Source organism: Hetaerina americana, unplaced genomic scaffold, assembly GCF_022747635.1.
Source record: "Hetaerina americana unplaced genomic scaffold, ioHetAmer1.1.p SCAF_3, whole genome shotgun sequence".
Taxonomy (NCBI): domain Eukaryota; kingdom Metazoa; phylum Arthropoda; class Insecta; order Odonata; family Calopterygidae; genus Hetaerina; species Hetaerina americana.
The window spans coordinates 50,375,149-50,447,237 of record NW_027286874.1 but is presented as its reverse complement, the minus strand read 5'-3'; the positions used below and the strand labels follow the sequence as shown (position 1 = coordinate 50,447,237).

General features: G+C 39.0%; 1 protein-coding gene across 1 annotated transcript; it reads right to left on the bottom strand.

The window, feature by feature from the left end:
* Window positions 1-36,526: 36,526 nt before the first annotated feature.
* LOC139690550 (U-scoloptoxin(19)-Tl1a) lies at window positions 36,527-60,600 on the bottom strand. Its single transcript, XM_071588018.1, has 3 exons — window positions 60,376-60,600; window positions 40,791-41,039; window positions 36,527-37,275 (listed from the first exon to the last, which is right to left on the bottom strand). The coding sequence occupies exons 1-3, from the start codon at window positions 60,458-60,460 to the stop codon at window positions 37,136-37,138; spliced, it is 474 nt and encodes a 157-aa protein (XP_071444119.1). The 5' UTR covers window positions 60,461-60,600; the 3' UTR covers window positions 36,527-37,135.
* Between the last annotated feature and the right edge of the window lie 11,489 nt (window positions 60,601-72,089).

The window sequence follows — 72,089 nt, the reverse complement described above, 5'->3', positions numbered from 1 at the left end:
ATGAGGGGAATTTCGGGGATTATTTTTAATATTTTTATTTCTCTAAATTGTCTCCGGCAGAGATATATCGAGTTTAATAATATGAAGAAACCTTTCTCCATCATGCATGCATTTCATTAAACTGGATATGGTGGGTGCACCAAGTATACCGTAGGCTAGATTGGCAGATTATTGATAAATCACTCGTCTATTCCTAAAAAAATGATACACGAAACCTGTTCCAAAAATAAGTAGAATAAATCTTGGGGAATATTTTTATACCAGATCAAAGTACAAATCGCTATATTTCATCATAAGATCACCCGTATTTGTCGACACTCCAATGCCAGTGTCTCCGCCAGTTGTGGTATGCTTCCTGTAAGGAATCAACTGGACCCTCTTTCAGACACCTCGTCGAAGCCTTTTTGACATAATCCTGTGGTCCAAAACGGTACTCAAAGGGGTTATACTTGGGTCGTACTCAAAGACCCATGTCTCGCTACCATGAAACACCTATTTTAAAAATTTCGGGTCACTTTCACAGTGGTTCAAGAGGTCCAATACAAGATTGTCACGCAAGCAGTCTTCTGAGAGCACCTTGGGGACATCTTTGCCCACCTTTCTCATGGGTAAATCCTCTGTAATAATGCAATGAACTGTGGTTTTCTGAATAATGCACTATTCTGCTGACATCCTAACACTTAGGGGTCAATCAGAATTGAGAATGTACCTCATATTTTGCACATTTTCATCACACTGTGTTGTAACTGGATGTCCAGGGCATTTCTCATCGTTAACTTCCTCGTTATCCTTTCAAAATATCCTGTGCAAGCAGGAACCCATCACCACTTGAGACATTTCTCCGTCTCCAAAAGCATCCTTACCCATGGTCATGATCTCTGAACCCAATTTCCCAACCTTATGCACAATTTTATCGCAAACCATCGGTCCATTGAAATTGACATCGTGAATTCGTGACTTGACCATCGAATAGGGGTCCAGTTTAGCAGCTATCTGTGCACAGTAAATGCCCACAGTTAACTGACGTGGATCACGTCGCTTTCCCAATATCTCCCCTTTCCTTTCCCACCACATATCACCCCAATCTAGCCATCTGTATTGCCGGCAAAAAATCATTCTACTTATTTTAGGACCCTTTAAATGTGTTTGATAATGTCAGCAACTGGTTCAACTCCCGGGGTCAATGAACAATTGTGGACATGGATGTATTACACTTGATACTGCAACTTCTAAAATGTACGATTTCATTCTGAAATGCGGGCATACTATGAGTAAACGACATATTAATGCCATATTGTTCTACACATAGCTGCAATTTCTTCTAGATTATTGTCTCTTATTTGACATGACTGGAATTACGATAATTATTAATACAAATGCTCTTCATTCGTAAAACTGTGTAACAATGCTGTAGAAATATTTTCAAATTTCTTAAGCTCTCGGTTAAAATGTCATATATTCTAAATTCGCTTGGCCAAAGGCCCCTAAAAATTTGATAAAGTAAGGATCATGGTGGTTATATGCATAATTAGTACATGTACATATATACCTTATGATGCTGGTTTAAAAAATTTCAACTGAAACTTATCCCCTTCATTTAAATCCACCCTTAAGCATGACGAAATTCCTCCTCTGCACAACCCTAAACATTGTGGGAATTATGCCTCCGTCGGACGTGATCAAAGGCGAATTTCCAGCGGTGACTTACTGCGACATCGGCAGGCGAGCGAAAAAACAAATTTTTTCGGGCAAATTTTTCATCCTCCACGACCTTCTGTGGACTCTCAAAAAATGGTGGATTCGAGATAATCAAACCACCCCCAATGGCGTACCTCTTCGTGGAACAACAATATCCGGAGGAACAGAGCGCCTCGTCGGGGCGACCCGAGTCGTTCATTCTCTCAAATTCTCAAAAACAAATGCGAGATGACGTGCGTGAATAAATTTCAGAACGGGAGGGAGAGAGATAGAAGGGGGATGAATGAAAGAATAATATCTTCGATGTCCCGTTGAGGATCGCAGTGTGGGAAGGAAAGGAGAAGCCGTGGGCGGGAATTTCTTCCTTTGCGGTCTCCGAAGAGTGTGTTTGTGTGTGCGTGTGTCAGCGGACGCTACGAGCTCGAGGAGTTGACCAAGCAAACGCGCGGTCAGCCTGACGGACGCCCCGGGTCTCCTGAGTTACGATGGCCAAAGTAAGAGAGGGAGATGGGAGGGGGAAGGAGGGTGGCAGAGAGAGAGAGGAGGGGGAGGGGGCGATGCAGGAAAGAGTAAAGCCGGCGGACATATCGCGGGAAATAAGAAGGTGGCGGGAGTTGGAGTTTGTCGGAGGAAATGGGGAGGTAGGGGGGTGGGGGATCGTTCGGTGGGATGGAGAGGGATCGGTGAGGGAGGGGTAGGGCGAGGCAGTGAGTGCGTCGAGGGGATGGGGTTGCTTGAAGAGACGGATAATGAAAAAGGTGGTGGGATGGCCGAAAGGAGGGCGAGAGAGGAGAGGGAGATGTCGACCAGGGAGGTGGGAGTGCATGCTCACGGGGACTTCTTGTTGCGGGGAGACTTGGAGGGGAGGCAGGAGTCTCGAGAAGTTGTTTGACACCTAGGGGAATGCCGCCGTATCTGAAACGGTACTGATCATCATCACCAACTAGTAAACCTCCCCACATTAACGTAAGGGAAAGACAAATAAAAACATAGAATTCATAAAAAGAATACTTGGGAAATGTAATTAGAGGGTAAAAGAGATCTGTTATTTTACGATATTTATACCCCCCCTCCTAGTGTATGCTGCAATTGTATGGGATCCTATTGGGTAGGCTTAGTTTTAGATCTATCTCGAGTACAACGTAGAGCTGTTGGTGAGAAGTTATGAACGACGTAGCAGTGTCACGACACCATCAGAACAATTAGATTTGAAGCTACTATTTGACCGTAGGTTGAAATACAGGTTAAATTTATTGTATAAATTTGAGGCAGGTCACTTATCCGAGGATGTTGAAGACATGGTAAATGTGATCACGTACGTAAAAAAAGAGAGAGTTTTTAGAACGGATGGATTTAAAATGTCTTTTTTTTTCTTCGTTCGATAATAGATCAAAATAGATATGATTTCACGCAGGAAAGGGATAATTAGTTTTGGCAGTGTATATGTTTTTCCGAAATGCAGCACGCAGAAGACCCATTTTTATAAAATTGTTGCCGCATGATTTGAATATATCCTTTTATTGAATAATCCAGTTACTGAATACTCGCATTTAAGTAGCTTCATTGTATGAATGACTTTGTTCGAGTGCATGCTCGAACTGATATCTGTATATCTAGAGGTTTAATGATTGTGCATAAATGGCTGGTGACCTAACACCCCCCGCCACGCACCTTTGTGTCAGCTTGTGGGGTATCATATAGATTTAGACGAAGGTAAATTAAGTGAATTTTCCAACTATAATCACTTACTTCGTACTTATTAAAAATAAAATAATTTAACGCCATAGCGTGTAGAGAGGATATTACATTATTTTTATTCCATGCATACGGTGGATGTTAATGTATATGTGTCATAATTCATTATACGGGAACATGTAACTTGAATACCCCCACATGAGGCATATTTCATGTCTTTGAAAGAAATCGGCATTATATAATAATAGATATTTACTGCGGCTGTATATATTTTATCTCCTAATTATCAAATATCATATGAAAAATATTAAAATGTGCTTTATTTCATTTTAAATTATTCACCTTTTATTTACTGTGGAATCTTGCGTTAGAAATATGACACTATTCTCAGCGGACGGTAAAATATTTCAAATTTAGATTCTTCTAATGCCGTAACTGTAAAACTAACTCTGTTTGATAAACATATGTTTTATTGCATTAATACGATAGATGCCGTGCGTTACCTCCCAAAATCTATCTTTAATGGATTCGAGTACCGTGAATGAAAACTTAAATATGATCGGGAAGGATCAAGTCATTAGTTTTTCATTATATTACTAAAATATACTTACTTATTGAAATGAATATCTTTTGGGTGGTAACAGAGAGTGGATCTTTAGAGCCCATGTCCTATCCGACAAATTTATAGGATTATTATGCTAAAAACAACTCGTGGGAAAAGAGTATGTCAGTCATACCAGTATATAAAATAATACATGTGTCCACAGCAACTTGATCTTCTGGGATAATCAAATATATATATTTTTTTAAGATTACCAAGTGATATTTCCAAGTCATAACCGTTTATCCCACTAATTATTTGTAGGATTAAGTTAATAATCGGGATAGACAGTTATTTTTAAGGTGTAGCACATAATCAAGGCTCTTCCTTAACCTGATTCCCTAGTAATGATTTTCGTAGAGATCACGATGAAATTAAATCACCCTCTTTCATATTCATAACTATTTGGTGTGTTAGTATGTCCTTCTGGGAGTTTAAACGTAATTATAATAATACTTGCATCACATTACGGGGTAAGAAAATACGTTTTACATTTGGAAATTCATATATTTAAATTCATGTTAGCGGATGACTTCGTTTACGTTACTGTCGCGGGAAAGGCATTTCCTGACGTTCTACGAATTTATTCACGAATCGCTCAGGCCACCAACATGAGAAACGCAAGATATTAGGCAGTTTTTGCGAACCAAGGTGAAAAAATATTGAGGTATGATAAAAATTCGAGAAAATAATTTATATAAATTAATCTTTAGTTACTGCCGTTCTGTGAAAACATGATTATAATAAGGGTCAATTACATGGGCCTAATTATAATCATTACATGCAATTAAAGTACGGATATAAATATTTCATAAAAATTGCCGGCCCGTAAATACCAATTTATTAACTGAACTCATTTTGGTCTATGTTTGGATATGTTTGTTATTGTTTTCCTTTATAATAATGTACATATACCGATATTTAAAAACTTCAGTTTCATTAAAGGGACGATGCGCTTAGCAAAGGGAAGTAAGCAAATAACGTCATGTTGCGAATATAATAAGAAAATATTTGCATTATTTCCCAGGTTGTATCCGCAGAGTAATATAAACTAATATAAAATTCATTACCATGGCAAATAGTTAAATAATTTAGCAAATACGGCTTTGCATAAAACAAAATGTAATAGTTGAATATCGCAACTCTAATAACTCTAAATTTTAAAGGAAAATGCTTCCGCACATCGCAAAAAAAACTGAAAGCTATGAGAGTGGAAATGTGTTTGTAATTAGCCAACAGAATGGGATAATTTTTATGGAGATTTCAATATATAAATTATTTTTAACCATTCAGAACAGCGTTGTTTTACTGTAGCGTGACAATTAGGAATGATGACATTAATTTAAAACAAAAATAATGAGAATAAATAATAATCAGAAGAAATAAAATCGCTGGGGTCAGTCAAAATCGAAGGTTTTATACGTAATTATTAAGGCATCGTGTTTCAAAGCGGCGCACGAGTGGCGGGCGAGCGGCCGGGATTGTTGAGCGCACCGACGGCTGCGTGGGATGAGCGCGGTCGCCGTCTCTTCTTCGCTATCTTCTCCCCTCGAAAGCCTTTTCCCCGCAGTCTAGACTTCACGTGTCTTTGTCTACTCTTATCTTACCCTTTCTCTCTTTGCCGTCCGATCGACCGAAGGGATAGGTCGAGGAGTTTGAGATAGGGGGAGGTGGAAATAGGAGCGAGCGAGACCGGTGAAGGTTTCGACAGAGAAAGAGATAACGGTCAAAAGAGAGGCACGACAAAGGGCGGCATAGGAAATGGACCCGATGCCGAAGAGTAGCGAGTGTCCCAAAGAGAACATAAGGGATGGGGCCCATTTTAATGAACAGAGAAATGAATACGTGTAGTGAGAGAGGAGAGAAGGAATGTCAACATCCACTGCCGAGAAGTTTCCCCACAAATTTCAACTCGTACATTTTGAAGAGGAAAACTATAGCCATTTTGCACATATAAAATGATTAAACGTTCTGATTATTTATCCACCCCAACACTGCTTCTCTCCTACGCGAAGAGGTTTGATGGCAATTTGACCACAGCACTTGATCTAAGTGTCACATGACGTAAGTTGAGACTATACTGCCAATGGACGTTCGAACTAAGCGGACACTCACGGATTTGATTTTATTCGATCAGAGTAATTTCTCTGAAGCATTTGAAAATTTTCATTTGTTTTTGCTTTCCTGAAAGATTATATATTGAGAAAAAGTGTTGCATAATTTCATAGATGGATACTTAATAAATAGAAAGAAATCACTCACAAGAGAGGTCGTAATGAATGCCTACACTCGTGTTAGTCGTACAAATGATTGACGCTAACGAGACAAGGTAGACAGAAACGCTTAAAAGGACGAGGTATTTACGGGTGATCCAATTGTTGTAAAATCGAATATCCAAAATGAAAGTGATAGGAGCTATATTCTTAGCGCTAGGCCTTGCGTACCAAACCTTGGTAGCCGTTATTAATATTGTCTCGCATTTTCATCTAATGACATTGATCCGTTATTGAATTATACCGTAGCAGAAACACTAATAAATGAAGGTTACTAATCATTGTAAGACTTCAAGGCTTTTAGATTCGTAATCGGTATAGTGCTTGAGCTTATTTTCTCTTATCGAGCAAAAGCTCTAACTTGTAACTGTGTCTTTTTAAAGTGCTTGCAAGGTAACTTAGGCAGATTAGTACATCAAGTATTTAAAATGTGATTAAATCAAGAAGTTTCGACTTCAAAATATAATATTTATCCAAGAAAGTTCAAATTCTTTACTGTGGGGATTCAAAATCAATGGCAGGATATGGTTTTTATAAGTTTTAGAATATTATTATGTAGTATCGGAGAAACTACTCCTTACGACTTCATACAACTTCTACTGTAAACATATAGTTGAAAACATAAAAATACGAGAAAGCATTATTAAATAAGTCTATTAATAATGGACGTCACGGTTCAAAATAATTACCGAAAAGATATATCAAAATATAAGATACTTATTAAAATTTATAATTTTTTGGACCCGGCAACAAACTGAAATAATTGTTTTGTGTCGCAGCAAAAAGTGAGCTAAGAACTTAGTAATATATCTATGAAGATGAGCATTAATTCAACTACATTTCAAATATAATTTTCAACAAATGTCTCGATAATCGCGATTTTAAATATTACTACCTTACTTCATTATCTCCAAAAAAAACTGTTATTCCTTCCGCCATACCTTACACGACCTTTTAAATTAATTAAAATACTGGAGATATGCATTCAGGGACCTCCCTTCCAGAAACCAGATTCAAAGTTTGTAAAATACAAACTCGCATTGCAATTTTTCCACACAAACATCTCTCAGGAATAAAATAATTCAATGCTCGTTAGATTTAAAATAATTGTATTTAATTATAAATGTGTAGTGATTACGAGTATATTTCAATCGTACTTTGAAGATCTTTGACCAGCTAGTTTTTGAAGCATATCGGTTAAAATTCATTTCATAACTCTTTTATAATTGTCTGAAATACGATATATATACTCTCGTATATGTACACTCAACATACTCAAAACTTTATTACGTAATCGCGTCTCCTATCAATCTGATGGCAGGGAAGCGCAAACGTAAGGAATGCTAAGTACAGTGTATTGATATATATGTATATGTATGTATGAGTTAAAAGTACCGAGCGATAGTGAAAGGCTTCCAAGCCATAGTTTCAATAAGCAAACTCGTATTTCACGTATGGACAGGACGAAGATAGGAATGAAGTGTCAAATGAAGGATTGAGGCATAATATGGGAAAGCACCTTCATTTAGCTGGAAGGTGGGGACTTCAGGTCAATTAAGCATTACGTAAGTGTGTTTTCAGATGAGTACGTAGTCGTTGCGATGTCCTGCAAGGGGGACAGGAAATTGGTACACATTTGGCATGAGGCCAAATTTGGAATACATGGTAAGTTTTGGGATTCATGTGAGAAAACTTTAATCAAGGAAATGCAAATAGGTTTTGAGAAAGTCCGTTAAGTTTGTTCAAAATAGGGGATCTGGATTGGTGCAGTGGCTATCGGTCGTCAGGTGTCGCCAAATTTTGTTCTACGACTCAGTTTCATGGTATAAACACGACAAAGTATACATATTTATATTCTTATATACATACATGTGTTCATATACGCAGCAGTAATAGTGTATTAGGGGATTGAGATGGTGCGGGGGCTAACGTACTGGCTTCCCCCCAGAGGGCTCGGGTTCAAATCCCGGCGGTGTGAATATTTTTCAGAGGCATCTCGATCCCTACTTGAGGTGCTTTGCGGTGACACTTTGAGTGAGTACACCGTCCGTCGGATGGGACGTTAAGCTGCGGACCCCTAGGCGCCTTTCGTAAAGAGTAGGCTAATGCCGACGCCGGGTTTCTCTCCAACCTTCATCCTTTCCTGTCCATCCCCTATGGCGCAAATGACCTCAGCAGTCGGTCGCCTCCCATAAATGCTACTACTACTCGTTCGAAATAGGTGCAAGAAGAGAGTAATGGGTATGTTGGAGGAATAAAGTTGGAAGCCTATTGATTCTCGAAGAGAGCAGGCGGAACAAAGATTTAGAAAGGTACACGACACCTGAGTTATTTGCGACACATAAGGAATCATTATGGAACCAAATTATATCGTTAGGTTCGATCACTTTAAAAAGAAGAAAGATAGGCATAGATAAGTTCTAAGCACTCATTCAACCCTCACACGATACACAATCATAACAAAATCGAACCCAACTCCCTAATATATTACTTAAAGCCTAAACTTTAATGATTTTCTCAAACACACAAATACTTTCTGTATTCGTATAGGCACGTAATTTTTATATGTACGAGTGTTCTCGTAGACTGGATAATAAATACACAACCTTGGATGAATCAATATTTCTGCATGCATGTGCCCTAACCGCCTTTGCGGTGGCTTGCGGGGCATTGCGTAGATTTAGACAAGAAACGGACTCGGTGATAAAATTGCATTTGGCTTTCTGAAATACCGACTTGTGAATCCCAGATATATCAAAATAAGTGAATAAATACTGTATTGAAAAGGCTATCAAACTTAATTTTGGTCTCACGGAGTCTTTTTTCGACAAATAACTAATATGATGCTGCTTGCAAATTATCACCTGAATAAATGGTATCACTTAACACTTGAGTTTTAACAATGTGAAATATTTATTCATACGAACTGCACGAAAATTGCCGAAATCATGCACCCAAGTTTCCGTCAGGTTTTTTCAAATATTATAAATAACGGGGGATATTCTTTGAATGGTTAATGCTTAATATTTTTTTTAAAATAACATCCTACTCAAATTTGAGCCTCAGGCTCGTGACGCCAAGGAAAAAAAACAAAAGACTGAGTTTTCCAGAAAATGAGTTTTCTCTGCTTTAAACCTGATTTTGATTAATCTACCATATTATTTTCAAGTAGAGAGTGAAGTTTCCGCATGGAAATGGTGTAGCATATCGAAACTAGGTCGTAAATAAAAATCTTCATTTGCATAACATAGTTTTTATGCATGGTCGAAGAAAAGAGGAATATTGAGGAATCTTCCATAGGAGGGAATGGAGGTTAAAAATTAAAGTAAATTGCTTAATGTAGTATTTGAACGGCTAACTCATTCTTTCCTTAACTAGCCTTATTCCTTGTGCACATGGCAAGAATAATAAACAAAGCTGAACATAAAAACATGAATTAGGAAATTAAAATCCCACTATGCATTAAAATACAAATGTGCAGATATTTACTTAAAAAATAAAGAGTTTACCGATTTCCCGCATGCATCAAACCCATTTCATCTAGCCAAAACGAAAAGTAATCGCGAATCCCACCGAGAACATATATGTCAACCAAATGCTTAACTATTTTTCACGCCATCATTACGTGCCTACAAATTATTGAATTGGCTACGTTAACGAACGTAATGTAAATGACGTTACCATGATGAACTACTCCACATGCTACGGCTCTATTTTTATAGTGATACAAAAATTAAATTGTAATGGTGATATGTAGTTGGGATGAAGGAAGATACATGAGGAAAGTGTAAGGGATCGGTGGTAGAGGCATAGGGGCTTAATGCCAACATAATTGATGGTTATTCACTGCAACTACTCACCATCAACTCCCACCGTCGAGAGCTCCGTCTGAGGATTGGCGTTTATTCTTGGCATTTTTGAGCCGTCAATCGCGTTTTTTTTAAGAGTCGTCGTCTCGTCGTCTTTGCATTTACGTACGTATTTTATTACCGAGCGGAACGGAGATGGAGAATACCACTAGCATCCCTCTCAATTTTAGGTACGGCAGAAGATAATAATATTAGTCTGTCTCGACGAATGTCTCCGAAGTAATATTCTTTCCAAGTTCATCCGCGAAAGCCAAATTTTAGGCGTCCTCTCCTCACAAGTATTTTACGCAAGCGTATTAAAACTTGGACGTATGCAAAAACGACAGTAGAATTAGAAATGATAAGATGTCACCTTACATTTGAAGAAAATATTTAACACTTAATTCTTTTTCTAGTTTGTACTTATTCAGATTGGTAACAAGTAAAACAAACTTGCCCAAGGATTCATTGTCTATGTTAAGAAAAAATCTAATGGCTTAAATCAATCGCTTTCTCTTTTCCTCGCGCCGAGGCAATTATTATTTTGGTTGATGTCTTTCATGATGCGCCGTCAGGAATACGTCACGAGGCTTCTACCATCCCATTAATCAGTCAGGATTTTGGTTTTGACGGGCTTGTTTTGTACTAAGCCCTATGGCGTGTGAAATTTGCACCCGTTGGCTCATTTCCCTAAGCCGCCTGCGATTTCTCACAGAGTTCTGGTAAGCAGAAAATCTGAATGCTTGGATTTTAGGCGAGGTTGTCCAGAAAACTTGCCTGGATTTTTACGGGAGACCTCCGGTCAGAAGCAGAACGCTCAACATACTAGGCTACCACGTAACCTCAAGGAGTATGAGAGGAACTAGTATTTGAAATAGACTAGCTTCTCAGCCCAAAAAAGCAGGAACGTTCTGAAATTTAGGGCAGTTTCCAACTCTGACAGGTTACCAATACCTCTTTGAGTACCTATGCCGACTTAATATTACCTGCATGTTCGTAAGTTATTTCGTAGGGAGGATTTGAGTCAACAAGCCAATGTTTATCCGGCAAGTACGTTACTCATCTATCAAAAGCAGACCAGCAGTGTAGTTTCTACCAAAATTGCCTCATACTCTTCTACTACCAATTCACGATACATGACTCTTCCATTTGAAATATGGGCATAGCTTTGTTCGAAACCTAATTGTTGAACGTCATCCAAAACCTTAAATTAAAACACAAGAGTACGCAAAAAAAGGTATAAAACATGTAACGGTATATACCTGTATGTATGCTAATGTTTTAGAAACATAACAGAGATTTCCATAATTTCTACGTGCATTAGAAAAACATATCCATAACTTTGTTCTTGTATCAATCCTATCAATCAAACTGATCGTTTAGTAAGAATAGATGGCCAAAATTAAATTTCTGAAAACTGGCATATTTACGCGCATGTTTCAGTGGCTATATTTTACCTTCGGGCGCCCTTTGCAGCGTGTTACATGTGTCTGCTTCATTCCTATTACGGAAAATTGATATTTCAGACAGATATATCTATCAAAGAATCTGGAGCAATTAAATGACAGACACAGTCAAAACTGAGGAGAGATATTTTCGATTCCAATTAATAGTTTCCCCGACTCTCGCGGTTGTCGGATAGAGAAGAATGAGAAAATTGAATGCATATAAATGATGACTGTGCGAATATACGATTGTGCGAATATATTTTCCAATGTGTATTTTTAGAAGATTGGTGACAATATATGAGGTTAAAAAGGATTAAAAGCACAATAATTTTACATAAAAGAGGACATAATATGTTGTAGAATTATTTTATATTTGAATAAAACTTAACAACCGGGCTAAAACATTAATCGCTAACACCTTTCGGAAACAATATATTTTTATTCACAAGTAAATTTGCGCCAGAATAAAATATTTCATCGTTTTTCGTGACAAATAAAATTTCCCATTATTCATTCCACAAACAATAGTACACGGGCATTAGAATAAGCCAGTGTCTTTATTTCAAATTTCTTCTTAATATTTTAACGTACAGTAGTATACATCAATTCATTGCCATTCAGTCAGTCTCCTACAAGGGGACGCCATTTCTTTCTGCAGTCCTCGAAGACATCACATCATTGCAGCGAAAAAACTTGTCTCCAAAAAAGTCGCAAAACCGGAACTGTATTCGTTTCAGCAACTCAAGTGTTACGCTTAATGGCGCATGGATTGAGATATTCAGGTGCCTCTCGAACGAAATTGAATGGCATAGCTTCCTAGCATTTTTTGCGGCCCTTGAACGATATTGCTTTATTTAATTAAGACTAGGGATTAAAAAAATTGTTAGAATTAATCCCTCGAGGGTACAAGTCACATAATGAATGACACCTTCCCACTTTTCACGATACTTCCGGGCCATCCATATTTATTTGCCAATTCTGAAAGTGTTCTACGCCTAAAACCGCGAGCCATGCTGTTGATGAATTATTCCCCTGGGCGTTCGAGCAGCATGTCGAATCCTAGAGCACTGCTACCACTCAACAATTGCAATAATTTGCACCATCTGTTCGTATTGGTTAATGGAGCTTTAACAAAATATCTTTCATGTGACTTTAGGGCCTTTGTGAGTAATATGCATTGGATTTCAACATTAGTACCAATGTATCAAAATTGCTAAGGTAAGTATATTCATTTTATTTTTTTCATTTCATCATTAGACCGTAGAATATTTTTCCTCACCATCCTTTATGGATAGTCGAGTACATATGTTTGCTTATTTCATCTTTATTTGCAAGAATTCATAATTCCAGCAATAGAACTGCGAATACTAACTGTTATATTTGTAATTTTCCACTGATTTAATGTACGAACTTTAAAGTAGTTCATTATATATTTAATTTAATAATATTATTGTTTCGATAGAGAAGGGAAAGTGGCTTATTGCATATAGGTATTTATTAATGAGGCAGGATGAGGGCAAAGGATGGATGAATCCGACAGCAAAGAGGTTTTGGTAACGCTTTGGGATAAATTAAGCCACGCTAATACTAATAGTATTAAATATCATTACGTTAAGTCAGGAGTGCACAATGAACAAAGTTACCATGGTGCATGCTTCTCGTTGCCCATCCCGAACATGTTAATTAGATGAGGCAGCCCATATAGTTAATATCGACGACCTGAGAAAGTTGTGCGTTCGTATCCAAAAGTGTAACGTTAGCTCACTTAAGCTTCGAACTAAATATTTACAGGTAGTTGCAGAAAGTTAACATACCGAGCGTTGAAATTCCAAAAGTCCAATGCTCGAAAAAGTTCAGCGTGACAACCCACCTCTCGACGAAACTTTGGCTTGGCGAGCAAGATAACGACTTCGGCAAAACACTAAGGTGGTTAAGGCTAAGGCCGAAGTTGTCTTTTTCTTTTCCAGCATGGAGTCACCTTGCCCTTCCTTTATATATATACATATATGTACCGATATAAAAAGAAGCAAGAAGAAACGGTTTGGCGCATTAAACTTCCTCGCCAGCAAGGCCGAGGCAGTCATGTGGCCACCATATCCCCCAAGCATTCTCCCCCACCTTCCCCTAGTGCCCCCACTCCATCCCACCACACCCCCCGCCGCCCTCCGTCCCTCGCGACAGACTCCCTAATGAAGAAGTCGCCGAAGGTGGACGTGGGGAGAGGGGGAGGAGAGGGCGCGGGCCGCCGGTGCGGCCGCCCCTGTCAGCCGGCGACCGTCCTGATAAGCGCTTCAGCGGTGCCGCCCGTCCGCCGTCCCATCGCCTTCCGATCCCCACCACATCCCCTCCCGCCGGTCCGCCCCGTCAAACCACCCCTCTCCCTTGACGCCCCACCCTTGTTGCGTCTGTCGCACGGGAGAAGGAGGGAGAGGGGCGCGGCCCCCGCTGTAGCGCTTGAGAGGAGGAGGATTTTCAGGTGCGCCAAAAGACGCCGTGGGTGGCGGCCGATCCCTGGGCCATCGATCAAAGAGCGGATGCGGGCGATAAATTCAGGGGTTCAGGGGTGGGAAGTGGCCGAGGCAGGGAGGGAGGGAAGGGGTGGGGGTGCTCACAAATCACTCCTCCCTCGCCCCGCCCGCCCACCCATCCACCCACCCACCCAATCAACTCCATTCACTCTCCTTCTCTGATTTTCTCATCTCGTCCGTCCTTCCTTCCCCATCACGCGACCTTTCCTTTGCCCGTTTCTTTTATTCATCTATGAGAATGTTTGCTCGTGAATATAGAATTTCGTATAAATGATAAAGAATCCTAATCAATAAGAATCTTCATGGGTGAAACGGGGTAGTTAAATGCCGGAGTGCATAATAATTATAAAGGGCGGTGGAGTACCGATCCTTTGGACGGAGAGGTATGAAAAAATAGGTAAAAACTTGACTCCTGTTTGAAGCAGAGTCTTGTTTCACCAAGGAGACATTTTTTTAAGAGAATAAGCATGGGCTAAGAGCTTTGCATTAGTGGAAATCGGGTAAGATCAAAGATGGAGGATAAGGATAAGGGGGGAAAACAAATCAGAAGTTACGAATGGATAAATAATGAGAACTTAGGCAGTGAAAATGCAATTAAGACACCGACAATAATTACAAAAGAAAACATGTTGGCAGTTTATTCATTTTTTTAAGTAAGAGTAGGTGAATATAGTCATCATTCATTACGCATTTTCGAAAGACCTTTTATGAACACCATTGTTCTGCAGCAGATTTGTAAAAAAGACATACTGATAATATCTAAAAACGACCGCCGTCAACAAAACCAAAAAAGAAAACTGCTTCAAAATTATCCGGGAATTCTTTCTCATCGACAGACAAGAGAGTGAGTGAGTGCGAAATTATGATAGGCAAACGTCAAAATCATTACTTACGCGTCAGCTAACCACCTAATTGCATTTATTTAAGAATATCCCTTTTCTTGGATCATAAAATAGGAATTCAAGCGTTAAAATACCACTTTACATTTCAAAATAAGATAAAACTTATAACTTCAAGTAAAGAAATCGTGGAAACATATAGCGGTGATTAAAATGGCCCACTTGTCTCAGATAGTTTTATACGTAAATGACCATTGAAGAGTCTACATGTTGATGTACTTGGTCTGAAATGCGAAACTCTCTCCGCTCATCTCCAAACCCTCCTCCATCAAGAAAAGACAAAAGCGGCAAAACCGTTTTTCCCGAAAGGAAATCAATAAAATGTTAATAACTGAATGATAATCCACGCTTTTTTATTCATTTCATTTGAATTGAGCCTATACATTACGCATCATGGAGAGGATTGATGCTCTCGAAACTTTTTCGTAGTGAGACCACGTGTCGTTGAGTCAAAATCTTTCAGGTTTAATCCTAAGTATGACAAATCAATGCCATTGTCTAAATATTTTGCTTCTGAAAATAACTCTGCTACGTATCGATGTTAGCTGTTAGTCAAACCGGGACTGCTGTTTACAGTCGCACGCCATGCACTTCATCGCACACTTCTCACACGCTTGGCTTACGCTCTGCCTCGTTAACTTTAACTCCGCTGAATTCTTGAATGTTTAATGATTTAACTACCTGTGCAACTTTTTATATTGCATACTGATTCGGGAATAAGGAGCTGATATGAAGGACGGTAAAAGGAATGGATTATTTATCCCATTGGCGCATGGCTAAAAAAGTTAACTACTCAGTAACTTTAACGCCGCGAAATTGTAATAGCATGCTTGCATATGGTTAAGTTAAAATGATATAAATAAATGAGTTTTTTCCTGATCATTTTTCTTGATATCAAGCTTCATTTCTCCCAAATTCCTGATATATAAGATTTTATTGAGTTTCAGTAAACTTTTGACTGAGTTCCATTTATGTTCCTTCTGTTGAGCTTATCTCTCCTCTTACAACTTTTAAACCACCTACAAGGTGTGATCAAAAAAAGATAGGACTGATTTCATAACTTGTTTATTTCGACGGATACAGCTTAATCGAACTTATCGCCCTAAAAGTACATGCCTTGGCTGACGACACTTCTTTGCCGACGTTTCTTCCAGCTCTCGAACCCTGCCTGGTAAACCGCCTTAGAAATCCTCTACAGGTCTGCTGTACAATTAGTTTTAATGTTCGAAATAGCGTCAAATCGGCGCCCTTTCAAGGTTGGTTTTAACTTTAGAAACAAAAAAAAGGCTGATGGAGCCACTTCTGGAGAGTAGGGTGGCTGCGGGATCACGGAAGTTCCGGTTCTGGCGAAAAACTCTGTTCATCGGTCAGCACCCGCGGGACGAATTATGATGCGACGCGCGTCATGCCCGAAATGTCTGTCACAATTATCTGACAGGATCCAAAACTAATGTTCACTTCCTCGGCTATCTCCCTAATAGTTAAACGGCGATTTTCCGCACTAAATCGTTCACCAATTTGACATGGTTGGGGTCTGTCGAAGTGGAAGGCCGCCCTGTTCGCCAATCTTCATCTGTCGAGGTTCTGCCCGATTTAAGACACTTTACCACTAAAAACACTGGCTTCGACTCATAAATTCATTAACAAAGGCTTGATGAATCATTTCAAAAGCCTCCGTGGCACTTTTGCCAAGTTTGAAACGAAATTTCACGCACACACGCTGTTCCTCTAGCTCCTTCATTGCTGCCGTTTCACGCGGCGACGAACAGGTGAAGACACGTACCACCGCTGCTGCGTAAAGACTCGACGTAAACAAACGCAAAACCTCTCGTTTTAGTCAGATATGTCGCTAGATGGCGCACTGTGTCTCGTTTCGATCCGTTGAACGATTTAGGTAGAATAAAATCAGTCCGGTCATTTTTTGATCACACCTTGCAGTAGGCTATCGACAGCAGCCAGCTATTTTCCCAAAACTGTCATAGAAAGCATCAATAAAGTGAATCTTGTTATAATTTCATGATGCCATCGTTTCTACCGATTAAAGTAAAGAGGGAATCCGATATGACGCCATCCACCCAGCTGAAAATCACGCTTAGGGTCTCGGTGACAGGAGATTTTGAGGACCAAAAGGCTCTCATATTCCGTTATTTGATTTCTTGATATTGATATTTGAGCTTCAACGATATTAATTTTTGGTTAAAAGTCTATGGCTTGTCAAAATCGCATCATTGAAAACTTATTGGGTAGGGTAATTAAGTTGCCGGAGGAAAATAACATCGAGTGACAAAAAATGACATGAATACGAAATAAATATAAAATATGAGACAACCCGCGTAGAGGACTGAACTTTAGAACATAAATTATGGATTTTAAATAATAATACCACTTAGGTTTTTTAAATAATATATTAATTTTCCTGATTACATTGACCTAATTTCCAAATATTCAACATATTTTAAATTATTATTGTCTCTGGTATACTCCCCAAGGCATTCATCATTCGCTGATAGGTCATTTGGTACGGGGTGTTATTTTCAAGTGAAAAGTTGTATGAACCGAGCTTGAGGTGTTGCTGTCGTGATGGAATCTGCTCCTTTTTTGTCTAACCGAATACGTTTTACAGAGACTTCAAGCAACAATGATCAAGCATTACTTCTATAAGTATCCCCCTGTGGTTCCTCTTCCACAGCCTCATTTGAAAGTACACCTCTTTCGACCGTAATTAGTTTTCTCTTCCCCGTCCTCACCATCGCCTGTCCCCTCCTCCCACCAAATCCCACAGACTCCCCTTCCCTCTCCCGTCCCCCACAGCCGCGGCATGTATAATTTCCCAACCCTTGGGCCGGTCGACCAAACCCCAAGATCCCCTCGGAGGCATTCTCGGAAGGGAAATGAGACAACTGCTGCGCTGAAGGGAATAAGGCTTCCCCACAACCCCCGCCCAAAACAAGAAGGCGGCCAAGTATGGAGGGGGGGGGTGAGAGGACGGACGCGCGAATCAAAAGGGGTTGCAGAGGTGTGGTGGCTGATGGCGAGGGGAATGGGACCGAAGGGGGTTAGCGGAGATGAGAGAGACGAGAAGGAGAGAGAGAGAAAGTGAGGCTCGAATCGAGTGTTGATGGGATTGAAGCGATGAAAAAAGTGTTTACTAGAGGGCGAGGTGTGATTTAGAGATCTGAGGACGACAAATAGCGGGTAGGATGAGGGTGGAGAGAGTTAACGACCCCGAATCCCGTGACAAATCCCTTTTTGATTTCTTCGATTAACATTTTCCTTCCATTCGTTGCCCGTGGATAGGATGTCTGAACACTTCGTTGGATCAAATGGCATACGCATTCGCCAAAGAGTACTGGCCAAAACATTATCGTTGGCGTCGCACTTTCCGCCAGTGAAATCTTGGTTCACGGGCACGCGGGATGAATGCTCAAGTTGGGAAGTGAGTGCAGGTCCCTACGATTGGTTTTAACGGTTCGTGAGACTTGGAATGAGTAATAGAGTTTCATTTAAATTCTGTACTCGGTTTCGAATGTGCCGATTCAAGGGCATAGAAAAAATTCTATAAATCAAATTATAGTTTTTTCAATGTAGTCAGGTCAACCGACTGTATTGTTATGGGTTCGGGAACGTGGTTCCGATTACCGAGATTATTCGACTGGGGAAATGAGTCAAGGCGCTTCTAGGCTCATTCAAACCATCCGACGAGTATGGTTGCATTCTAAAGCTGATCATTATTCTACATATTAAAAAGTTAATTTTAAACTTGATTAAACCCTCTGGAAAATGATTTCACTAGATATTTTGTACAGTCGTGCAAGTAAGAAATTGTTTGAACTTATTTTAACGAAATCTTTCCATATAAGAGAATTTTTAAATTGGTCTTCCCCATTCAATTCAAATCAATAAAGTACCCGATTCTTCGTTCTACTTTTTCACTCAATTTTGGGGTTGCAGAGAAAGAAATTTTGAGAACGCATTAGCGATAGCGAAAACGCCAATTCAAAAGCGAGTAAGCATTTTCCACCGTCCCATTTTCCACGGAAATATATATTATATAAGAAGACCTCACCGAGACGAGGTCATCAGAATATAATACCTATTAATACCTGCTGATAGTATTTTAAAACAAATTATAAACCAAGAAAAACGCTTTTCAAATGTCATTCACATTTGCCATAGTGCTAGGCTAGCAATAACGAGAGTTGGCCAAAATATTGTCGCTTGCGTTACATTATTCATATATATATATATATATATATATATATATATATATATATATATATATATATATATATATATATATATATATATATATATAATGTATGTAATATATTATATATATTACATATATTATATATATATATTACGTATATATTTTATATATATATAATTATTTTTTAGAAAGGATGAATAATTATGTAAACGGAGAAGCGAGATAGGGCTAGCGAACAAAAGCACAGAAACACACACAAATGAAACTCACACATATACCGAATTTTCGGCGGCCAGGCCACCTTCCTCAAGTGAGAGAACCAACTCATGGTCAACGAGAACACGCCTCTCAACCCAAAAGCGTTCCAATCCAAAATTTTCCACTTACTAATGCTGCCACGGATCTCCCGTCTGTTATGCAGTGTCCCAACGATGATCCTCCTGACGATTTTTTCCCCCACGCCAGCACTCATTGTTGATTCTTCTTCCTATACGTTCCTCTACGAGTACTTGACAAAACTGTATTAAAAGGACGGAAAACTTCACTCGAACGACTATCACTGGCCATTTGCCACTGGTCATCACTGCATGACTGCTTGACCGACTGACTGACCAGACTGCATCAACCGACTCAGTCCTTTTAGACTGAGTCGGTTGGTCTTCTACTTTCCTATCTTCCCACCTTTTGTATAACCTTCCTTCCTCCAGCTTCTCATCCTCTCCATTGGTGAGAGCCCCTGAACTATCATCCACCTCGATATTGCCAAATGGGACCCATGCCTCACGATAAGTAAAATGGAAAATCAACTATACAATACGAGAATGAAGAATAGCCTTAAGAAAAGGTGTGTGCTTGTGAGTACGCAGGCGCGCCTGTACGTATTTTGACGATGAAAATGTTGACGATGATAAAGTCTCGATCAAATTTCCTTGACTGGGGCTTGAACCACGGACCTTTGATTTCCCGGGCCAATGATCAACAAATTATGATTTCAAGGAAATTGTAATTGCCACTGAAATCCACCGGGAATCATGCAATCAAGTGCCACAATTCTTTGGCCTAGAGATGGCCCTCGGGAGCTTTTTCATATACTTCCAGAGGAATGGACGAGCTCACAAGAGGAAAGGATAAGAAAATAAACAACCAACAAAACCATACGGAGACGTTAAAGTGCGTTTAAAGACACGAATATCCAAAAGAAGGAAATGAGCCCTACTGGCCTAACACACGCTAATGCACGAACAATTGCATATATATATATATATATATAAACAATTTTTATTGCTCTGGGAGCAAAGTCCCTTGGAGCAGAATACAGATTACATTAGGTGAATATATATCTCTATATACCTTTGAATATATCAATCAAAAAAAATTTTATTGCAATTAAAAGACCTTTAAAGTAATATGCAAAACCTGTAGTTCTGTTCTACTTCCACATTAACAATGTTAAAAATGGACCTTCTATCGCGCATACTATATTAGTTTGCTTGGATCGCTTTTCGTCGTAAAAGTTTTGATTATGGGGTCCTTAGCGGCCGAGACTTATTTGCAAATCTGACGAATTTTCCTTGATAGTCGTGGAAGTAGACCATAGTGGTGGGAACACTGCCTTATGCTAATGATGATTGGTAAAATTGTGGTAATGTATGAGGCAACAATCTTTGATCTTCCTTCCCTTTATCATATTTCTTTTATGAATTCTTTAAGAGCTTTTCTGGGCATATGGTGTTTTTTTCATAGCATTGATCACAGCGTTTATCAGGAAAGATATTGAAAGGGCTTAATTATAGCACCAAGCGAATGTTTTGGATAATAAACATCAATCCCTATCATTATTTTTTCGCTGCTAAAAATACAAATTACGGCATTATATACAATTGAAACTAAATTCCATTATTTGGATAATAAATGCTTTACCCATTTTCCCGAACACTTTTCTAATATTTTCAATTTCACTTGTTTCGGAATTGTAAACTTCAAGTTGTTTCATTATTTTTCATTCAAAATCATAAAGGTAAAAGAGATTGCCTCTTTTGCCTTTATAATTTTGAAAATTTAAGCTCGCGATAACATGGTCACTTCTTAGATTTTTGTTATGCGATTGAGCCAGCACCTTTCAATACGTCAGTTACTCAATCCCATGCGAGCCGTTTCTTTCCGGCAGCATGTTCTCTTAGAGGAAGGGTTACAAAAAAGCGTGTAAGTATAAACATGTACATTATTTTCCCGTTCAATTCTCACTCGCGAAATGTGTTCTCTTTCTACTAAGCGCATCATCCAGACAATATGATTTTTTTAATCAAAGGGCGTCATAGCGAGCACAATATCGGAAGGAATAACTTTTCAAAAATATGACAGAACTGAGGAAAATAAAATAGAGACAGCTCTTCAATTGTGAAATATGACTCAATTTTAAGTGGTCTTATCATTTTCTTTTAATCATGAGTCGGTAAATTGTTAAAAACCACAAAGCTGATGTACACAGTGCGCAAGTTTCCACGAGTTTAAATAACTGAATCATTTATTCTATAGTTTATTCGATATTGTAAACGAAGTGCGGATTCTATGTAAAGGAGTCTGTAAACGTGAACTATTAAAGGGAACAAGAGGAGGAATCTTTTCCACGCAAGGAGGCTCAACGAAGTCCGATTCTCACGTGCGGCGACTATCACCGTCATCAGAACGATCTCCCTGCTGTACCTCAATCACTATCCTCTCTCTCTCTCTCCGACCCCCACCCGTCACCCTTTCCCTTACCCACATCCGAGCCTCCCGCACCTCATCGCCCGCCACCCCCCCTCTCCTAGGGAGCCATCTCTCGCGGCTCCGTCAAAGATAGGGCTATCAAACAGTTTGCCCCCTTCTCCTCCGTCCAGCCCACCCCGCGCCCCCCGACGCCTCTTCTCTCCCTCCTCGCCTCTCCCCCAAGCGCTATCCCCGTTGTGCCCCTTTCCTCTCCCCCTCCCACTCGATTCCGCCACCGCCCGTCTCTCAAACTTGGAAACTTCTACGGATGGAGCGCCGCCGGCGACGAACGCCCTGGCGTTGCCAGCAATTTGCCTCCGAGATACAGCGGAGATACGAGAAGGAGGGGGGAATGAAAAGAAGAGAGGGGAGGAAGAGATAAAGGTTTGAGGCGACCGTGGAAACCAGCTCACTCATCCACCCACCTCTCCCCCCCCCCATCTCTTCGTCGCATTTCTAATGAACCGGTGCTGGAAACCCAACACCTCAAACTGCCTTTAAGACTCCAATTAGTTATTAATTTAAAAAAAGGCTGTCTTCGCGTTCACATATTTCTGAATGATGCTTATTAATTATTAATCCAATGAATATTATCTTAGCAATCATTTATTTCTTCATGAAAGAAACTGTAGCTTGGCACTGTATTATAACTTCATATTTAGTAATAGTTAAGATCTTTCTTCGGGTCCCAGGTAGTGATATTCGTATATTACGGAGGAAATCAATTTATGAGAAATTCATCTAAATATTTTAATTAGGATAAAATAGATTTCCAATGCCTTGTTATGCCGACCATCCTAAAGCATTAGTTATGTTTACACCCAAAAATTTGAAAGAAAGGGAATGAAATATGGTTTCCAAATTGAATTGGGAAGTTGGATAATATGTGAGGAGTGATTAAAAGTAGAACCCCAGGTCGTGCGCATGCAGCGGAGCTGGAGGAGGGGTTTGGATTGTTTGAGTAGGAGACCGGACCCTATAGACACCAATCCAATCAGTAGAATGCCATAATCTTTCGTGCGGATGTCATGGAATGCTAAACGAAGTTACGGCGAGGCTGCATGAAGGGCAATTGATGATGATGGCTCTCTTGTAGCCCTGGTTCTTTTTAAGAAAATTTTAGGGGAATGATTGATTTCTTTTCTTCGTTTAACATTAGTGTCAATACGGATCGAGTTTTTTCTTGGTCTATTATTCCGCCATTGGGTTTATCGAATCTTAATAATCATAGATATATCTACAAAACCTTATAGAAATTAATGTCATATGCAGACGAACTATTCACACAACCTGGCTAATGGAAAAAACATTTTTCGAATAAAATAAATTTATTCGTGCATAAAATAATGTGAATTGCGACGAGAGCCAAAATAGCCACATTTCACTTTCATGCCACAAAAAAAAATACTTTTGTGATACACTTTCATTTTTTAAATCTATTAGGTATTTATTGAATTAATATGAAACGAGATGGTCATTTTTTGATGGTAGAATAATATTTTTTTATTTTAGTAAAACCATGCCACGCATACAAATCTCTCCATATATTTAAGAATTTTAAAGTATAGCATAAAGGCACGTACGCTTTATGCTGAATAACTAATCGTGGCACTAAATTCTTTTGAAGTAGTCCCGGATACTGACAAACAAAGGACCAATTAATAGCTATAAAATATTTTCAACTAATTGAGAACATGCGCTGATATTTCACGCAATGCGCTCCAATTTCTTTCCAAGCGTAGTGTGTCGCTTCAAGTGGACATGGATGAATACAAAATTCTAAGAAAACTTTCTGCAGACATGGCGCACACACTGCGCGGGCAAACTGCTCGTTTAATGTTGTTAGCTGATACTCTGACGTACCTTTCAACGTCGAGAAAGGTTATTTTTAACGACTATTATACCATATCGGCCTCTCAACTTGAACATCAACACAGTTTAAGATAGATAGAACTCTCAGCGTACCCACGTTGACAGAAAAATATCTGGGGAGATATTATTAAGAATTATTTTTCAAAAGATAGTTCAAGGATCAAAAATGTATACTATTGATGAATAGCAAGAGAGAGTGTGTGCGTGTGTGTGTGTGCGCGTGTGTAATTTAAAATTTAAAACAGAAAAGGAAGGGCGGAATAGGGCGTGGCGATTGGAAGGAAGGAGAATTGGTGTATTATGCTTAATTCTTGGGGGGATTGAGAGTAGGGGATGGGAAACAATGGTTGTAGAAGCTGGAGGGGTCGCGCCGAAGTGTTTTCCCGCAGGCGATGGCAACGGAAGATGAAGAAAAGAATGCAGAGGAGCAGCGAGGGAGTCATTTATGGACAAGGCCCATCCTTCGTCTTTCATTTAGCCAGCTGTTTAGCTTACATTTTTTGCCCCCTTACCGATTATATTAATGGTTCGATTGGTGACGCGGATAGAGCCTCCCATATGATATCCCTCGTGGGAGCTATATTCAAAGGCTCTCATCACAACGAATTATCCTCCGTGAACCAATTTCTTGGAAGCCATTGGGTCCTTAAATCCCCCTCCCAGTCTACCACTTCATTTAGCGTGTGATTACAGAAACATTCGTACGCCGATCGTGCAATTATGTTGTCGCTGTGAAAACCATCAAAAAAGAAACCTAATGCGATTCATCCGAAACTCCTGACAGCCGATGACGTTGAAATTATATATATATATATATATATATATATATATATATATATATATATATATATATATAGATATATATATATATATACGTATCTCACTGATTTGGTTGTATAAATTAATATTTCCGCCTTATTTGAATGGGTGGATTGAAATCATCTCACAAAATAGAGCTTAAAAAATTAAGTACCTTACTCTTTAAAATACGAGTAGATACTCACGTTTTATGCCTTATTCTTAATCTATTTTATAAAAAATTAGGCAATTTTTTCATAGCCGTGATTGCGAAAAAATGCAAGGTAAGGGGAATGAAGAGAAAGAATAATATAATGAGGGAATAAAAAAAGGAAATGGTATCTCACTAAATATTTGGTCAGCACTGAGAAAAATTTTAGTGTTAGTCACTTAGATCTTCTTTTAAATTAAATATAGACTGTTGGACTATCTAAACCTTTATTTCATTTCTATAGCTTTTGGTGGAATCTCTAAAGAGGGGATTGATTCGTAACATTGTGCTAGTATTACGTGCAGTAAAAATAAACTCGAAGTGTGAGTTATATATTAGAGATTGAAATAATACTTTTAGTTGTTGAATCGCACCGAAACACTTTGGGAGCATAGCATAAGTTATACAAAATATGATTTTCAAGAGAAAAAGTTATTTAGGTTTGAGTTTTATTAAAAAAAAGTACCTCTGTGCGAAATTGAACGGTCTATCACTATGCTCAATTTCATGTATGTAGCCCATTAGGAACTGAATTAAGATAACTCAACGGATAAACACTAAAAGATTATCATACAACTCTTCCAGAGTGTCATATTGTATTTGAAATACTTATTTATTTTTTATAACGATGACAAAAATCAACTCTAAGGCTTTTTCTTCAATTTTACAATGCTCCACAAAATGAGCATTAGTTGCCGTGAAAGCATTTTATTCCCGAAATCACTAACATGCCTATGAAATTTTAATTAATAATTATATATATATATATATATATATATATATATATATATATATATATATATATATATATATATTCATACCTGTATTGGAACTAAATGCGACTGAATAAGCACTATTTCCGTTTATTTCATTGACCAGGTACAAGGAGAGACTTTCTAGCAAAATAAGTGAATTAGTTCAGTTTTCCGTTATGTACACAAAAATAATATAAACCATTACCTTTAGAGGTTTCAAAATTCTACTTATATTGTTGAAGTTGTCAAAGTTTAAATTTATTGTTCTAAATATACAATTTAATCATATCTATTTCTGCCAATGTTTTGCCTAGCGGAAAAAATATGAATTTTGGCCAAAATAAGTAACTACAAGTCTTTTTCCCTCACAAAACATATTACAAGTGAAATTTCAGAAGATTACTTAACAGTAGCTCTCCGTTTTTTAGCACATTTTTTCTAACAACTCAATAATAACCATAGACGATTTTAAATAAAACATCCAAAACAAAAAGATCAATATAATTGTGATAAGAAAAACAAAGAAACCCATTAAAACTGAGCTAAACATATGTAACACAATTTTGGAGTAAGCTGAAGATTGTCGCTACAAAGCATTACAAATAAAGGAAATGAATGCCCCATAGAAATTAAAAGAAGAATAGCTTTCGTGAAACAAGATTTTCAAAAAACAGAACCTTTTAATTTATAAACAGTTAAGCATGGAGAGCAAGGACACATCATCAAAATGACCATTTAAAGTTGACTCTTTTATTGATGTGTGTGCATTATGGATGTGAGGCATCAACCAAAAGAATCAAGTAGAGGCAATTAATGGATATGTGGATCTGGAGGAATCTGACAAGTAACACTTCAATACATAGAAAATGTAAAGAAAAGGTTTCAGAAAAAGTGAAATAAATAAGATGTAAACAATATAGTGCAAAGAAGGAAAAACTTGATAGGGCATGTATCATAATCAATTTCGAACGAAGCTATAGGAAGGAATGGTTGGAGAGAAACCAGGGGGACGATAAAGAGCTCCACTATTATAAAATATAGAAACAGAAATGGACTCGAATTTGTATCCTTAAATGAAGAAACTTCAGAAAAGAGTGTAAAAATCATTCACCTCATCAGGGATCCGGTTTCGAATCCCGGTCAAGGTGAATGCTTTTTACACTTTGAAATTTCTGCATTTTAATGCATATTAGCGGATGACTCCGTTAAAAGTTGTCGCGGCTCTCCTACAGTTCTTTGACTTGTACCCTAACTTGAAGAGAGCAGTAAAAAATGAAAAAGGAAATTGAACAAATTGTGACACTGTATTTAGAATTTGATTATTTCCGATGATTTTGTGTGTGTATATATATATATATATATATATATATATATATATATATATATATATATATATATATATATATATATATATATAAACATATGCATATATACATTGAATCCTGGTACTAACAAGTAGTACTCAGTACGAATTTTTCTGGTACTACTACTTGCACCACTAAATAGTACTCAGTAGTACTTTTTCTTCTGAGAACGACGGAGATAAATTCCGTAGAAATTATTAAGAAATAACGTGTGAGTGTTCTTTTTATGTGTTCTTATATTTTTTTGCTGTCCAAGTTTTATATATAAATATATGTATGCATAAGTGTATATATATATATATATATATATATATATATATATATATATATATATATATATATATATATATATAATTATATATATATATACACATTCACAAGGAAATAGATGCAAGGAAAAGGGACCTGAGATAGATAGATAGATAGATAGTGGTCTTTATTTGGGCGAAATTGAGACCAAATGGTCCCTTCTTCCATTTAACCCATCGTCGAATACATATTATATTAGCCATCAAACTTATAGTTACATTAATATGTACACATAAATACATATAGACAGACATCAATTCATTAACACAGATTTGCACATCGAAAAGAAAAAAGTATATACATATATATAGACACACACATACACATACATACACATACACACACATACATACCTATATTCATACACATACCTACACATATTCATACACATACCTACACATATACATACATATCCACACACATACATATACACACATATACATACATGCATTCATACACATACATAAATACATACATAAGTACGCATGAGCGCAGGAGTGGTGGGGAAGGTGGAATCAGGCAAATCACGAGCGCGAAAATAATTCCTTGACCGGAATGTTCCCTTTTCCTTGTATCTATTTCCTTGTGAATGAATACTTTTCGCCACATGGTGAGATTACGTGTTTGAATATATATATATATATATATATATATATATATATATATATATATATATATATATAGTATATATATATATATTATTAGGTGTTCTACCGGTTAAGGTAGGTTTTTGGATGGACATAATTTTACTAATTAAATAATTTGTGACCCCCTAGCAAAACACAACATCCTACTCTACATCAGGTCCCTCTTCAGCTCTGAGTACTTTCTTACTCCCTTCATCCCGTCCAATATCCCTATCCTGTTCCTTCCCTTTCCTCGTTTGCCTAACATTCTCCCCTCAATTACAGTCTTTAACATCCCGCTGCCGGTCAATACACCCTTCAGCCACTTTCCCTGCCTCCATAGGATTGCTCCCAACAAACCCCTCTCTTCGCCCACCATACCAAGTACTTCCTCGTTTGTTTTCTTCTCTGGCCATTTCACCTTCTCCATTCTTCTCCACAGCCACATTTCAAAAGCTCCAGTCTACGTCTATCCTCCTGCTTCAATGACCACGTTTCCGCGCCGGACATAGCTACGCTCCATATCAAAGTTTTTACGAGTCTTTTCTTAACATCCTTACTCAAAGTCGCTGTCATCAACTCCCTCCTCCTTGTGAAAGCCTCTTTGCCTAGCGCAATTCTTCTCCTTACGTCCCAACTACTTTGACCGGGTTGGTCCAAAACACTACCGAGATACGTAAACTGTTCTACCTGCTCTAGTTTTTGCCCTCCTATTTTAATGTTAAGCTTAGCCTTTTTCTGCCTAGAGAATCGCATAACCTTTGTTTTATTAATATTGATTCTCATCCCAACCTGTCGCACTGAATTTCCAACTCACTAAGCAATGCTTGCAGCCCCTTGGCTGACTGGCAAACTAAAGCTTGGTCATCAGCAAACCTAACTGATTTTTACGAATTCCCCGCCCACTTTCATTCCTACCTCTAGTTCTTCCCATGCCTCTTTGATCATTTCCTCTGCATACAGGTTGAACAGCAACGGTGATAATGGGCAGCCCTGCCTTACACCTCTTCCTAACACTGCCCAACCGGACTCCCCGTTCCCCACTCGTACCTGAGCAGTCTGAGACATGTACAGGTTGCGGATTAGCCTGCTTTCCCTCCAATCTATTCCAATTTCCTGCAATATATTCATTAGTTTTTCCCAATTCACTCTATCAAATGCTTTTTCGAAATCGAAACAGGCAAATACCTCCTGGTTGTGTTCTATATTCCTCTCGATTAATAATCTCATTACTGCAATGACATCCCGCGTACCTCTCCCCTTCCTAAACCCAAACTGATCATCCCCTAAGTAATCATTTGCCCTACTTTCTCTCTCTCTCTCTCTCTCTCTCTCTATATATATATATATATATATATATATATATATATATATATATATATATATATATATATATATATATATATATCTATGTATATATATATATATATACACATATATATATATATATATATATATATATATACATATATATATATATGTAGATTTTTAAAACATAGAAACATAAAGAAAGGACTCTCACATATGTAGTTTTGACGTTTCGACGGCACGACCGTCATTATCAGAAGATATATATGTAATTATATATATATATATGTATATATATACATCTATATAATATATACACACATCTATATAATATATACACACATAGTAGAGTCATTTCACCGTTTGCTTCATTGTGTTCTACGAGGGTGGTCCCATAAGTACCCGGTATGTTTGGTTTGGACATTTGAAGTGAATTTGTGAAAATGGAGAAAATTTGAAAGACCTTAGCCCAACCAATATAAAAGCTGAACTGGATTCTACTATGGGTGAGTCTGTTCCTTCGTTTACAATAATAAAATATTGGGTAGCAGAGTTTAAATGAGGCCACATGAGCTGTCAAGTTGAGCATCGCATTGGTCGACCAAATGAGGTGACGACTCCAGAAACGGTGAAGAAAATCCACAAAGTGATACCGGATGATAATCGACTGAAAATGCGCGAGCCAGACATAGTTGGCATTTCAAGGAGTGCGGTACATCGCATGTTAACTGGACATTTGGACATGAGAAAGCCTTGTGCAATACGGCTGCCGCGTTTGATCACACTCGAGGAAAACCAGTGTCGTGAAGATTTTTCAAGTGAGTGTTAAGCAAAGTTTCACAGCAAAAAAGCAGAATTTTTCCGCCGTTTCTTAACCATAGATGAACATGGTTCCATTACTCAAACCCGAGACAAAACCACAATCAAAATAATGCATTCAAAAGGGAAAACCGTCTCCAATGAAAACGAAGACCGTTTCATGTGCAGGCAAGATCATGGCATCGGTTACTTGGAATGCGCGTGGGATAATTTTCATTAACTATCTTGAAAAAGGAAAAAAATATCAACGCCAAGTATTATGCGAACTTATTGCGACGTTTGAGCGAAGAAATCAAGCAAAGGCGGCCGCATTTGGCTCAAAATAAAGTGTTGTTTCATCAAGACAATGCATAGTTCATAAATCCGTTATTGCAATCGACAAAACTCACGAATTAAAGTTTGAATTGCTACCTCATGCGCCATAGTCACTAGATTTAGCCCCTGATTTCTGATTCTGATCGTAAACTTGAAAAAATGGCTGTTAGTCAAAGATTTTCCAACCGTGAAGAAGTGATAATGAAGAAGGGGCAGTTAATGGCTATTATGAGGAGGAAGACAGTTCTTATTTTAAAAACGGTATCGAACTTATTGAACATTGCTGGGAAAAGTGTATAGAGCTGAAAGGACATTATGTTGAAAAGTAAATACGTTTTTTTCCAAAGTATTCGTTTTTTCCTTGTTGGGTAGGGTACTTCTGGGACCTCCCTCGTATGTAACCGGTGCTATTTTACCGTCTTTCAAACGCAGTAGTCGTGAATGTTTAGCCCTTCTTGATAGTCATACAAGGCTTGCATAAAAAGTTTCTGGCATACTTTTTCCGGACGTGACTATGTCGCAGCACACTCGAACTGCGCAGGCTTGGTGGTGGGGGATCTGATCGCCCAGCGCCAATCACCTGTAAGCTTTCGTTTAGGCTGGATCGTGTTTTTAGTGAACCCCTGTCGAGTGACTAGGTGCAAGAGCAAAATGCAGCGAGCGACTGAGAAGCCGTACGCTATTAAATTTTGTGTTGGACGGGGAAATCGAGTACAAAGACCTTGTGCATGATATGCCAAGTGTTTAAGGACGAAAGCATGTCACTATATGCAGTTTTAAGTGGCACAAGTTCTTCAAAGATGGCCGAGAGAGTTAGGACGTGACCCGCACTGGACGGCCGTCGACTTTAAAAACCGACGACAAGGTTCAACTATTGCGTGAAGTGCTGAATTCAGACCATCGGTGAAGTGTTCGTATGATCGCAGATCGTATTGGCATTGGTATTATGATAGCGCACACCATTGTCATTGAAAATTTGGCGATGCAAAAGATCCGCGCTAAACTTGCCCTAAAGATTTAAACGGATGACCAAAAGCAGAGTCGATTGTCTGCTTTCAAAGACCTTCTGCAACCCCAAGAAGACCCCAACTTTTTGGATAACGTAATCACGGCACCAGCAGACTATTTCTTATTCGCAAAAGTGAAACCCCCCTCAAAGGACATCACCATGATTAAGTGATGTCAAAGAAGGTAGCGTGCGTACCCTTAAGGGTCTATCGGAATGCGCCAACCAGTAAGCCTTCGAATCGTGGAAAAGCCGCTGGCGAAGTGTATCGACGATCAAGGGATGTACTTTGAAAATTTTTTAGGTATTGTAGCAATATCTGGAATAAATTTATTTTTCCGAAACCTTCCCCGATATTTTTATGCAAACTTTGTAAGGCAACTGCTATATTGGTTTTATTTTTAAGACAATATTGAGGTATTTTTATAGCCAGAAATTATTAAACTCTTTTCAACTATATTTCAGATTTTTAGGATTGAAAAAGATTTTAATAACTAATTTCAGCATTACTATTCTTAATGCGATGACATTTTAGCACAAAATCAAAGCATTATCATTCCTTTCATACACTACACATCGTTAACGACTGTTTTCAGGGGGTCTTTGAGTTCCAAAGATCGTAGTTTTATTTGGCCATATAAAACACATAGTTATGTTACGCAGTTTCATATATTTTGTGAAGAAATATCACACGTAATATTTATAATTTACGGCTGTCATAAATATCAATGCCACAATATAACTGGATTCCATCGCGAATATTCATCCACAAGCTCGTTATGAAGCAATTCAAGAGGAAAATGAATGGTTACTGGCCGCGAGTTACGCTGTTCGACTTAGCTCGGTGATGAAGCAACCCGCCACGGAGTTGCGTCAATATACTTGCATAGACTTCAGGATACATAAACTACTTTTGCTACCTCTGTGATAAAAATGTATATTTTTTTCAATAGCGCTTTCAAAAAGGTTATGCCAAGAACGATGTGACAATTAAAGTAGGATATTATAATAGCATTAATTGTACTTATGGCACCTATATCTTGGGCTGATTTTCTTTTCCCAAATTACATGCGTATTTTTCGAAAGAGTTACCTAATTTGCAAAGTGTTTTACAAATTTTGTGGTTACTTAAAACTATAAGACTCTAGTTTATTGATGTAATATTTGGTGAATTTTGCATTGATTTAGATGTGTCTAAATAATTCCATTCTGTATTTTAAAGCAAATAACACAGCTGCAGATAGATATCTTTGGCACTTGTGAGAAACCAACTCATTATGAAACAAATTTACAAAGGCCACGTTTGGTAAGATATTAGCGTGTGTTCGTTTTTTGAAGAGTAGACCCAACAATAAACGTGAACAAAAACATTTGTTCAAAAAGTCCAGGCAGAGTGAGGAAGGCGTGCTTGAAGGTAGACGGATTGCGGCAGCAACTCTGTTTCGTAGTGGTTGACTCCTTTGGATCAGAGGTGGCAGCACTGAGCGGTCTTTTAGGTGGGCCAAGGGAAATCACGCTACAGTGCACATTCAGTGAACTCGATTCATTTCTCCGACTTCCCATCCACTGCGCACGTCATTTATGATAAAATCATATAAAAAAGGCAAGGTACATCCGACAATAATTGATTATAGCAATATTTCATTGTGTACTTTAATCCGTTTATGCATTCATTCTGCTACTGCAGTGCCTCCTATGTTGCGATAAAGAAGTCATAAATATAAAACATCAAGTAATTATTATAACTAACAGAATTAAATTAAATATACTTTAAAATCCACAGTAGTATTTAATTGAAAACGGTTACGATTTAGAATGAGAATTTCATGAATCCCTTGATTTTGGCGCAATGAAACCATATGATATGTACCAGTCCAAAACATTAAGAGAAGGATTTAAATTCTTTTAATTCTTCATAAGAATAATGGAAATATCTGGTATTATATTAATAATATATTATTTGAGTGATAGCAATTTTCTCGCCGATATTTGTCAATATGTAAATCGATTATACATATTTTCCTAAAATTGCCTTGATAGTTTTGCTACAAATTATTACGTAAAAATTTAGAATTTTTCGGATTATTATCTTGTTCGTATTTATTTGGATTGGAAAAATTATTGAAGTTTATTTGACTGGTGCGATGGTTATTACAACGAAGAAGACGCCGTACCCAAAACTATTTCTCTCCCAAAACCTGATTTGGAGTTAAGCATCGAGAGTAAGTGAGTACCAAAAATCATCCTTCCAGCGTGACATATGCGCAAACTTACTTCATGTTTCTTTACGCCAGTACCCAGTTTCTCTCTTCATCTTCTTTGTCTAATTTTTACTTTGCCATTCAAACTTACCGTAAGGTAAGTTTGAATGGCAAAGTAAAAATCACTTTCTTTTGAAAATCGTTCTGAACGAAGAGAGAGAATCAAGATGCAATTGAATAGCCGAGTTGGAGACCGAGATAAATTTGAGATGTATATACGCAATACATAAACTACTTGAGGAATACAAATATTAGGGCAAAATGTTGAAAGAGAGAATAATTCTGGGTCCTGCATTACATTGGTAGGCGAAACCTAAGAAAAGCTCAGCCAGCCAGCTGAGCGGAGCTATTTAACAAACCTTTTTCTCTCGAACAATTCGTAATCACATGAACATTACTACTCAATTATTCAGTCTGTATGTACGCAATGAACAATAAAACTCATCGTGTACGACAAACTAGAAATACTAAGAAATACGAATGACGGTAATTTTTAATGCTACCAATTGCACTGATGGTTGGTGGCCCTGTCACATACCCCCATGGCGACATGTAGGCTAAAGTGTATGTATAAGTTTGGAGATGCACATAAAATTAATTATCTCAGTGGTTGCACTCCGAACAAAACTATTATGAATACATTTAAAAAGTACTACTTAAAAATGCAATTTAATGTAAAAAATGAAATAAGTTGACAACTGAAAAGAGCTACACAATTGTCACTTTCTTCATTCAATGGGAATTCGTGGGATATGAGATATCGGTATACATTCTACCATGAAGTTTCATTACCAAATCTCCCTTAAGCATTTAAAGTGAGGAGGATATCGAATAATCATAAGTTGCATGTGTTAATAACTCTATTATATCTAAATTGGTACTATTTTCTTGTCACATCTTATTAGAAAAAGTTATACATAGACTGTAGTTGAGTCATATCCCGGCATAGTCTTGATGCCCACTCATTCTTAGATGCTGTAACGGACTGCACTCACCTCGCTTCTGTTCATTTAGTAAGGAATAAAGTTTTGTACTTCTGGTACTGAATCCAGTTGTGCTGTGAGGGCATGCTATTTTCAACTATCCGTACGTCTATTATGACGCATAGGATATTTTGGCGATTAAAATTTCCAACGCGTCAAGCTAAGTAAAAACTTGGGAAGAAAAAGTTGTTTAGAACAGCTCTTGACTGCAATACTCGCTGTTTAATGCATGATATACTACGCTCATGTTGACAATTGTTGCACAGGAGCAAGCTGGCTCTAATTTTGACGATCAATAGAGAAAGAAAATGAACGTATCAATTAGACACCGTATTTTTTTAAGGAACAAATAAAATATGGGCATGTGTAAAGAGCGAAATCAGTAGAAATAAACAAAGACTTCAATGGAAATCCTGTCTTCACGGAACGTCATTCTCATATAGGTCATTTGGAGACACTTGCAGTCGAACCAGGATTTAATCTACTTTCTGCCTTCACTCCCTCATCAAAAATAAACCATTTAGCTTCACTGTCGTTTTTCACTCATTTGAATATTTTTACATTTTTTACCACGCACGACATAAGTGCCGAAATTAAGATATCATCCGAGTCATCATCGGACAATGAGGGTGGTAATTGCAACATTTTTATAACTTTTATTTTCCTGCTAGTTGCTCTGGAAAAATTCTGTTTTTGTAAACGCGTCGCAATAGTATAGATCGAACTCCTCTGCTCAGCTGAACTGCAATAACAATTCATGTATTTTAAAAATGTCAAATCGCAGCGTCGGAATATCGCCCACAAATTTTATTTATTCTTGACCGAGTAGTATTAACAAATCATTTTTTATGATAGGTATGTGTAAACTAATCCTACGGTGAAAAACTTGTTTGCAGGACTTTAATAATTCGATTTCTCAGACCACGCTACTTAAAACATTTTTTTTAGTAAATGAATATTATTCTTGAATAAAAATAGGTACTTACTCTGAAAATCTACCACGTTATATTTACATAGGACCGAAATGGGTTGGTTTAATACAATTCGTCGTCGTAATTTCTCTCAACTAAAAAAGTAAACATTTGGGCGAATTAATTAAATATCAACTAACTCGATTATCTGTATTGAAAAACGGAAATTAATTTAAATGGCACGATGGAATATGTCAGACACACCAGAATATGCCGGTAATGCTTTTTGGAAAGTCTCTTTCGTGAAAGTGAAAGTCCTCTCCATTAAAATTGTACGGAAAATGGAGCCGCAGACAGTTGCCAATTGCTTGAACACCTCTCATTAAGCGAATTAGTGAGTTTTAAATTACACAGTAAATGCCATGAAGTTACCGATGCTTTCCATGTTAATTTGTCCTTTTTAATTCTATTTTTGGAGTATATAATTACTCCCCTGTACTCATGTTCAATAAATTATTCCATACTTAGCAAGCAGTTTGTGTCAAGATCAAATTGAAAACGACCTACCAGCCTTCAATTTTTTGTCAAATAAACAATTAAAATATTTCCTGCAGAAAAACAACTTTATATTCAGGAATATTTTATTGATAACGTAAAAACTGAAAAATATTCATCGAATAACTCAGTAGCGATATAATGTCGTCCCCAATCCCAAGCGTTTATTTCAGAAAATATTTTTATGCTTCTCAGTATCTGAATGTTACCACCACCATACTACCTAAACGAGTCTGCTCGTTCAAATATTTCCATTTTTTTGAGAAAACAAGATATAAAGTTTTTCACTCTGCATTAGCCAAATGCTAAGGATAAATAGACATTGTTGCAATAATTAGACAATGAAGCTGAGGAAATAATATGGAGGTAATACGCTAATGGTGAAACTCCACTCATTTTGAGATTTCACGAGATAGTTGACGATCGCAAACAATGGAAAAGTTTAACAATTTTTCCGTAAAAGATCAATATACACAACAAGTTCTGCTAAAACATAATTTTATTAAACAATGTACTTAAATAATATTAATTACGGAATGGATCAAGGTTTCCTCGACTAAATTAATAGCAAACATTCTCGCACAAATACACATAAAATATATGAAAAACAAAATTACAAGTTCGAAATCAACGAATGACTTCATACAAGCAAATTTAAGACACTTTCGAAAATACTCATAAACCTATTAAATTATAATTTTATTTTATTTAATTAAACCAAAACCTTTTTGCGTCAGTTTGAAAAGCGTTGCACGTGGTCAAAAATTCACTACCACCCAAAACAAATCAGTGGTTTTTTTTTATTTCTAGTGACAAGTAACAGTTCTTTCCGTGTGAGAGTAGCTAGAATATGCAACTTAGAAAAAAACAGACCTTCTAGTCCCCATGAACTGAAAGATTCATCAGTGCGTCATCTCTACGGAGTACACCTTGACAAAACATGATAAATACGATTTCCAAACAAATATGTACAACTAACGGAAAACCTGTGCCACAGAGTGAAAGATTAATTTTTTTATTTTATTTTTTCGCTTTGTGTGATGCATAAGGTGATGTGGAGTGGATTGCTTCCGGTCGGACGCATTGTTTTATGCTCAGAGGATCTTGGTGAGTATGCAGCATGCTTCGCTCGCGCCGCAGTCCTCTGCTCTCTCCTCCCACAGCTGCCGGCCGCACTTGGAGCGAGGCCTGCACTCGCCTCCCCTCGCACTACAGCGCCTTTCCTTCACGGACACTGCAACGAAAGCGTTCAATCATGTGGAGTCAAAGGATCCAATTATGCATAAGAGCCAAATACTTTAATTGAAAGGCATCGGTGAGAACAAAGGAAGGATTCTGTGCGAGAGTCGTAAGGCTATCTTCTTCGAAAGGAGTTGAAACGAAGAAAGCAAAGGTAAACAAAAGTCGGTGCAGAGTTCCCTTCTTTTTGGCAGCTCAAGCAAAGGAAGTCTTCGAATGCGAAGGAGGCTTTTTTCCACTCTCGACAAGATCATGGCAAACGAGCGTGAAGGCAACCTTAGATAGGCGACTCTCGGTACGAGTCTTAGGCTGTAAAAAGTAAAAAAAGGTAAATCGAATTGAAAGTATAAAATTTGTTACTATTTACATAAGAGCTGATCCGCTTTTCAGAGTTCATGATAAGTTAAATAAATACTCTCCCTCCTCAATCTCTTTTTAAAATCTTCATCTTTATCCGATAGCCATTTTTCAAGGAGTAAATGTGCGAGGTATATGCACAAATATAGTCCGGTACGAATAAAAGTGAATGGTGGAAGAAATTTGGCAAATTGTCAGTATATACTTTAATAAATTACAGCATATCAATAATTTTTCACGCGTCACATTCATGATCTTCCATTTTTCATGCATTACTTCAATAATAATTTCTCCTCGTCAGCTCTTCTGTAATTTTTTAAAGGTTTTCAACATGTAGGGGTTTTGGAAAATTTTAGTGACCTAACGAAATATATGTCTGAAATAAAAATAAAACGTGGAAAAATATAGTGTTTTTGCGATTAAACGTTTCCCAAAATCTTATCTTAAACAATTCAATATATTTTACTGTCATTAACATTTCAAATTGTATTCCGTGATCACCTGAGATGTAATAAAGCTTCAGCTCAACATTATGGAAAGATTATTTTACCAACAGCTAGAGGCAGATCGTGACCAAATCTAAAAATTATCTCCCTCACGCAAGCTCCTGATTGGAAACCGCCTCGGCCTGTGCACAGTTGCAGGCGGTAAAAATTTTGCAAGCCTGCTCCCTTCCAATTTCGGCCCGGACCATTCCAATTCACGCGATCGCCTTAACCTCGTCACGTGCTAAAACGTGTGCAACTCCTCGTGCCTACCCGTATACGCGTATTACAGCGGAAAGCGAAAGTTGCGAATTTTCAGCCACCACTTAAAAACTGTGAACGATTAGCACCGCCACTCGACGGCCAGGGTCTCGCATACGGGACGACACGAGCCGCTCGCGTCCGCATTGATACGCGGCGATGAGGACGATGATGCGGACGTTGCAGCTATTAAGCAGCCGCCAAACCCACCATGCTGGTTCGCAATTCCACCTTGCACGCTCATTTCTATCGCCTCCGCGAAGGCGTTTGCCACACCACCACCACCATCGGAGACTAAGTCGGTGGCGGCAGTAGGGGAGGCATGCAAACAGCGGCGGCTAGGTACCAGCATTCGGCGAGCGCGGCATCCTCATTGGGGAGTGTTCGTGGGGAGGGGAGCGAAGGGAGGACAGGTGACGAGCAGCCTCTCCAATTGCGTATTCATTTAACAGTCCCTCCATTCATGGGATCGCTCGTCGGTCAAAGCCCCCGCTCCACCGACTTCCCTTCCCCTCAATGCCACCCACAACACACCCTCCGCTCCCCATCCCAAAGTCACAAGCCTCTTGTTTCCAAACAGACTCCTTCGACGTCGTTTTTCAAATGTGGCGTTGTGTACCAACTCTCTCCGCCTCTCGCCGTTTCCCTCACGCCGACTCGCAGTAAACCTCCAACCCTTCCCCCCGCCCAGCCCCGCACGCCTCCTTAATGTAGCCACGGCGACCCCAGGGCGGAGTGAACTTTTTTGTTTCCGCCCGAAAACTTTCTCCCGTCGAAGCTGTCGGTCTCGCCGAGCAGACACCATCGATGGAAAACAGAAAAGCCGTTTGCGCATATGTTTTGGTTCGCGTCTCTTCCGAGAGATGGACAGCGAGCTTCGAGGTTGATGAAATACTATTAGAATCATTTTACGCGTACTGCGATCAATCCAACCGTTCGCTTAACTACTAGTGTTACTCGTACCATATGGTTTTATTACTGTGGAATTACATAGCCTGAGTATGGCTGCGGATGAATAGTTTAAATCAAAATTTCGGTGCTGCACGCTACTATTTCTCACTAAAAATGGATTGATTTAACCTGAGACCTGAAAGAAATGCGCTTTAAATAATACTTTTGAATTAGAGGACCGTTAAAATTGAAGCGTCCTCTTAATTAATAGCTCACCCGTTTGGGAAGATGTATTTTTAAATAGTTTAGGCGCCAGGGCTGACCATAAATTTTAGCACTGAACTGAACATACTCGATTTCAAATCAATTACTTAGTAATGTACCACGTCATACATTCAAAACGCTCCTTATCTCATTTAATTTCTACTGTGGAAGTCCCGTGGTGAAATTAGGTGGGAAAATAAAAGCATAAATATAACAATACATATGGTGTCACTGCCCTGTGAAATCGATAATGTTACTCTCCCAGTTTAAACTTTCCGGAGTCTCTTGGTTACCATTACATCTGGGACAGCGGCAGAAAATATTGCGTCACAGGCCGTCATAATGTTGAATCAATTCAAATTTCTGCTCGCGGTTTCTCTCCCACCCTAGGTGTGCCCAAAAAGGTGGAGTGTAACACTTCACGGCCGTCAACCTCGAACCTCTTCACGGTTGGGCAATATGTGATTACTCTGACTTCACAGTTGGACATAAAATGACACATAGATATGCAGACTGCTAATTTTCCTGACGAATTTAATGCCGGGAAAGTGAACGTTATAGTGAATTCCAACATATTTAGAGAAGTCGACTCCTCTGCATAAAATTACCAATTATTTTCTTCTCCAACAAAAAAACTCATAGAGAAAACGTCAGCTGGTAACCTAGTAAACCATTTTAAGTTCGCTGCAAGTGGCACATGCACTCGAAAGCGTGTGAAAATTACCTGACGTTCCTCTGTCTTCCAATAGTTTCATGTCATCTATTCAAGACATGAGTTCCAACTTCAGTCTGCAGATTGCCCAAAGTGAAGCGTGAAATAAGTAGGGTTATCTGAAGTTCAGTAAATTTTGCAAGATTGCAACTGGTTACACAATATATGTATTCTTATAGGGCGTGAAAAGATCTGGCTCTCGTGTTCGAGCAGGATGACCATCTCGTTGGCGTACTCCTGCAAAGCGATACGCAAAATCCTCCCCTTATTCGTATTCCTACAGGTTGAACCATTCACGTACGTAATTAGATGAGAAGAACAATTGTAATTCATCGTCAGTCAGAAATCATATCTTAGGCTACATAGAAATAATGAAAATGGAAAAGCGCACAACAGATACCATTCCGACACTCATATCGCGACCTACTCTCTGGAAACGAATTCGATGATTTTCGTCGATCCCAAAGCCGCGCTCTTGCCAGGAGCTTATTCACAAACTCAAAAAAAACCTAATGCAAGGCAGAATTGACCGAAACTCACATCCGTGACAACACTCTACGCCGAGATGCGCCTGGGTTGGACAAAGTCCTGAAGTGGCGTGCAGCTGGCCGGCTGGACACTCCTCCTTCTTGATGCACAGCCCGCCCTGTCGAATGCACGACGGCTCGTTCTTGTACTGCGATGGGAGTGGGCGGGGCCGCACGGGGTCGGATTCGACGATGGTCGGGACCTCCGTTTGTTCGGAAGCCACTGATGTGTCATTGTCCGCCGCCTCGACTGGAATGTCTTCTATCCGGGAGACAAAGCAAGTGAAATTGTGTAAATTATTAATAAGGGCAAGGGAGTCGTTACCATCATCGAAAGCAATATTAAAACGTAATTACTTCTCATAAAATGCACCGAATGACCAGTGTCACCCTCCTAAACGTGTCTCCTAAGAATAAAGGTAAAAACTTGAATAAACCCAATATCCTCATTAGTATTTAGTTACTTTATTTGGTTTTATGACATTTTCAATGAGCCTCGCGTTACGTTTTTAACACACAAACATCCCATGAATGCTATATGTGTATATTTTTACAAAATTTTGTTCATATTAGTTTTAATAGTTTTGTAAGCATAAATAATTTATTGCATATCAGAATTTCATTACTTTCTAGAAGGCAGGTATTGATTTCACCAGATGTTCGGTGTATACCTCTATATAATCAACCTTACGCAAACGTTACTTGATAAATAAAGCCGCGTCGAGTATGGTTACCAATCATCCAATTTTATTCTCATCTACATATCACCTCTACATATCATACTATCATATCATATTGTTAGAAACATACACGTAATACTACAAAGAATACGTGCACGATAATGAGTTCACATATTAGTTTATTTCTAACCTATTCTCTCATTTTTTTATTCTATTCCGTCAATGTGTCTCTTTGAACGACTAACAGATCCAGTTTTTCTGAATTCCTCGGTAAAATTATTTCTTCTTTTCCCTCTGTGCGCTAAATAATTTTTTAATGAGCCGGTGGCACAATAGAGAAATTTCTTCCCTGCCCTCAATAGGATGTCCTTGACTTTGATTTTCTTCGTCATGCATTTCCGACCCACTTAAACTACATTGGTGCATACAGAAGCACAGCTAAGAATTCGCTTTCCTCTGATGTTGCTATCGGGTCTATTCTATATACATACTGAGTATGAGTAATTGTTATCAACAACCTACAACGGAATTCCGAAGCAAGAAGCTTGAATTATTTTAACCGGCCTCTCTCCAAGTGCGAACATATTCTACTTCTACCGGTGGACAATATAAATTACAGAGAAGAAAGTATTTTCAAATTGCACCAACGCTAAACATTTATCCGATACCTGAATGAAATTGCGAAGATTATATGAAACTTATGAAAGAACTTTTTTTACAAGCTGCCCTTCTCAATGTCATGATTTTTTGCCTGATCAACAAAGTGCCTCTTAAAAATTAATAACATAACTCTATAAGAGCATGCATATTAATTTTTTTAAGAGCTCTATCATATCCCAAAATACAGTAAGAATAAGACTGTTTTAGTGTCAGTTTTTCGGATTGGATAATTAAACAAAAGATGATTAATGATAGTTACCAAGAAATGTTAATTTCAAGGGATTAACTGGAAATACCGAAGCTTATCTTTAAAGATGCTTTTTAGCCCGGAAATATTTTATTCACAGGCAACAATTTAGCAATTTACTTCAAAAAGATTTACCTTATATAATGACGATTAATGACATCGAAAAATGGGAAAATAGATTAACTACACGATATTTCGTTAAAGGAGAGGATTAATGCTGGAGAAACGTATTTTGTTATCCCCGAAACTCCAGCCTTTGGTGAATATAGAAAACAATTATTTATGTAACTTCGCGTATATTTACATTCTACACAACTAATACTGTATTAGAATTAAAATTTTTAAAAATACGGGTTTATCATTAATATTATGGCTAATTTTATCTTACGAATTGAAAACTCTGAACTGTTTCTTTATTTCTACAATAGCTAGAAAACTCTTGTGCTATTGCACGCCAATTCAAATTTAAATAATTTAAGGACTGAATACGAAGAGAAACGGCAGACTTTGTCTAATGATTTTCTGATGGCACTCGTGATTGGGCTACATAGAACAGCTAAATTCAAACGATGCAGCCACAAAACCTACCAGGCAAGTCCGTCGACTCTTCACTATAGTTTGCTGAGGCTACTCATAACTCTTGCTTTATATGCGTAACGAATTGCAACAAAAGTGTATCGGCCAATTACCGTATAAATACAAAGGTTCAAGATATGTGTAAGACTTGAATGACAATATTCCACATTCTAATTTAAATATTAACACAATTTTAAACAGAATGAGAATTGAGATTCTGTAAACATCTCCTTTTCCTCCTTTACAGACTTCAGTCAACTTTTAGTCGAACTAGAGTTATTCCATGGCATTTGCTTGCGGTTAGGTATTGAAAGAATGAGTCACGTTTCTCAAAGGAAGCATACATGTATGAATGAAACATTTTATGACACAAGGACAATTAGCTCATACACACCAGAGAATGGAGATTTGAGGACCGCAAGCTCTCAACAACCATCAATAAAACTTAAGATATAGCCTTCCCTATTTCATTCTAGACCTCCAGAATGGCTGAATATAATTCGGCGATTGCTCAGGATGGTTTAGATAAAAGTCACTCCACCCAATGAAGTCATTCCCGGTGTATGCTCAATTTTAACTTCTTAGCAGTTGAGGTGATTTACTTCGGTGATAATGTTGACATGGGGAAAGGGTGGAGAGAAACCTTTGGTATTACTCCCGCTCGAAATGAATATCACGACGCCCCCAATCTTCCATTCTAACGAACTTCATGCACTTGAGTTGGTTCTCACACGACACCTCGAGATGGGACGAGAATTTTACCGAATAACAACACCGAATAACCCGAAAATCACCGAATGAAACGAGCGCGAATAGAACCGGGCAACGGGAGGGAAAATCTGGTGAACTAAACTCCACTTATATCAAAGCCATTCTTTTAATCACCGAGTCGCTACTGTTTAACCTCAATGCTGCATTTTTCTGCGATTTTTGGATATTGAATGAATGAATTTTTTACCAGACGAAATCGCATGCCGGAATTTCATTAATGATAAAAGCTCCCTATCCCATTAAATAACTATCATTTCGACCAACTTCCAATTTATAAGGCGTATTTTTGGTTTAACTAAACCCCCGGCATAATTATACCATGCATTAGATATTACGTTAATGCCACTCCGTGTTCAAGTGATATAAAAATGTTCGACCGGCGAGATGCCAAAAGAGCCATAACTTTTCGAGAAATAAACGGCTTATTGGGATTGAATTCCATCAATATTTATGGTTAAATATCGCGACAAAAGTTCCTCTCCTCTATTTTCATATTTTTTCAAAGGGGTGCACTCATGGCTTCAATCCGAGCCCACAATGAACTTCAATTCGACCGTTTAAATTAATCCGTCAATCTGATACCGCCACCAGGTTTCTTCCTCTGCCCGACGTTCTCTGAAGGGGCGCACTTTTGATTTGGTGTCTCAATGAGAAGGAAGCGCCGATCATAATATGTTCCCAATCTCTTTGGCTGTAACCTTGGCGGCCTCTTCAGCTCCTCTCATTGCCACCGTCTCGTCTCAGATCTCATTTGCAACCGATTCATTGACAAAGGAACGGACCGCCGGGTGGCAGTAGGTTAGAGAGAAAGGAGAGGAGAATGTGAGAGTGGGACGTAGATAATGCACTCCACGCAGGATAGAAGCCAAGGAAGCTGTGTGTGCCCTCTCGGGACTCTTAATATTCAAAGAGAGTGGTGGGGGAAGGATATCGAAGGGCTCAATCTCGTACGGAGTCCTCCCACTCGTGACGTCGCCGGTCGGTCGTTTGGTCACGCGGGCGCCGGGAGGACGGCGCACGATGAGGGGCGGCAAATCGACGCGTTGCCCCGCGACCCATCGCCTAACCTCTCCCTCCTTCCCCCCCCGGCACCCCAGGTCCCCTTTCGCCGACGGGGATGGACGGACGGACGCCCTTGGAGGAGGGCAGGGCATGGATGTGAATGGGGTGGGCGAGAGCTCTTTGTCCCCGCGCAACAGTGAAGAGGGGGATGAGGACTTAAGAAGAAGGGAGTTGGGAGACCGCGGCCTTAAAAGTGTTTCCTTCCACTGGGCTCGAGATCGTGTCCTGCTAGCCGGTCGTCCCACGCGTGGAGGCGAGTTCCCGTGGACCGTTCCACCTCGAGTGGAGACTCCTTCGGATGAATTAAACGACCCGTCTCCATTTCCCGGGGGTGCGCTCGCACTAAATATTTAAGATTTGGCGTTCCCTCGTACAAGAGAGATAGAGAGGATGGGGATGGAGACGGACTGCTCTTTATGCAAATGCCCAGCTCTTAAATCGAGTGTTTTATCGATCTCCTCTCGAGTGAAACACGAAACGTGAATACGGCCGACTTTTCGTAATTATGAAGGGACTACAAATTACGTTCTTAAGCCAGCAAGTTAGGAGGGGTGATTCACCAACCAATCCCTCGATTGCGTATTCCCGGTGCGTGGGGCGACGTCGTCCTGGCCGATTGAGAAAGAAATTCCAGTCAACATCGACAGAATTAAAATATCACGAGACTAAACCTTAAAATGTTTTCAGATAGTTTGACGTCACATGGTCATTGAGCGTTTGGCTTCTGAAATTATGGTCTAACAAAGAGAAAAAAAAGGTGCCTGAGATTATCAAATGCGGTTAAAATGGAAATTTATGGCCGTGTCAAAAAATACGGTGCATTTTTAATGACACTTGCAAAATTATTGGCTAAAGAGGACGATACTGACTGCATTGAACTTTGTAAGATGTTAACCACGAAAGTTTCGGAAACTGTGTCCTATGTTATGTTTCTCGTAAAGACGTCAAGAAGAGCACCTAAAGGAAATTCGAGCATTTATAAAGTACGACTTGTAAGTTAATAAGTTATATTTCATTCACATTTAAAACAGGTGGAACAATATTCGATGCTTATATTACACACAATCACCAACATTAACGATATGGGCAGCAATCATCCAAATCAAATGCACAAACATTTCAGCTATTTTTCTTCGCAGTAAATTATTACTTTCGCCCTTAAGCTAATGCTAAGCTTCGAGTATAGGTTAACATACATTTTCTCACCTAGGTTTTCAAAATATAACAAATTCACAAAAGAAACAATGAGACACTGTTCTACTAAATTCAACGCTCCCAATAAAAATTTTTAGCACGTACCGTCAAAACATGGAGCACAGTGTAATAATTTTCAAAAATTCAATAAAATATTTTAAGCGCAATCAAGTAATTTTCCATTTACTTTGTAAATTTACAAGCCATTGCAACTTTTTATTAACCGTTTCTCTAGCCACAAATGCAAAAACGCAATTCTTCCTTCTTTTTCCTATTGATCTCACTCCTGTAAGAAATATGAGACTAATCAAGACATTCATCAACGCGTAACTATTAACTACATATGTTCAGAAGCTACCACTGTGTCACCTGCTACGAGCCAAAGCAAATAGCACGCAAGTGTTAATGTGACGGGAACATACCGCTTCACCAGCGCGCAACTGCCTTCACAGGGAGACGAGAGGATGAAATGCGCCTCATTTGCACTTATTTTTCCCATTTCTATTCTTCCCCCAATATGCCAGCAGTCCATTCCACTTTGCTGTTCGTGTGTGCTCCTTTATGATCCTCAAACCGGCCCCACTGACCTTGTAAGCAGCACAAGGACATTTTCTTCGAATCGGGACGGCCCGACAACGTTCTAATGAGGATATTGCGATAAATTTTACCAGCCAGATGCGGTCAGCAAGACATCTAGTGCAGGTGGGGAGAATTGGAGAGTGCCGATTGAGATATCGAGGATGGATAAGGGGGAGAGGGGTGCGGAGAAACAAAGAGAAGAGCACGCGAGGCATTGGAGATACCACAGTTAAACGGGATGGACTAAGAAAAAAATACAAAAGTGACGGGGAGTTGGAAGAAACTGAGCGTGGGAGGCTCTTGAGGAACGATCCAAGAGCTGGAAACCAATAGAAATAAACTTGTTTAAAATTAAGGTTAGCACGTTGGCGTGGGGAGGGGGGGGGGAGAGTGAACTTAAAAGGGATTTCAATTGACGCTCCGAGAGAGCTGGGGACACTGCACGATTGAGATAAGGACTGACTCTGGAGAGGGACGACGTGCCATCTCGATACTCGAATGAGAGAGAGGATAGGAAGGGGGGCGATATTGGGAAAAATCACGCCACTCCCTCCTCCCCCTCCTTCGCTGGCCATCTTACCAAATGGCCATCTCCTCCCACCGCGCACCCCTCCTCTCTCCCCCCTCTCCGGTCTCGCCTCCCGTTAACACGGCGACGCGACCAAGCGTGATCCCACCTCGGCTCGAAATGCCATTCCCTGAAATCATCAGTCCGTAAAAAACCTGGAAAATCACCTACTAAGTGGAGATAGAGGGGAGGGGAGAGGTAAGACAGAGGGAGAGAGAGAGAGACGTGTGGGAGAAGCCGTAGCCAGTCCATAAAAATGTTATAAAAGACTCGAAACGTGTGTGTGACGTGAGGAGGGAGACAATCCCGCCAATGATCTGGTTTCACTTCGAGAAAGAAATGATTCTTCTCGGAAAAAAGGAAGGAATACAGTGGAAATCGATGCCGAACATCTCACTATATCTCATTCTTGAGGATTATTTCATGCTCCCTCTCACCGCCAACCCCCTTCTTCATCCGTCTGTTTGGGAAGGTGGCTTCCCAGCGTGTGGGGGGCGAGTCTGCGTTATTAACCCATCCACTCGCTTCGGGAAAAGGGACACATTTCCGTGGTGTCGGGCCGATTCACAATCTTTATATTTATACCCGTGTCTTAACGACTGGTTCCATTAAAAGGCTCAATTCAAGCTTCACTACATCGGCTATTTATGGACAGCAGGATAAAAAAATAATGAAATGAAGTGGTGGTTTGTTAAGATTATATCGGATTTTTGGAGGTGTTAATCAGTTGTATTTTGTGGAAATCAGACAACACAAATCCGGCTATAAACTTTATTTTTTGTTTCTGACGTATAATAAATTTTTCACAAAGTTTCGTGACCATGAAACTCAAAATATCATCTAGTAGCAAGAATGGAGTTAGAAAGATGAGGTCCCTGGAGATTTAAGTTCTTCACAGGCCATTGAAAACAACTAATACTTGTCATAGTAGCCTATCATCTCACCCTACAGTACTGCCTCGTCTTCTTTAGGCGAAAATTATCTGATATGCATTTATATTAGCATGATAGCATTAGTGTATCTTATTAATATTCGTGATAAAATGTAGATAGAGGTTGAATCGTGATTGGCAAATGTTTCTCAAATAGGAAAAATGGTTAAAAATTATTATTTCGCGCTTAAAGACCTTTTCAAAGTCCACGTAAAATAAAAGGTTTAAAATTATACAGTTGTTTTCCTCTCTGAAGAACACAATCTCGCCTAACTCCTATTCGATGTAATTACATCATTAAATGAATTTAAGAAGGAACAAAAGTATCTTTCCGCTTCTAATATCCATGCGGAGCAAAGATTATATAATCTAATTTATTATAACATATAATTTCGTAATGGCAATTAACGGTTTGCAGTCTTTTTATCCATCCCGTATCAAGTAAAAAACTTTTACGGGATCTTTCTGCATATGAAAATTAATTTCAGTTTACGTGATGCAACATTTTCCTTAGGATTCTAAAATATAAAGATTCACTCGTAAATAATTCAAATTTATAAATCCAAGCGCTTAGAGTGAGTTTATTCAATTGATGTAATAAAAGAAGATAGACTAACCATCCCAAAGCTATCAAGTAGCTGGGTCGCCACATGATCCTTTTCGCCAAAATTATGCGTTGATACTCAAGTCAGTCGAGTCAATCCCAGCAAAATTTAGCGAAACACGATTTCTCTCTAGATTGGAGGGGGGGATAATTTGTAAATAACCGCGCCTTGCAATTGCAAACGTGATCATGGAAGCGGGAGCTGGTGACATGGGTCCCGGCAGATAACACGATGAGATAAAAAGAATTGGCTCCCGAATGAAAAATGGAGCGAGCCAAAGGGACTTCGATGGAAAAAAGGAAGACGGGGTAGAGGCAAAGAAGGGTCGCTTTGAGTACATAAAGGGGACGTGAGGGACGATCCTGAGACGGCGCGAATAAAGCAGAAGTTTAGACAAGGAATAATCCACTTCCTCCGCAGGGGACTCCCAATTAAAGACGAAAAGTGGTTAATGGGAAGGGGAAGGAAGGTAATAAAAGTGAACGCGAAGAGTGTTGCGTAACAATTTCGCTGCTGGAGTGACGAGATCTCTCGTCGCCGTGGGCGAGGGCGTGGGAGGTAAAGACACCATCGAATCATTTCATCTAGGTATGACCAATCGACTAAGATGTCAATGGTATTCGAAATAGTGACCTCAAAGCTGGCTCTCCCCACTCACTTCAGGTGCTAGAGACAGGTCGATGACATCATAGTTCGGGCCTCTCTGATCTGAATCAAAAAATCATCACATTGTGACAAATCAAAAGATAAACAATTTATTTCGGGACGCACTTGTTCATGCTAGTGGTGGCGCCTCTGAGAAACATGTCCCCGAACGCCAATTTACCGTTGAAGTTCATCTCCAAAAGTGCACGTCGAAACAATATCTCGGAGTGAACTCACCACTTCCTACGGGTGCAATCTGAGTTATACTCTCAGTCCCCGTTCGTTCGCCTACCAGCGGCGCCGATGAACTCGTTAATCTCGTCGCACTCACGACGCAGCGATCCATTCTACCATAATTCACTCACTTCATTACACCGTAAGAGAATTGAGCACGTCAGCCAATTAACCTTAGAATAGCGGATACCTATGCCACCGCGGCTAAGACGGTGATTCATGCGACCGAAGTGAACTCCCAAGTACGAAATCAGACGACGTCAGACGTCGTCGATTTACGATCGGTCAGAAAAAAATACGAGTCTCACATGAGGAAATGGAGCATAACAAAGCGGTCACTGGCAATATGCGGTGGGAGGAAGAATGAGAGTTCATTAATCTAACCATATGTTGTTCTCGTTCAACATCTGGAACAATGCCGTTTTAACGAAAAGACGCCAGGGAGACTGAAGGCTCTCGGAATCGAACTTTCTAGTCCCAGCGGAATACGTACGATCATCGGGATTTGGGTTTGCGTTAAAAAATTGGTGACTAATCAAGGCGGACTTCCTGGTGCTCATTCTCACAAATCACAAAACTACATGTCTCTCGGCTAAATGGTTGCGAGTTTGAATTCCCTTTCAGGCGTGACTTTTGATTGTGATTATTTTTTCTGTTGTTTCTCACAAATTTTAATAATAAGAAGTGACTTAACTTTTGATGCAAGTAAAATGAATTAATGTATCAACTGCAATAATCCTATTGGGCACATCACGAGTATTTGTACTTTTTATTATCACTACTCCTACGTGTATACTCTGATTCCTTAAAAGTTAAACTTAAATAATAAAAGTATGCACTTGGCCAAGTTCGAAACGTCATAGCTTGAACATTTTACTAAAATACAATTATATTTTACTATTTGGCAAAAAAATAGATTACCTCGGTTCTATGAAGTCTTATTGCAAAACATTAACTACCATAATTCCAATCAATAGCATCTGCAAAAATATTTCATATAGCTAATGAGAATTTGAAGGAATTGGTAAAAAAAATTCATGAAAAATGATGAAAGAATTAGGAATAATTGATTGATCAGGCATATAGTTTGCGTCAATACAGCTTGCAGAATTCAATTATAGAAAGCACTGTGAACTATAACAAATTCAAAGAAAAGGTGCATCAAAAATATATGAATCATTACAAAAGAAGTAAAATATGAAGACATAAATAGGTTGGCAGATTGGAGAACTAAATGCATTTACAAAAAAAACATCTTAGAATGAATACATTTCTGACGATGTGAAAAAATATTTCGGCGATTATGTTTTGGGGTACGAACCTCAAGGAAGACGAACCACGAACAAAACAAAGGAGTATTTATTTTTATCGAAGTAAATAAATTTTCCCTTCGAATTACAGAGTGAAAAAAAACCTTTTAGGCATTTTTAAAAGCACCATCACCAAGTCACCTCTCTAGGACCTCCGTCTGAAACCAACAAAATAAGAATGCGCCCTTCAGGCCTCTCCGGAAATAAATTACGCCGCCTGAAAAATAAACCCAACGAACGTGAATACCTTAATACTCTCGACCTCAAAAGACTACGTTGGTGGGAAGTGTGTTCGCGGAGATCTGATAATCGGAGTGAGCGGTCGTTGGGGAAGGGCGCGCTGGAACCACGAAAAGGGGTTCGCGAGCGAGCCACTTGTCGTAAAAATAAAAACGTACGGACAGCGGCCACCCTCGGACGGCGAACCCACCCTCCTATAAAAATGACTACAAGCCGGAACCTATGACCCGCGCACTTACACCCGACTAACGAGCTGTAACCTTAGAAAGATTGAGGCGGAGCTGAAGGAAGACGAGGGAGGAACGAAGAGGGTTGAGATCGGGTGGATACGGGTGAGTAGGAGGGGTGAGACCACCTCACGACTCACACCATGGCCAGGGAGACGTCTGGGGGAAAGAAGAGGGGTGGGTGTTGGGGGTTTGGGCGGAGGTGGGTAGATACCAGGGGGGGGGGCGAGGAATGGGGATACGTGGACACCGTGGGTGTGTGCGCGAGGGAGGAAGAAGGAATGACCGGGCGTGGGGAGAGTTTATCTCTCCTCTCTCTCTCTCTCTCACCAGTGAGGTGGGAGATAAGAGGAGGGAGAGGATGTGGGAGTGCTGGGAAGAGAATGCAGAGGGGAGAAATGGCCGGGAGAGGAGGAGGTGGGGAGTGATCCCCGGCCCAGGAGTGGGAGGAGAGGGAGGTCAAGCGTAAGGGCATTCACAGCTACCGGTCTACGCTGGCCACATCAGCGGACGTTGATGAGGGTTTTTGCGGGATCCAGTCCCATCTTCTCCCCGCGGCACCTCTGCCTCCCAGCAGCTCACCCTCACCTATTTGGTACCCGGGAGGGATTCTATCCACCGCGAGCGACTAAACCTCGAGGCGGCCGGCTAACCACGCGGGACGCGCTTCGCGATTCCGCATTCGGTCGATGAACACAGTATTTCTGAACGAGACGTAAAACAAGAAATTTTACAGCTAGGAAGGATGCTCACTTTGAAGTCTTTGCGTCATTTAAGCCCCGTCATCCCACGAGGAGAATAAACTTCATTCTAGCGCTTCGTCTTGAAGATTCAGGCCGAACATGTCACAATATTTGTCATTTCACTGCTATTAAGGACATAATACTCTGCAAGAAGTGAATGGTGGGCAATTCTTTGCTCTGTTTAGAATTCTACAGCAAAAAACGAGTTTAATCATGATACCCTCTTAAGGCTTCTTAAATATAATGTCTTGCATTGTTTTACGACAATAAATGTTACATAAGGTATGTAGTTCACTTATATTTTCATTGACGAGACCAAAGAACAGTTTAAATATTAAACATACAATTCTGTACGGACAACTTTATAACCGGGTTGTAAGAGCACACAAGTTTAATTGCCTCGATCCCTGCTTGAGGTGCTTTGTGGAGGGCACTTTGAGTGAGTACGCCGTCCGTCGGATGGGACGTTAAGCCGCGGACCCCTTGGCGCCTTTCGTAAAGAGTAGGCTAATGCCGACGCCGGGTTTCTCTCCACCCTTCATCCTTTCCTATCCATCCCCTATGGCGCAAATGACCTCAGCTGTCGGTCGCCTCCCCTCAAAACTACTACTACCCAAGTTTAATTGCTCCCAATAAGATAAAGAATTTTATGACCCATTTGATATCTCTTTTCAATCAGAACTCGACAAAACAAATACAGTCAAAAAACTCATATTTTATTTCAAGTGAAGTATCTTAAAAACGATTTCTCTTGAATTTACATTACAACGACTTATGCAAACGAAGAACTTATTGTAATTGCAGTAAGTTTTAAATGAGGTACTTGGTCTGTGTGGGGATCGGGATGGTGCGGTGGCTAACGTAAAGGCTTCCTACGGAGAGGACCCGGGTTCAAATCCTGGAAACAACAAATATTTTTCAGTGGTATCCCGATCCCTACTAGAGGTGTTTTGTGTAGAGCACTTTGAGTGAGTACGACGTCCGTCGCATGGGACGTTAAATTGCGGACCCCTGGGCGCCTTTCGACAAGAGTAGGCTAATTCCAACGCCGGGTTTCTCTCCACCCTTCCTTTCCTTTCCATCCCTAATGGAACAAATGGCCTCAGCTGTCGGTCGCCTCCCCTAAAAACTACTACTTGGTCTGTATGTGCATTACGCCCTCGGTGAAAATGCATTAATGGAGAGTTACGGTACAAAAAATTGACAAGCAAGCATGAACTGATTAAAATGTCTGTATTCATTATCATGTAAATGCATGATAAATCGCGTGAAAAATGTACATGCATTTGTCACAAATATCTCTTTCCGCTAAATTTTCCCGACTAAGGAGGGAAATTGCAGATAGCTGGAAATAAATTATTGTGTCAGATTGATTCCACCGGTTCAACCTGTGCTGCTCTTGTTTAAAATAAATGATTTTGCTTTTTGAATGACCCCGCAAGCAGGTACACGCGAGATACTCGTACACTCTAGACAGTTATATCTCAAACACGTCGGCGCCGGCGTAAGGCTTATCTCATTACTTCATCATTGTCACCTTCCCGGATAAGCATATTTTCCATAGTTTACCAAGTGAAGCTAAGCTATCATACATGTTAGTACACTAACACACCAACATATAGTTCACCTTAACGAAATTCTGTGAGGTTTCTCACAAATTTCACTCGGAGAATATCTTTATTTCAATTAGAAACATGGGCTTGGTGATAAATACGTTGCATTCTTAAATTATCGTCCTTCTTTTGATGCAAAGTTCATTTTCTAAGAATTAATGGGTGAAAAAATTTTAGGCTTCTCCAATTTCATGGTCAGTATTCACTTTAGCATGATTTGGAATCATTTCATTTATTAGGAAAAAATTTTATGACCCAAAAAGGTTCTTAGGATTGTTTCTGTCGAGTAAATAACAACCTCAAACGAGACCGTTAAGTTTATTTTGCTACTCAATAGCAGGATTCGATACATATTCTCCTTTAATTACGTCGGAAAAGTTTGCGTCATCTTAACTTTTTAATTTTTAGCAAGCTCAAGTTTAAAAAAATGGCCAAGGAAATCCATATTACTAGTATATTGTCAGTACAACTCAATTACTCGCATGCGCCAACGTCAGCATCCTTAAAAATAGGGAGATTTTAGACAAAAATGTTTAACTATTTGGAAATCCATAGCAATGAATAAAATATACTTGCTAATTCTACACAAAATTTAAATATACTGTCGACCACGGTTTCAACGTAGCATGAATTTTTCAAGATACAAAAAAATCATTTTAATTGTAAATGACTCGTGATTTGAAACTTCTGTCAACAATATATAAAACATGCATGATATATTATAAATATATCTTTTCTCATGGTTAGGGAGATTGTATTAAGCATTGTATCCCCTGCTAAGCTCAATCCCATCGATGGAATTCAATCAAATAACAAAGATGAAGACGGTAAATGAGCCGATAACGGTATGCATTATTTTTTGTTGCATTCCTCCTACTTCAAAAGCAATTGCACTACTTGTAGTTTGTTACAATCTGTACTAGGACTCCTTTTATTGGTTGGTTGATAATGACAACTGATTACTGAAGTTGTAATAATAAAATGGAATAAGGTCGCGTCAGAACGTCAACAAGAAATGAAAAGTTAAAACGCGTCGGCGAACGACTCAACGCTTCTACTCAATCCCGAAGGCATTAGACCCATGAATCCCCGCACTCCTTCCAATGGCTAAGTACCCTCTCGAGAATCACCGTGGTTATGTTTTAGCTCCACGGAGGAATTGAGAGAGAGAGCGTACGAATTTATTGCGTAAAACCATGCCGTCATCGCCGGGTTTTTAACGGCTAGAGGAGGCAGGCGCACATTTTTTTTACTGGATCAAAGCGTCGTTTGACCTTGACGCTCGTCCCTCCCACGTCCCGGGTGATGGGTGGGCGAAAGAGGAGGGGGCTGCGTGTGAAGAGGACGGGTGGTATGCGGTGGCAGGGAGGAAGGGAAGTGGGAGGTGGAGGGGTCGGGGATTCCCTCCCGCCTCCACCTACAACATCACCGCGAGGAGGAAGAAAAGGGAAGAGAGTGCAAATATAAAAGAAGAGATAATGAAGGGAACCCCGTTCAGGCGGTAATCACTTGTTTCGAAGGAAAAAGGGGTTAAAGAGGAAGATTAATGGAACCCGCTAACTCTTTCTCTTTTTGCCACCCTCTCCTCCCCTCCCTCCTCCCACTTCGACTGGCTCGTGAGTTGGTGTGGGCAGGAGCAAACGGTGGCTAGAAGCGAAGAGGAGTCATGGTCACTTAGTGGTCGGACAGACAGCTTTCCGTCGGCCGTAGGGGAGGGAACGGGCTTTGTTCGGAAAAGGAAGCGAGAACAATATCTCGGCAACTACAGCTTACTACGCCATGGCGATAGAAATAATTGGTTAGTTTCCGCTTCCATGACTTAGAATGGCGTCGTTAGATTATTTTCACGATTCATAGTGGCAGCGGCCATATTCTTCGGAAATAAACACCCGTCTATTCCTAGGAGTGGGAGTGCAATGGTCTAAAATAGGAGTCAAAAATATTTTCCTTTGCCGCGGTCAAACGAGATGATATTGAGCGGAAGCGAATTTAGATTGCCGATGCTTAAGTTACGTTTGATTAGCACTGCACTTCGGGTGAACGGAATAAGACCGGGTTGTTTATAAAAACGGTGCCCTTCTTTTCTTGACCCGCGGGGTGATTATCCCGCGAGAAATAGAACAAAAACAAGCAACGAGCCGAAAAAACCCGCATGTGTCCCATTCGTGCACTTCGATAAAATGAAAAGGACCTGTCATGCGATTGCAATAAGGTTGAAATAAGCGATTTAACGGAGGTTTCGCCGATAAACAATAGCACAAACAGCACTTCCGCGATAGTTAAATGTATTTTGAAGCCAAATATAAATGATGACTACGTGAGTGTGACATAAATGAAAAGCTATGCAGGTTCATTTACCTGAATACTTCTCATGACTTCAATCGCTAATGGAACAGTTATGTCTACCCAGGAAGTAGTCACTGTCCATCCGATTGGTAAAAAAGAAAGCTACTACTTTTAAGCATTGCAAACGCGAGCTAAGCATTTTTTAGTCCAAAGTTCATCAGTCATTCTCTAAACTCTGGCCTTTCATTTCCCTTCCCCAAAGCTTAATACTAAACAAAAAAAACCGCCCCAATAAGAATGCATATTGATTTAACGCACGCGGACACACTCAGATGTAATTTCTAAATGTCCTCTTTGGTGGAAATCACAATGCCAACCGACCAATCAATAAAATGTTAAGTAAAAGGTACCGAAATTACGTCTATTATTGTAGCGCTTTTTGCACAATCTCTATAGCTGTGGATTCACGATGGCGTAGGAGCGGAATTTTACTTTATTAATAACATAAATGCGTATTATATCATGCTTTCTACATTAGAAAGTTTTCAACACGAAGAAAGTTTTCACTCAGGAGATGCAAGGTTTCAATCAAATTGTACGAAGAGATTATAGAAAAATAAAAGGTTATAGAATTTTGAAAAATATAAAAATGGGTTCACGGTGATTTGAAAAATTTCTAGTAAACTATTCGGTTCCTAAATGTATACCTCAAGAAACTGAAAAAGTAACTGGAGTTCTAATTGAGCCATTTTTACGACTTCTTTTCATGGTTTATAAATTATGCATGTTAATCTTTGGAGCCTGGAAACTTGATGAATATCATTTAAAATTATTTTATTTCATGTCGACGTACAGGATGTGTCTAATATCAAATAGGTGTTTTTCAAGCTTTCACTGTGGAACTTCTCAAATAAGCTGAAACGTAATCTGATTTGATGACTTTGTCCTATTTATTATAAGTTTAAGAACCCACTTCAAATAAATGACCATTTAACTTTAAAATGTGCAATTCTTAGAGATAAGAGAGATGTATGGAGTCATTATTTAAAATTCAATGCCAATATTGACTATATTAAGTAGAAAACAGCACAGGATTTTACCGATTTTAATTATTGAATTAGCTGGTTTTTTCAAACTAAATATGGCACGCAAATAAAGTGATGTTTTTTAAACTTTATATCTTATCTTAATTACAGAAAACATATTTCGAGATAATGGCGCCAGTTTATTTTATTATTGCAGGCCTCCACTGCAGAAGTAAATTACTTTTTACGATTTGTATTGTAGCAAGGAATTGAGGAATCATAACTCATTTACTTTCACACAGGCATTTTAATACAGCTCTAATTGCTTTTATCAATACCATTTAGAGTCACATTATTCTAACTGTAGTTTGCGATATTTATCAAAAGAAATAAAATAAATCTTTCACATCAAATTGTTGTTTTTAACGACCATCGTCAACGCGTCACGTAATTTCAGTTACAAATGCACAATATAGTATATAAAAATATTAACAAGAGCGTGTAAAGATAAGATTGAGCAAAATGTATTATTTTCATATCATATGATATATCGATATGAATTGATATGAATATTGTCTCAGGAACTCGTGTAAAAAGTTATATTCGTGTTTACGGTTTTATACAATAGAAACTTTGAAATGTCTTTATATCTACACAAATACCCCGTCATTCCAACAAAAGGGTGTGTGACAGGGGGCTCAAGCACCACGTAGAAAGGGATAAGGCATAGTTGGGATAAGGGATAGTTGGAGGGGCGAGGAATAGGGTCACCACATCCAATTAAAATCCCTGCTAATACGCGCATGGTGTCGCATACAAACATACAATTAGCTGAAAACTTAGTTTTAAACAAGTGTCAATTTTACCCACTACAGATGTCTCCAGTTATATAAAATTGGAGGGAAAAATAGGATCGACAACCACTTAAACGATAGACCACCACCATACTAGACGTTCCAGAATGTTTCTACAATTTTATAAGAGTTAGAATTGACAAAGTTAATTTTACATGTATATTGAGCCTATTAAGTGTATTAAACCATTGGTAAACTTATTTTATATGGGTCTTGGGTGAAAATGTTTCCACTCAAAGACGTGTGGAAAATTTTACACAGATTAATGGAATAGAGGAGTATATTACTCCATTCCTTACATCTGTGTATTAAATAGAGGTGCGGGAAACTTAAGATATGTACTTATAAAGAACATTAAAAATAATAAAATTATAACCGCTACACACTTGGCTTGCATAATATTTCACAAAGTGTAGTCCAAGTACTACCGCTTAAAATTTCGAGATTTTATAGAAGCACGTATATAGAACTCGTACACAAAAATATGTAAGACTTTCTTCAGTAACTATTTGGCTCATTCGCAATTTAAGAAAACTTTCTTAAAATGTCTACAGGATGCTTTGGATCGTAAACAACTATATATGAAAGTTAAAACACAAAGTAATCAACACGAAACCATGGCCTAACACCCCCCGCCACACGCCCTTGTGGCGGCTTGCGGGGTATCATGTGGATGAAGGTCGGTTTGGTAAGTGATGGTAGAGTTCACCCAGTGCTAAGCCCGACGGCGTGTGAAATTCACACAACAGGGTAGGGGAGCCTGCTCCTTTCCCTGGGACGGTTATGGTTTCCCAGGAGGATCTAGTGCCCGAGAAATGACACAGGTTGGGTGGAGCTCAGGGTGCCCAAAGAGCTGTACCCGGGAATCGAACCCGGACCCTCTGGTCAGTAGTTCAGCATTCTACCCCTAGGCTAACACGACCCAATATGTAAGTTATGCATTATTACATTCTTCAGACTTACGTAGATATATTTTATCCTGATTGTAAATGTTAAATTCTTTAATTGGAATTATTTTCAAGGAACTAGAAAAAATGATGGACGATATCAACTCGTTTTAATTAGCATGCACTTCAGCTGGAATGAGCTCAAGTGAAACAGTAGATAAGCTTCGTTTTACTAGCATACTAGTATAATCAAACTACTTGGAAAAGCGAAAATCACCTGTTTTCAGAAAGCTATTTCAAACTTTAGGGACCGCTTCCGAGTATATACAATATTGAGCTAGAATTTCATATTATTAACTTAGAATTTCACATCACCATTCATATAATTCAGAATTTAACGATACGATACATGAGATGATGTAATCTGTGAAATTTAGACTTCTGAAAAACCTATAGATCATGGGTGGCTTATCGGAAACCCAGTGGCACCACCATATTTCAAGGTTATTACGAATTTGGCAGGGGATCGAGATGGTGCGGGGGCTAACGTACTGGCTTCCCACCCAGAGGGCCCGGGTTCAAATCCCGGCGGTGTTGAATATTTTTCAGAGGTACCTCGATGACTACTTGAGGTGCTTTGTGGAGGGCACTTTGAGTGAGTACGCCGTCCGTCGGATGGGACGCTAAGCTGTGGACCCCTTGGCGCCTTTCGTAAAGAGTAGGCTAATGCCTACACCTTTCATCCTTTCCTGTCCATCCCCTCGGCTGTCGGTCACCTCCCCTAAATACTACTATTACTACGAATTTGGTTCCCTACCAATCCATATTTCGCGGTCTTATGTGGAATATGAATATCGATATAACCGACTAATCGCGCCAATTTTGAAGCATAGTGAGAGGTGAGAGCCAGTTCGAGTTTTGAAGTTTGCCCCAAAGTATCAAAACAATTATCATTAACATAAATTTAAAACTGCATTGGATCATAAAAGTGATATTTCACATCAGCAGTTAAGAATATAAACGTAATTTTTAAGGTGAAACAACCAAGTACAACTTCGACAGTATATTATTTATAAAGCAGGTCAATAAAAAGCTTAGCAAAGTTGATATCACTCCAATTTCAGGTAACTCAAAATGGAAATCGAGCTTCAGTTTTAATGATGAAATGCTTTCATTTCTTTACTTATTTTAATTTTGAGTTTGCATAAGAATCTATTTCTCAATTTAGGTTTTTTTAGGGCCGATTTATACACTGAGTTGAATTCCGAGCAATAATAAATTAAAATGAGCAAAAATAAAGTAGCCTCAAGTATTTAAAATATGAACAAATGTCACCAGCACATCAATAAGTATTACCATGACAAATATAACATTTTCTGTTCACTACGATTTTGACCTTAAATTCATCACTATAAAGACAACGAATTCGTGTATTTTATACACATTAAGGTCTTCATCGTACATGCCAACGGTACAATAAATATCAAACCATTATCACATTAAATAAAAAATGAAACCAAAGTCTCAAAATGAATACATAGCATCAATCTTCGCTCCTTTCCTCGAAATTTGCATTTCACTTTCATGAAATGCCCCGTTAATCCGCTCGTGAGGAATTAAAACTTTCGAAAGTTACCAAAGAAAACTCACTAAACACTTACCGTCTGACATGGGAAACGGCATGGTGATTTTCGCACCCATCGCAACGAAAAGAGCGAGGACGAATAATTGCTGTAGAGGAGACATTGCTAATGGGCTGAACGGTGCGGCACCACTACACTTCAAAATCCCACCCAACCTTAACCGCAACTGCGCCTCGCTGCAAACGTTTCGTCCTGGAATCGTCTTCCCTTTAAGGCTCCCAAAACCAAACAGACAATTGTCCCGCCGCTGTCGGCTCTCTATATAGAGAGAGAGAGAGCGGCCGCGTGCGCGAGTGTGTGCGTGTGTATGTGTGGTGGGATTGGCACGATGAGGGCAGCGGCGGAGAGAGAATAGAGAGAGAGTGCGGGCGGGGAGTGAGATACGGCATGTGGTGCTCGCGGTATTGGAATAGGGCGAAAAGAAAAAAAAATGGGGGAAGGCCTGCCCATGGCTGGGAAGATAAATAAGGGCGAGGAGCTAACGAATTGCGAGGGGCATTCCCCGCGGACCGTGCACCAGCTCTGTCTTTCGCGATAAATTAACATTATTCTCTTTTTTTTTGACGGGCGATACGGAGGTTGGGTGGAAGGAACGGGGGGGGAGGGAGGGGATTGGAGGTCACAAACACCGGTTACGCGGCAGTGACTAGACGTCAATTGTGATGCCTGATCGAGGGGTTTGAGGCAATGACGTCCGCTTGGGCATTCCCGCGGCTCTCCCCATTCACGTGCGCGCTCCGCATCTGTGTGCCTTTTCCCGGGAATACAGCGCGTGCCGTGCCGAGAGGAAGTCCACATTCACGTGCAGATCCTTGGGTCGTTACGTAGGGGCCTAAGCGATGGGAAAGTAAGGGCGGGCAACAAACGGAAAAAGTAAGGCAAAGGGAACAAACAGCCCGATAACCTACAAAATTTTATAATTCTACCCGTCAGACTTAACCATTCTTATCTCTCTCATTCGTCCATCCCCCCCCCAACTCCCCTCTTTATTTTCAAAAGGGCCCTTTTTTAAGGTATTCGTGCCATCGCTCGTTGTTCCAACCCAGTCATATCGCTCCTCATTCAGCCATTTATGCTTTGGTGTTATTTCTTGACATGGTTCCCTTCCCCCGCCATTGTTTTTGCTGGGCGATAGTGAAATGTATGTTTACGTCAAGGAAGTTAAACCATAGGCAGGAGATTTAAACTTTCACGCGTTGAATTGCGATTTAATCTCTGCATCAGAATATTTCTGTGCGAATTGTTTCAAGTTCTATAGGGGTAGGTGAATGTCCTTTGGTTTAATATGACGAGTGTTTCTCTACAAGTGTCGTTGACCGTTCTCATTTTATGTCAATGCCCTAACACTAATTGTCAGATGGTAGTGGAAATACTGAATAAAATGGATAATTTTTGCATAATTTTATGAATGGTGCGCTATTTTACTGAAACTTAAATGGTCAGCGCTTAACATTGTTTGAATTTGGCGCCATTGTAATGAGCTTCTGTACCTCGGGTTACGAATTTTATATGAAAACTTTGTAATGCAGTGAGCTTCAAGAAATTTCCCTGGTGTGCTCGGAAATTGCTAATACGCATACCTTAATTTGGGTCTCAGTTTTTTAGGTCTCTGACTTAATTATTATAAATCATTATACAATGACTTGAATCAATGCATAATTATAACAATTAATGATTAAATTTAATCATTTTCTTAAAATTTAGGATTTGCTGGGATATTTTCCTATGTTTGTTCTTAAATATTGAGATGGCATTTTAGAGGCATTGTGGCTAGGATCTTCTATCTTAACAAATTTCAGATCTTCTATCTTGGCAGCAATATAGAGGCATAGCAACAATCCCCCAAATTGTCTTGAGAATGATGACCCAAAGAAGAAAAACATTCCAGAAAGCCCTGAATATCCTGAACAGAACTCAAAATCCCTCCCAGATAAATATTTTTTTTTAATTTTTAAATGCTTTTAATATTTCTTGCCAAAAAATACATCAACTCAACACACTGAGGTTCAATAATGGGAACCATTAGAATTTATATTTGAATCTAATACATCTTTTGGGCTCCCTTCTGAAAACTCTCACCTAAAACCTGCAAAACGTAGTACAGAAATCAATATCCCACAGTTCAATATTGCAAATTAAAAAATAATCATCTTCATAGATCTAAATGTTTACTGATATCCAGCAATAGATAAATTCTTCAGGTATTTAAGAGGAATCATAAAAATTTTCTAAGGTTTTTACAGATTTTAATAAAATGATAAAATTGAACATGAATGCTAGAAGTGTTCATAATACTACAATTGCAATTGTATCGGGATTATACTAGGATAATAAATCCACAGAAAGCAGCAAAATCATTACCATGAGATTAGGAGGCTAAATTTTAAAACTAATTGATGAATTGTGGTATTTCTTCCAAATGAGGCAATTAATAATCACTCGGATATAATAAGTAAACAGAATCCATTAAGTAACCCAAAGAAAATCTGAATAAAACATCACTGTTACCCAATTAATTCTTCGACCTCTGAAATATTTTCATAGGACTTCCATGTGACCCAAAATAAAATACAAGGAGCATTCCTTCCTGAATATATCAAATGCCTACCACTACCCATTAAATCACACTTTTCCATTAGAAAAAAACCCGGAATATCAAACATTAATGATCACTTTCATTTACCAAGAGTATCAAGACCTACAAAACTTTAAGGAAGCCATTTTGACCACAGCAACAATGACAATTTATTTTACCAAGCAATTAAAGCTATTGCACTCTAAAGATTGCTGCACTATGAAACCAAATGATAATGCAGACAGATCACTAGCTTGAAACAACCATATAAAAAAATTTGATGCCTTTTTACGGTTATAAGGAAGATAAGGAAACCATGCCGTTTTGGCACATTAAGAGACAACCTAATTTGTGGCAGAATTATATTTGGTTCACATAATTCTATATTATTTTAATGGTTGATGCATGAAGATGATTAGACCCTAGATAAATTTTGCTAGGTAGCTGACTTCCCACAGATACAGTTGAAAATTATGAGTGCTATTTCAGCGATTCAGTGATGGCAGGTAGGACAGATGAAGATGAAAGTTGATATTTCAGACATCAGTAAAGTCAACCCAGCAGTAGTAAGTCCTCTATTGGAAATTTTCCCAACTGGTTTCAGTAGCCAACTTGCTTTTTGAAGCCCTTGCCTGGGTTCAGGAGAGCTACTGTACCTTAATCAACCAGGTTCAGTAGAACTGCTGTGCTGTACCATAATCAATCAGATAGGAAAGAGCAACTGAATTCTATCATAATCAACCAGGTTCAGCAGAGCTATGGTACTTCATTGTAATCAACTGGGTTCACTGGAGTTACTGCCATCAGCCAAGACCAACAAAGCTACTGAACTCCTCTAATCAACCATATTCAGTCACCAATTACTTTTATAAATTGCTAAGAAATACCTACCTTTTCCTGGGTTCTATCACTATCCACATTCTATCTCAATGTATTTGTTTTACAGCAGTTTCTCAAATAGGATTATAAAGTTCTCAATTGAAAAGAGAGAAAATTAGATACCTTATATGATTATTGAATTGCCAGCAGAAGAGGACCGAACCTGCTGATACATAATTGCAGTTCTCATATTGTTTTAGCACTTTTTTCAAAAGATGCTTTTCTTGCTTACCTTGATGTTACTCAGAGTCTAGTTTATTGCCCATAGAGTACTGGTCAACCCTCAAACTTTCCATGAATATATTTTATGTGAAATACACCCATCAGGGGGGCCAGTTCCTTCCCCTTTGCCTCCAGTGGTTTCCCGCAAGATCTGGTACCTGAAAAATTATACCACTTGGGTAAGCTGAAGGTGCCCAGAGGAATCATCTAGTATCAAACCCAGGCCCTCTGGTCAGTAGTCCAGCACCCTATCCATTAGAATACAATGCTCAAGAAATGGCAGATAAAATGAATCTGACTACTAAAAAGTATATTTAGAGTTGCTTGAGTATATGACTACAAATTTCACAGGTCAGTTTGTGTAACCATCAAAACTGGCAGAAATATAAATGATGTAACTGCCATTTATGCATTTAATTGGAGAGAAAAATAAGGAAGTACCAAATTTATTGAAGGAGAAACAGTTTATTCAATAAAATTGATAACTGATCCATGTATCCTATTGAATTGTCATCTCCAGGAGTACAACTCATTCAACCACTATGATCTATGACAATCATCAATTCAATAAATTAATGACTTAAAACAACAAGAGTAAGAACAAGTGGGATGAAAACATGGCTAGGAGTAGAGCTTAATTTTAAAATGATCAGATTATTTCTCTTCTTAAGTATGAACATGCTTTAGACTGATGTCATTTCCAAACCATGAAAATATATCATCTTCAAATTTGACATGTAGGCTTAATCATACAAAATAAAGGAACAATTGTGAAACTCCTGAAAATCCACGACACATTTACTTAAAATAGAAGTTTATGTACTTTCAAAATTAGTAATCTCGTGCATACAAAACGAGTAAATGACTTTCTTCAGGGCATCTTTGGAATTAAATGTTATAAATTCTCTGATATAAATTCTCCAATAAGCAAAATATGTTATCATTGAATCTTGACATTCCTCATTGGAAGTTAATAATAGAGCCTTGGGCTCAATGTGAGCACACCACTCAGTTTCATATCTTCCACTAATATGTCGGTTTTATCAAATGCATTCTACTTGCCACGGTAGGTGTTTCCTGAATCACCTCTATATTTCTAGGTTCCACCAAACAGGGTAGTAAATAAATACATTGAAATTTGGATTAAAATACACCACTCTTAAATTCTACATGCTTTCTACCTCCTCCCAATAACATTTAACATGCCTATTTATATACTACCTCTACCTCATTCAACCCCATGGTAAGACACTTTAGGAAAGAAAAATGCATCAATTACACTCATTGAGCATTCCACTAACTAATTAGCACCCTTCATCACTGAGTGAAAAGATATCCAGACCATGTAGAAAATTCAAAAGAGCCATGTAATAGCAAAACTTATCTCATGAGTTCTGAGGACTGACGATATTCCTCAAAGAATTAAGTTTGGAAAAACAAGTACAAGCCATATATATGAGGTCTGTCCATTAAGTATCCAGCCATGCAATATTTTGAGAAAAATAGCCTACCTAGAACATTAAGGCCTTAGCCTCCTTTGAATACTCCCCTTGGGACTTCACACACCTATCCTAGGGCCCCTTCCAACTGCTCAAAATTATCGGCAAAGTCCTTCAGAATGGATATCAGCTACCTCGACAAATTTTCATTTATCTTGTCAACTGACTATTGTGAAGTCTGGGCTTTTGTTTCATACCCAGTTAAGACCTTTTTTTAGAAAATCTGGGTTATCGTTTGTGGCTTGGAGCAAGCCCGGTGAAACTGCAGCACTAAATTCTTGATGTTGACAAGGTAAAAGAAAATGTGATGAGGCAGCTGATGACCAAGCCAAAAAAGGACTTAGCTGATTGTTTTCAAATGTGGAAGAGATGCTAGTAAAAGAATATGAGTTCCCAAGGGGAGTTCTTTGAAGGGGACTAAGGACTCATTGTGATAGGTAGGCTATTTTTCTCAAAATATGGTATGGCTGGATCCTTTCAGATGAACTTCATAAGTAATTTTATCCCCATTTCTTTTGCCCTTTGTTTCAGGGATCTTTCCTTATATGGTTGTGAATATCTTACACATTCCTTATCAAATTCTCATGGGACTTACTATTTAGGAAAGCCTTCTAATTTACTTTTTGCATGTTTCATTTTAAGTACCCATGGAAGTAATTTAAAATCAGAAAAAAATTAGCACAGGAGGAAAGCCATATGGTTAACTAATAATGATTCTAATTGTCCTTTTTTGCACTCTAATGTTTATGGATGGATTGGATGAATCCCAAAATAAGATAATGTATGATGAATAAAAAAATGTTCAGTAATACATACTCAATCATTCAATTGAACAGTACAGCTAATGGTAGTGAGTCTTCTGTTTAAGGAGAAAGCACGCTGTACGTAATCGGCTATATAAGAAATTAGTGTAGTCATGATACATTATCATAAAAATATATCCTTAAAAATTTCAATAATGGAACTTGTTTCACAGGCTCACCATTAGCATTTATCAGAAAATATTTGGATATATTCTTGTGGGAAAACCATAAAATTTTACTTTTCTCAAAATTGTAAATTTTTGCAGACTTAAGATGCATGTTAATATATTAGGTAATATTTTTATTACTATGCTTTAACACATAAAAATATTGTTTTACATATGTATTTTCTTTTGATATGCAGAGTAAATCCTTTCATTCAAATAGCCAATGGCTAATGAATTTTGCAAAACAGTATAAAAATAAATTCAAAGAAACTCCAGGAAATACTGCGACAGTAACTTTTAGCCGAGCCATCTGCTAAACGTGCATTACAATGCAGCAATTTTAGACAGTTAAAATCATTTATTGCATTGCAGTATCAAAATAAATTTTAAATAGAATAAAACCATAAAAATGATTGTTAATTTTTTCCACAGACTAGGGGCAACTCAATTAGAGATCCACATGAGATCTTTCCATCCTACCATTCCTGATCACAGAAAAATTTACAGCAGCACATCCTAAATGTAGAACTCTAGTGCCATACAGAAACAAAGATGCCTTTCATGCATTTTCTTTCCCAAAAACTGATGGTGTTAGTCATCTGAACCATAATTTGTCCCTATGATCACTCCATGTCATGCAAAAACCCTCAAGTTCATCTGACTAGGGCCACCTTAATCCTTGGCAAACATAGCCTCCCACAGCAAGATGGCCAAGATTATCCACAATAGTATCTCAAATGATATTCAAGTCTCTTCATCACGAAATATTTTTTGGAATAATTTATGATTATGCTGCATTTTCCATTTCAAGATGGTGCATAGGACACCCTTTTTCCATGCCGCAGGGAAGTACTTGTTTCTGCAACAGTCCTGTAGCAATCTAGTTAAATAGTTGAGGATTAACGGCTCTGCTGCTTTGATCAATTCAGCATTTATGCCATCAAAGCCTGGGGCCTTTTTCACTTTCATCTCTTTAATCGCGGTTCTAACTTCCTCATCGGTGATATCTATCTCCGTACTTTGCAGACAAGGGAGGTTAGCCTCACGCCTAATTACTTTTTGCTCTTCAGTTTCATTTTCTGCTGTGTCATCCGGCACTAGCGTGTTGATGATGCTGGAAATGGTTTCGTCCAGGAATAGAAGCTCCCCTCTGGCGTTGGTCTTAACTGAGTATGCTGGTAGAGTTTTAAATTTTTCCCTCGCGATTTTATATATTAACCCCCAGGGGTTTTCCTCAATATTTGACCTCGAGAATTTCTCCCAGCTTTTTTCCTTGCTTTTTTGCAATTGTTGTTCATAGTTCTCCTTTGCCTCATAGTATCTTCTTTTGTTGATGGTACGTTCTTCGTGGCTAATGCTTTTCTGGTAAGTTCTCCGTAGGTTTCTGCAAGTTATCTTAAGCCTATGAAGTTTCTCATTCCACCACACTGTTTCGTTTCGTCGTGTTCTGGTCAGAGGGATCGAAGCCAGAGCGGAACCTTGCAGCGCCTCCGTAAGAGATCTAACTCGAGCATCGATGTTGTTATTGCTTGGATCCCATGGCAACAATTCACATTTGTACCAGGTGTTCTTTGATAATATCTCCATAAATTTTCTCCAGTTTGCTGCACCGATATTAAATCTTCTTCGATGACAGCGTTCATTTTCTGTAGTCGTGCCAATCTGGTATGTGACTAATCTGTGATCGCTGATAGATAGTTCGGTATGAACCTCCCATCTGTACACGTCTCGTATTAATGCCGAGTTACTGATGGTTAGGTCTATATTTGAGCAGCCTATTGTCGAACTAAACGTGTATGGTTGCCCCGGTTCGTTTATTATATACAGGTCCTCGGAAGCTATTAAGTCCTCCAATGCCCTGCCTCGGTCATTGGTTTCCTTACTAAACCATATTTCGTTCTTTGCGTTCGAGTCAATTGCGACTAGTATCCTTTTATTTTTGAATTTATGTATCAGGCTCTTTAGCTCTGTGATGTATTCTTGGATGTCCTCCGATGGTGGCATATATCCGGAAATCAATATCAATGGTTTCCTATCAGCCCGAATTTCTGCAGCTGCGAAGTGATTTGTTGTGCAGTGCTCAAAACTCAAGAAATCATAATTTTTGTTGAAGACCATGATGCTTGCAAAAAATTTTTCTTTGGCATTTGCTGGTGTAATGCGCGTTTGCACTCCGAATCCCGGGATTTTCCATTTTCTTTCATGACTGTTGCTGTACACATATGGTTCCTGCGTCAATATAATATCTAGCCCAAGATCCGTTGCTATTTTTCTTAATTCATTAGTATTAACCTTTGCCCGTTGAAGGTTGATTTGCCCTATTTTTATAATGTGGTTTTTAGTCCCCATAATCGATCAGCTCTATGATGCGTTCTAGTGCCTTCTTTAGACAGGGGCATTTCTTGTCACTGGCTTTGTGGCTACAATCTTTTATGTCTGCTTTCTTGCAATTCATACAGCAGGGTGGTTTTTCTACAGAGTCGCATTTCCTGGAATCATGGTTTTCGGAGCAATGATCACAAACATCCTGGTCTGCATAGCACTTTTTGGCAGTGTGCCCAAACTTTTGGCACTTGAAGCACCTCGTTGCTACAATGAAGTCCTTCACTCTATATGAGCTAAACTCAATGAAAGCCCTTTCTCTATTTAACAACTTCTTTCTGCTAATGGGGTCTACCTCCATTACCCAGTTTGCTGTTTGTTCATCTCTTTTCCCAAATTTAAACAATGCTTTCACGTGGCTACCTGCAGATAGGTCATTTTGGTTCCTCAAAGCTTCCTCAAGATCCTCTGGTGTTACGCTTGATTTAACCGCATATAATGCCATTCTAGGGAGAACCTTAACTGGTTTCCTTATCAGTAGGTTATTATCGGCAAATCCTTTGCAATTCTTCAGTTTCTCTTCGATATCTTCGTTTTCGGACTCAATTTTTATAGCTTTGTTCTTCGTCCTAGTGATTCCTTTGATTTTAATACCATGTTTTTTGGGGTTTAATATTTTTAGTACCTTCATCTTCGTGTCGTCACTTGTTTCTTCCTCCGCTCCTTCCCCTGGGGTTATTACTACAGTGTACGTTTTGTTTGCCTTCTTAAAACCAGCTCAAAACCAGCTCAAACCAGCTTAAACCAGCTCAAAAGGTATAAAGTCCCGGGACCAATAGTAGAACTTATTAAAAAATATTTCTTGAATAGAACCACCAAAATACAACTAAATAATCTGGAAGTTGAAAAGAACATTACTAAAGGGGCACCACAGGGATCCATACTCGGTCCTTTTCTTTGGAACATCTCCATGAACGATTTACTGAATCAGCCCCTTCCTGGAAACTGCAGATGGACAGCCTATGCTGATGACGTTGTGATCACAATGCCTGCAAATTCCAGGAGAGAAATAGAAAAACTCGCAAAAGAATGTTGCCATATAGTGGAGTCATGGAGTACGAAAGTGAAATTAAAAATTTCTGTGAATAAGACTAAGTACGTCGTATTCAGGAAAAAATTGTCACGAAACCCAACTATAAAAATCTATGGTCAAAACATCATAAGATCCTCCACATTCAGATACCTGGGCATTGAATTCGACGAGAGACTAACATTCCAAGAGCACGCAAATTACGCAGCAGGCAAGGTCAAGAAAATATTTAACTGCTTAAGAAGGCTGTGCAGAAACCGATTTGGCATCACCACTAATAGCTTAAGAACTATATACAACAGAGTCACCATCCCAATATTGGCATACGGCAGTGAGGTGTGGGGAGAGAGACTCAATTACAGCAGAATCCGGAGAAAACTGGAAGAGGCCCAAAGATCTTGCCTAATTGCAATATCCGGGAGCTACAATACGGTCTGTAATGAAGCTCTACAAATAATAACTGGGATACAGCCGATAACGTTCTCAATAGAGGAAAGAAGAATCAAGGTACGGATGAAACAGATGGAAGAGGCTACTCTGGGAGATGTAGCTTTGTCTCCAACTGAGAAATGGAGCAGGAACAGGAATTTTATAAGAGCGTATTTCCTGGATATGTGGGAACGGGAATGGGAAACATTAGAAAAGGGTAAAACAACCAGACAATTTTTACCTAGCGTGAAGGAAAGAATGAAGATCAACTTTAAAACTTACAACGGTATTACGCAAATTTTAACGGGCCACGGGGAGTTTAGATCATACCTCAAGAAAATAGGGAAAAAAAGGAGGGGACGTGTGAATGCATGATGGAGGAGGACACGGCAATACATAGAGTCCTTTATTGCCCAATTTATGCCGAGGAAAGACGCGAACTGGAAGCTATCCTTGGGTATTTGCACAACGTCCAACAAATTGGGCAATACCTACATGAGGAACCGATTAGGAAAATATTGGAAAGATTTATTAACAAAAGATAAAGTAAGAACGGGGAGAGTAACGGAAAGGAATGGCATGTAACTCATATTTTGTATTTTGTAAAATTTACGAAATTGTATTGGGGGTTTAAACATAAGGCACCCCAAAAAACAAATTGAAACAATAAATGCCCGATCGTGCTCGAACGGGCCCAATTATTATTATTATTATTTTCCATTGGCCACACCCTTAGCCCTTACATTCTGCAAAGGTGGGCCTGAGATAAGACAATTCTTGTGTTCATGTTTCCATGTTGGTCTCTATAATTGGCAATTTGGACATACTCAAATGAGTGAAACAAATTAAATTAGGTTGTGAAAAATGAGCAAAGGATTTCCAACGAAAATGTTGCCTACACCATCAACAGAATTCAAAATAGCTAAACAGAATCAGGGGAGAGTTCTGAGTTACTGACCGAAAAGCCCTGATTTGATTTTGGCCGTTGCCCCTGGGCAGCCTTAGCTTCGCCCAAGCAGGGTGATTTTTTGGGTACCAGAACTTCCTGGGAAGGCATAGGCTGCACAGAGGAAGGAACTTGCTCCCCTACCCTAATGTGTGAATTTCACATGGCATTGGGCTCAGTATTGAGCTAACTCTACCATCACCAATCAAACTGATCTTCAGGTTGATGACTCCATTTATAGTTTTTATATGCAGCAAAACCAAAAGTTAATGTCCCTGTAGAAATTCAGACCTATATTAATGAGGTTTTTTATGCATCATCTTATGACATTTATTACCCTTACTTGGCCATCAGTTGGGTATGATGGGATAGGAAAATATTAAATTGTATGGGGAAATAAATTGGACAATGGGTAAAGGAAACGGTGACTCATTGACATTAGCCACTTATTGAAGAAACTAATATGTATTGATTGGAATGATGCTTGAAAGTTAAGCACAAATTTAGTGCTTCTGATGGGATGGTATTGGGTCAAGCTGCAATGATGGAATTGTGATTGTGGTAATGGAATTCTTCTTGCTATCTGCAATGAGGTTTTGGAGAGGCATTAATGACAGTGGTCACCAGACCATGGATAGGGACAGGAGAGTAGGGGGAATAGAGGGATGAAAGAAAAAGGGAGTAGCATGCCAAGTCAATGATAAGAACTTTCATCAGGCTAAGAACAACTTTCATGCACAGTGCAATATAAAAACTTTGGAGAAGGGTGAATATGAAAGAACGAAAGGAAGTCAGTTTGT

Coding starts and splice junctions, on each gene's coding strand:
- LOC139690550 (XM_071588018.1), bottom strand. CDS start 60,460: ATGTCTCCTCTACAGCAATTATTCGTCCTCGCTCTTTTCGTTGCGATG. Junction 41,040..60,375: donor GCCGTTTCCCATGTCAGACG/GTAAGTGTTTAG, acceptor TCTCCCGGATAG/AAGACATTCCAGTCGAGGCG. Junction 37,276..40,790: donor CGTAGAGTGTTGTCACGGAT/GTGAGTTTCGGT, acceptor CTTTCGTTGCAG/TGTCCGTGAAGGAAAGGCGC.